The following is a 72,089-nucleotide window of genomic DNA, read 5'->3' as shown; positions in this document are numbered from 1 at the left end:
ACAGGGAGCCCATTGGCACACAGTGAACGAAAACTGCGAAGAACATATGTGGGTTAAGGGCACCATAGCGGGAAGAGAAACACTGTTGGGAGCCGCCTATTTGTGGTCAGGGGATGATAGTGAGGTTAGAAAAAAAATGAAAAACTGGTAGGCTGCATTAAGCTGGACCTCGATCAGTTAGGACAATCGGGAGAGGTGATTCTAGTAGGGGACATGAATGCCCACATTGAGGACCTGGACAGATACACAGACCGCAACGGCAAACTCGTACTAGATATGTGTGAAGAACATAATCTCATTGTAGTAAACAGAGAGAATAAATCTGAGGTACAAATTACTTGGGAACGAGGGGAAAAGCAGTCCAGTATAGACTACAGCCTCCTTTCAGAAGGAGTGTATGAAAGGTTGACTCTAATGAAAATATATGAAATAGGTGCCCACAGCTTAGGAAGTGACCATAAACGGATAACTTTGACTTTTGGAAATATGGGAGGTCAAAACCCGAAAACGGTGGTTCACGACTTGAAATTAAACGATCAGCAAATGGTTAACATTGCCAAAAACCTGGAGACGGAGATCGAGAGACAACCTACGAAAGATTGGGAATACAGCTAAATGTTTGGTTTCATTCAAGGAAAGATAAAGAACGCGAAAGATCGCAACTACTGGAGAGGAAAAAGAAAACCTGGAAGTTGCTGGAACAAGGAAATCAACTGAAGCTATATCACAAAGGCAGCAAGCATCGAGAGAGCACAGGGAGGCCAAGCGAGTGGGAAGGGAATGCAAGCAGAGGAGATAACTTTAAGTGGAATTGGTACCGCCTAAAGAAGCTGGAAGTACAAAAACTTGTACAGCAAAAGCTTAAACGAGAAAGTGAGCGATGGGTCTCGAATATACGGGCAAAGGATAAAGGCGCGCCGAGAAAGTTTTGGAATCATGCAAAGGAACTAACGAAAAAGACCGAAGAAGTACACCGTCATGTCATAAACGGTGAAGGCCAGGTACTAAAAGGGGAAGAAGCGGTATTTCACATACGCTAAGTGATACAAGAGAAGTTCAAAAGAACGGAGAGAGGACTACAGAATTTAGAGAGTGTGGCAACTGAGGTGCGTACAGATAGAGAGCTAAAGTTGGAGAATCAAAACTGGAAAAAAGCCGAAGAAAATGTTCCAGCTAATACGGCAACAGGGACGGATGAAATTCCTATACGGCTGGTAAACCTACTGGGCCCAAAAAGCAAGGCACAACTGATTCGAGCAATCGAAAAAGTGATAAAACTAAGCAAGTACCGGACAATTGGCGTACGAGCAGGATGAAGATGATATATAAAGGTAAAGGAGACCGGGCTGATGCCGATTCATACAGGCCTTTTACAGTTACCTCAGTTGCATTCAGGCTGGCAATGCAAGCCATAAAAGCGCAACTACAGGCGCGGATAGAGGGGAACGGCATACTGCGAGAACTACAAAATGTATTCAGACGAGACAGACTCTTAGTGAACAATTTATTTGCCCTAACCCAATGCATATGGGTGTCAATGGCTCAGAAGCGACCACTATGGATAGTATTTCTCAATATAAAGGGAGCCTACGACAATGTAGATAGAGAACTTCTATGAACCATACTTGAGCGTGAGGGATTAGGCCAGGACTTTCTACAGCTGTTGCAGGGAATTTACAATGAGCGAGGCGCAAATTATCTGGGAGTACCAAAAGTGCACGGAACTGGTAGTCACAAATAGAGGTTTAAAGCAGGGTTGTCCTCTATCGCCATTGCTGTTCATGCTGTACACGGCTGGACTACAAAGAAAGCCTGAAGGCAGTAAAATAGGGTTCAATCTGTGTTATAGCCGCAAAGGACAGGAAGAGGAACAACATATCCGCAGATAGCAAACAGTGTCTGCAACAGCTCACAGATATATGTGGGGAAGAAGCCACTGAACTGGGGTTAGAGTTTAGCACAGAAAAGTTGGGAGTTCTGGTTTTTAATGAAGACGCCTGTAATGAATCGGTATTCGTTCAACAAGCAGCAATACCGTGGGTAACGGAATACAAATATCTGGGCATATGGTTAAACGAAGGTCAGGCGTATCTAAAAACTCATGAGGAGCATTTAAGAATGAAAGGCAGAAGAAACGCCTCTACCATGAAGCACAGAGCACTGTGGGGATATAACAGATATGAAGTATTGAGAGGAATCTGTAAGGGAGTAATGGCACCAGCACTCACCTTTTCAAACGCAGTAGTGTGTGTCAAATCAGAGATTCAATCAGGGCTAGAAATAAATCAGAGGGCGGCAGGTCGATTGGCATTAGGAGCACACAGTAAAACAACAAATGAGGCAGTGCAGGGAGACATGGGATGGGCCTCCTTTGAAGTGAGAGCAGCACAGAGCAAAATACGTTTTGAAAAACGACTAAGAAATGTTGATGACCAGAGATGGGCGGCCAAAGTGTTACCGTATCTTTACATGAAAAGCGTGGACACACAGTGGAGGAAAAGAACCATAAGGCCCAGGACAAAGTATATGAAACCTGGAAGTGCAGGGGAAACGACCAAGGCAATAAACAATGTAGTGAAAGAATCAGAGACAACGACCTGGAAAAAAAGAATGGACACGAAGAAGTCCTCAGATATCTACAGGATCGGGAAGCAGGAGATCACAAGGGAAAAATTCTTCGATAATACCAAAGGGAGAGCATTACTTTTTGAAGCCCGGGCGGGTTGCTTGCGGACAAAAACGCTTATCCGCGAGCCGGTACAGGAAGAACTATGCGCAGGCTGCGGCAAGGAGCCAGAAACCATGCGACATATTGTAACGGAGTGCAAAAGTATCCGTCCCGTCCTCAGTGAGGGAGCCATCCAGCTTCCGGAGGCCCTTGGCTTTAAGGTTAGCGGAAAAAGTGAATTGGGCAGCAGTAGAGGTTAGTAAAAGAAGGTTAGAATGTTGGTGGGGAAAGAGCAGGGAAAAATCTGGGAAGACATGCGAACAAAGAAGCCAGACCAGCACAAGAATTTTTGTAAAGGTATTTTCTTTTTATTTTTACATTACTTTTATATATTTTGTTTGTATTTTTTATGGCGAGGTGATTGTACAGCGGCGTTGCGACTGAGGCCGCTGTACATTGCCACCCCATTACAAAGGGGAAGCCGCTAAGCATCATCATCATCAGTGCCACTGTTCGCACTTTGCTTCTGGCCGGACTTCTGCACCTGTTGTATTTTTATTGCAGTTCACACTAATCGTTTTCTAAAAGGTAAACTATGATCGACAAACATGGTCATGTAAGTGACCGTGCCACTTAGGTCAGTTGGTCAGTGTTGTGTCCGACAAGACCAACGTTTTGACAAGACCAACGCGTCCGACGGCTGTGTTTGGCAGTATCAGCCGGCAAAGTGCCGTACTGTCTGCTTTGGTGTTTACGTGTTCGTTCGTAACTTGCCCTGTCTAATCTGCTTTTGCCGGTCTCAGCCGATCGCAGAGCTGGGCATTTGACATATCATAGGTTCTGTTGCGGGAAATGAGCTTGTGGGTCACATGGCCTTTCCCTTTTAAAGCAAAGTTCTCTACCTCTACCAGCCAACGGTTCTTTCGGGGCGTGTTGGACAGACAGACAGACAGAACAACTTTATTTGGTCGCAGCTGGGGCGATTAGGCCGGCGACGTCTTCTCCGTCGTCCGTCGGGCAGCAGGGCCTCTTTTGGGCAGGGGTCCGGTGCCTTCGGCCAAGCGGGCCAGGTCTTCTTGAATTTCAGGGTTTGGGTCACGCAGGGCGGCCTCCCAGCTCGCCTCGCTGGTGATAGTAAGGAGAATGGGATGGGATCGGTGCCTGGATAGTGGGATGCTGTCACAGGCCCATATGATATGGGATAACGATGCGTGAGGGACCGAACATAATGGACATGCGTCTACGTAGGTGTCGGGAAAGATCGCAGACATGATGACAGGGGTGGGGAAGGAGCGGGTCTGGAGCTGCCGATAGATGACCGCCAAGGATCGGGATAGAGATGTGTGAGGAGGAGGAAACATGGCACGCTTCAAGCGGTAATGGTCGAGGATGTCCCCGTATGTATGCAGCCTGTCCCGTAGAGTGAATACCTCACTATCATTGGCGGCGCCATCGAGCCCTCGGAAGACCAAAGCTCGAGCAGCTTCGTGGGCCGCTGAGTTTCCAGGTAACGCGGTATGGGCGGGAGCCCAGACGAGAGTGAAAGAGCGGGATCGAATGTTCTGTGCCTTCAAAGGGACTGATAAAGTTGCTGGGGAAACTCTTGCGTAAAGGAAATTTAGGGTGGCTGATTTGGAGTCACTGATAATAGTTGTTTGAAGGTGGGGACTGTGGGTCATAGCCAATACGATGGCGATCTCTTCTCACGCCGTGGGGGATGTCGTAAGTAAGGAGGCGGAAACGAGCTGGACTTGTTTCGAGTCAACCACCGTGGCTACAGCAGCCGCTCTGGTAGGATAGGTTGCTGCATCTGTGTATAGCGTGGGGGAGCCTGGAGGGTACGCCTTTTCAAGGGCTTTCGCGCGAGCCAGTCTGCGATCCTCATTGTGTACGGGATGCATATTTCGCGGAAGAGGTTTGATTAGGAGCGTCTGGCGGATGCAAGGGGGGATGTCTACCAATTGCTGATAGTTGGAGTGGGTGGTGAAAGGCCTAAGGAAGAAAGCAAGTGCCGACCGGTGTGACTCTTAGTGAGTCTTTCTAATTGGGCGGTGCGTTGCGCCTCAACTATCTCGTCAAGGGAGTTGTGGACATGTGCGCTGGGCCGAAAGAGGAAAAACATCCCCCTCGCGAGGGGCACGATCAAATGCAGAGCATTTCTGCGGGGAGGCGCGCCTGCAAGTCGTATGGATTACGTATTGGTTGTTGTTGTTGTAATTGTTGTCTTCCAGCGTAGACATTGTCGATGAAGTCGATGGTGAAACGTGCCGTGAACCCCCTGCCGCGGCTATGACGCAACGTGGAGCGGCTATGACGCAACGTGGCGCGGCTATGACGCAACACAATCCAACACAATCCACTTTAATCCAATCTAATCGAAATCCAAGCCAATCCAATCGAATCCAATCCAATGCCCCTAGCGAGAGAGTGTTATAGCGCCGAAATCGCCACCACGCGAACGCGTGATGCTGACGTCACGATCACGCCACAGATGTTAGCGACCGCAGCGCGCGCGAACGACATATGTGGTTTAAGGGCGAACCGACCGCGGCGAGAGAGCGCGATGCGAGCGCCCCACCTGTACTTGCGCGCGAACCTAACGCGGCGAGAGAGGGTGTTGCGCACGTCCCCACCTGTTGTGCGCCCGAACCGAACGCGGCGTAAGAGGGCGTTGCGAGCGGAGAGAAGGCGAGGAGGACGCGGTGGAGAGGGCGCACCTCTGGCCGACGGTTGAATGAGTCAAGGATATAAGGCACGTTCGTAACCTTCCGTTCTGTGTCGGCTTTGTGGCTCAGTTGGTAGAGTACCCTGAACCTTGCGTTCCGCCCGCAGAGTCGTAGGATCGAAACCTGGCGCCGGCAAGTATTATTTCCTTATATAGTGTAGGGGGAGCGATGCGGACGCGGACTACGGACGCCAACGCGGGTGACATCGTGAGTTACTGAAATGCTCTGCATTTAAAATTCGGACTTTTGTGGCGAACAGGAGAGGCCGCGGCTAGATGTGTATGTTTCGATCATTTGGGTAGCTGTTTGAAGGGTGTCCTGAATGTGTCCGTCCGTACCCTTGGAGATCCAAAGAGTGATGTCATCTGCGTATAGGGAATGATGGAGGTCCGGTAGGGTCGATAGTAAAGGAGGAAGGTCTTTCATGGCGATATTGAAAAGAAAGGGTGATAGCATGCACTGACCCCTGGGGAGTGCCAGTGCTTCCCAAACAGATTGAGGACGTTTTAATGGGACCCACATGCAGAGTGAGCGTTCGGTCCGATAGAAAAGAACGAGTATAGTTGTAGGTCCGCTCTCCCAAATGTGAGTTCAGTATACCCTCGAGAATTGCCGAATGGGAGATGGTGTCGAATGCTCGTGTAAGGTCCAAGCCGAGGATAGCCTTGGTTGTTCGTACAGGAGCAAAAGCCGGGTCAATAATATGGTGCTGGAGTTTGAGCATAACATCCTCGAAGCGTTCCCACAATGCATTTAAAGCTGTGCTGACATTTCTGCGTAGCAGCGGCCTCTCAGAGATATTGTAGTTGAGGCCCGTCCGGCTTAACTTTAACACATGCACATTATCGGTATAGGCATCTTCTATACATAGCCATTTGTTTATTTCTCCGCCATCTTCATCTCTCTCGTCCTCTATCCACACTCTTTCCTCCCCTTTCCCTTCCCACACACAGAATAGCTGGCCTCTGTGTGTCAGGCCATCAGACTACCATCAGGCCGACCTTTCTGTGTTTTTTCATTTCAAGTTAGGGCGAAAACAAAACACGGAGGGCAGAAAGAGATGTGTCCGTTCGGCAAAACTAGTTAATCTGGAAAGGATAACATGTTCGAAGAGTTTCCCAAACACGATGTCAGTGATATGGGGCGAAGGTGATCTACGTGTGGTCGTTTCCCGGGTTTAGGAATTAGGATCGTTTTGGCAGTACGCCACCGTTCTGGGATAGAACCAGACTCCCAGCATTCGTTGAAGAGTCGTGTGACATCCTCCACTGATAAATCGTCTAGATTACGTAACATTTTATTTGTTATAAGATCTAGTCCGGGGCCGATCTGGTGTTCAGCCGCTGTATGGCCGCATTTACCTCGGCCTCAGTTATGGGGGCATCCAATTCGTCGTTCGAGTTGCCTCTGTATGAGGGGTGTTGTATGGGTGGACTCTGTTGGACATATTTCTTAGTGATGTAGTTCAGAAGGACTTGCTATGATTATTCAAAATTGTGAATTAGGTATTGTATGGATTGGGATTGAGCTGTTTTAGTGGTACTGGGATCAATTAGATGGCGGAGGATGTTCCAAGTTTTTTTTCGAATTGAAATTGGCGTCAATAGACTCGCATGTGGCCTCCCAGTTTTGAGCCACAAGTTTAAACGAGTAATTTTCTATTTCTCGATTGAGTCGAGCGGTCCTTCTTCGGAGGTTCCGGTTGCGTTTCTGTTGGGAGAGGCGTTTTTGCATGCTAGATTTAACTTGCCACATATGAGCGAGGCGTGAATCTGGCTGGGGGAGATCCGCATCGATTTCTAATTCACGTGTGGCCGATTTAACGCGATTGAGCAGACCGTCCTCCCACTGAGAAAGGGTATCCTTAGTGAGACGAGGAGATTGTTTGGTATGTCTAAAGGCGTCCCAATCGACAATGGTGGCAGATTTCACCTGCCGGGACATGTGCTTAAGGGGGACTTTGATGTGCAGTATTTTGTGGTCACTGCCTAGATCCTGTTGCGTGTTTACCCACTGGGCTTGGGGGTTGACATATCTGCTGAAGGTTAGGTCGGGGGTAATGTCTACGCTAACGCTGTTGCCCAGCCTGGTTGGGTATGCGGGATCTGTGAGGAGGGTAAGTTGCTCCTGTTGTGCTGCTTCCCATAATGATCTGCCTTTGATAGTGCCCTGTCTGTAGCCCCACGCTGGATGGTGCGCATTAAAGTCACCTGTTATGATGACTGGGTTTTTCCGTGAAACAAGAGCAGCCTTTTTGAAGAGAGAGTGGAAACGATGCCTGTGAAAGCGAGGGCTGCTGTAAACGTTGAGTGTAAAGAGACTGAGGGCGTCTTTTCTTGGGGGGATGATTTCCACAAAGACGTAGTCTATCTCGCTTTCAAGAATGCGTTGTACAGCAGGGATATTGCGATGAACCAAAATAGTTGTTTCTGTATGATTTGGATGTGAGTCGGGGAAGGATTTATATCCGGATAGTTTGGCCACGACACCTGTCTCCTGAAGGCACAATACATCTGGGGGTGGACCTAGAATTCGATTATCAATGGTTTGTTGCAGGTTGCCGCGCTTACGTCGGTACCCACGACAATTCCACTGCCAAATGGTATAACTAGCAGTTGCCATGATCAGTTATTTGGGAAGTGGACGGCCTGTCGTAAGGCTTGGAAGCTTTTTTGGTAGTAGGGCGTTACTCTACTGTCAGTAACCGTTCTTCCAATGCAGTTAGTTACCTGGGAGGTCAGTTTCGTCACAAGGTTGAAGAACGGTTCATATTCTGTAGCGAGCTTGGAGGTGATAGTTTCTGTGATTTTTTTAATACAATTCTCTAAATCTTGCTTGGTGATGTAGGGTGTAGAAGAACCAATTTGGGGAGGGTTAGGAGGGGTTGAGTGAAAAGAAGGCGGGTTATGACCGTCCATGACTGCTGAGTTATAGGATTCACTGGGTGGTGGGGGAGATGTTTTGAGCTGTTTGATCTCGGCTCTGAGTTTCTCATTTTCTTCGAGAACCTGATTAAGTAACTGCTTAAGCTCAACTAATTCATTTGATGGGGAAGATGAGTTGGAGGCCGCCGCTGCTGCCCAGTTTACCCACTTGGAAGGTCGGGACAATGCCTTTTTCCCTTGGGTGGTGTCCCCTGGTGTGGCTGCTGCAGAGGCACGTCGTTCTTGGGAGGCAGGTGGGTGCTGTTCATGGGAAGCAGGTGGAGACTTGGTGGTGACTTGTGGTCGTGATGACAGTGCAGCGCTATCTTCTCGCCATTGTTTGCGGAGGCTGGTGGTCTTTCCGTGAGGAGGGGTCGCCTTGAAACGTTGCTTGCACGAACGATCTCCCAGAGGATGTGCGCCGCCGCACAGGGCGCATTTGGGTTCACACGTGTGGGAGGAGGTTTCGACGAGATGGTCCCCACATCTCCTGCAGCGCGTGGGGTTGGGACGTGGGCAAACGTCGGTGCGGTGTCCCTTGTCACCACAGGCGAGGCATGCCTCCATCTTCTGACGATGGATGTAGCACCTGTATTCGGCACCACGGTAATAAATGTATGGAGGCACCTTGTAGCCGTCGAAGACGATTATGGCTGTGCTGGTTGTGCCCATGCGGCGCGCCTGGAGGGCTTTGGGGTTGGCTGGTGTGACGATACTGGCTGTGATCGCTTCCGGCGTATCGTAGGCGGGTATGCCATGTATGACTCCTTTAGAGGTACCATCGGGGGTGGCGACATAAGGAGACAGCTGGAAGTCCTGCGAGTCGATGTGAATTGCCGTGATAGCATTGCATTGGCCTGCCCTGGTTATACTGGGCGTACTCAGCACGAGAATGTTCTTTTCGGAGTTGAGGCGGAAGACGTCTGCCGATGCTTCGGCCGCCGAGATAATAGCAGCGGTAAGAATGGCGCCTCGAAGGTCGGCGGAGCCCGTTCGGGCAACGTTCATGCCACCGTGGAGCCGAAAAATAATCTTGATGTGCTCTCGGGGAAGAGTAGGCAGGCGTGGGAGTGTGCGTGAGAGAAAACGACTAGCAGGCGTGTTGACCTGGTTGTTAGACGGGACAGATTCACGAAAGGATTGCAGGCCCGATTGCCGCGGCGCCGGTAGCATTCCAACCAGCCCTTCTCGGGAGTAATGTCCGTAGGCGAGATGTCCTCACCTTGCACTGTGACGGCGTCCATGGTCGTCCGGAGGAACCGGGCCTTGGTTGTCCCGACAAGCCGACGGCATCGCAGGGGGGAGTCGATGAAATCGAACAGGCGTTAGGCTTAGCCCAGACGCCGCGTCTATGTAGACATTGCAGCGTTTCCACGGTGCAACCGCTGGGGTGAGGCAGTTGAGGCTTGATAGATCGTCGGCGGGGTGTGCTAGGAGATTCACACACACCGAAATTCGAGGGTAAGAGCAAACTATGCCACCAATAAAGGATTTGTTGCGGAGCCCATGCCAGGCACGTCTTACTCCGAATGGCCCCCTGGTAGCCAATCCGGGGCGTGTTGGACAATAAACTCCCAATGCGGCGGAGGCGGCGGAGCGGAGGGGGGGGGGGGGGGAGGTTTTCACTCGCGGAGCACAATGCAGATGGTGTTAAGAAATAAAGATGGGCAGGCAGGGGGCGACAGTAGGAGAAGAGGAAGAGGAGGATCGGAGGCACGGAGCAAGCTAAACAGGAGCGCCGACTTCGCTCTCTCCGGCGGGCTCTTAATGTCCATCACTCGCGGAGCACAATGTACATGGCGCAGCGAATGGCGCAGCGCCGGCGTTCCCCGTACGCCGCCGGGCGCGTTGGCGGAAGGCATTCCGTCGGCTTTTGTCGTCTGCTTTGGCGACGGTAGTTTTGAGCACGAGTGCTTTGGGCCTGCTTTGGCGTCGCTTCGCGTTCATTGCGCTCCTCCTTCGCACGGCTTGATTAACTTGTTCGACAGCACCTTCTGGGTAACCCGGAACCGAAGGAACTGAGTCGTCGTACGGCAAAGACACGTTAAGGATTGGTTTTCATGGCGGGAAAGCAAAATGTAGAGACCACATATAGACATATGGCTGCTATACAAACCCCCCTTTCGCACAGTGCTTGCCGTAAATGTGACTCTGTTTTGTAAATTTGTGAATACCAATTCGGCTGTGTTTTAACAGGTTTTACAAAAGACGAAAGGAGCAAGTGGTTCTGATCAAAGCGATTATAAAATTTACCACAGCTTTCTCGCAGTTATCCAACTTACGTCCAAAACAGAGTGTGCCTAGAACACGGACCGGCACTCACACGCTCATCAGAAAGTAACAGAAACGCGATAACATCACCCGCGAGTGCCCGCGACGTAGCAATCCGCTCAAGATCAAGGCCCTGACAGTGCGGTCTTTTCACAAGCCTTCATTTCGCGATATTAGATGCGACGCTGAGAGGAGCATCTCTTGCCGGCGGCCCTGTCCTTCCTGCGTCGTCGTTGTCCGCGTCCGCACAGCTGCGTCTCTCCTCCGCTCACCCCTCTCCTCTCGCCGTGATAGCGCGCCCTCTCCCCCAACATCTGTGGCGCGTGCAGTGCGGCACGCTCTCTCACTCCGCCGGTGGGCGGCGCTGCACGCGGCGCAAGCGCGCTGTGCGCATGTGCAGCGCCCTCTCTCTCCGCGGTCTCCTCTCATTCGGGCGCGCTGCGCATAAGCGGAGTGCCGCGCTCCGGCCGGTCTCTCAGTCGACGGTCGTCCGCACTACGCTTGCTCTCTCTCTCTCTCTCTCTCTCTCTCTCTCTCTCTCTCTCTCTCTCTCTCTCTCTCGCATTACCCGACGATTGCTCACGCAATTCGAGTAATCGACCCAACGGAAACGCACAATGGAACCCCCTTCAGCGTCGCATCACACCAGGGTTCCCGCGAGGGGAGGTGGGCGTAATTTTTTGAATTCGTCCGGACCCGGTATCTCTGTGGTGATGAGTCGCCGAAGGAAAAGGTTTGACGAGCCGGTTGTTTTGCTGGTCAGCCGCTTAAAAAAAAAAACACGCCGGGGAAACCTGGTAAGCCCAAAATTGCAGCCATACAAATCGCAGCACTTTATTTGGAGTCCGCGGCGTTATCGACGAGATGACACGAGCGTAGAGCGACAGTGAACATCGGGCGCTAAGTTGCGGCACGAGTTACAATGAAGATTGCGCTTGATATTCTTGGGTGACTTATCAAGCTGACAGTGTTTTTTATACTTAATGTACAACAGGGCAGCCGTCCAATTCAGTCAATAGAACCGAAATGTGCATCATTTCCGTTTGCCGATGGAGACTCCGAGCGACCCTTATAAGCGTTGTTCGTGCGCAGAAGCAGCATAAATAATTAAGCATGCGGCCGGAGAGCGGGCTAACAACAGAGGGTAACTTTTGCGATGCATCGAGTTGTCGTAAGCAGAATCACGCTAGACTGTATGTTGTGGCGTTGCATATTACTCTTGCTCATTCTTTGGTGCTTCTGAAGTCGTCGTCGTTCAGTTGCGTCTTACATCTGCTGGGTTAGTAGAATATTTTAAATGCAGAGCATTTCTTAGCCTCGCCTCTTCCTGCGTCGGACGGCGTCCACAGCTCCGCGTCCGCAGCAGGTGCGCCTCTCATCCTTCCCTCCACTCTCTCAACAGCAGCTGGCGCGCGCATGCGTCAAAGTCAGCCCGTTCGCTCCGTCGCGGTCTCGGCGTGATAGCAGCGCGTTGGGGCGTGGAAGGGCGCGCGCTGCTTGCGCATGCGCGCTCTCTCCCGTACTGCTCTCCCTCTACTCCGCGCGCTGCAAATATAAAGCGGCTAGCGGTCACTCGTGCTTCAGTCACTGCGTTGCTCCTTCCTTCCTTGGTTGACGCTCGCTCCACCCTAACGCGACTTTACTCTCCTCTCTCTACCCCAAACCAACACCAACGCAACTACGACCCAACTACCCACCCTAACGCGACGTTACGCTGCGTTAACGACCCCCAATGTTCTGCATTTACTCGTGTTCCCCTCGCGGGAAGGCGCGGGAATTTTTTTAGTGGGTCTTCATAATGTCAGAATAAACACTCCCTGATAGGGAATAAGCTACCGCCACGTATGCGGTGGCGTGCAAATATCTGCGCCGTCTATTGTGGCTGAGCACGGGTGTTTAAATTCCGCGCGTGAACGCATTCCTTCTGCATAGTAGGACAGGCATAAGACAGACGTCGCTGCGAAAGAAAAGACACCTCTGGGGAGAGCGAAGAAGGTAAGAGTCATGTACAGAGGCACAGCGACGAGAGGGCGAACGAAGGAGGAAGAGAGCAAAGGGAAAGCTGGGCGGCCGGCGGCGCGTGGACATTATCGGCCCGAGCAAATGATTTTTTCTGGGCCACAGTCGGCGCTCCTCTTTATATCTTGCTCCGTGATCGGAGGCGCTCACTGCCTCGCTAATCGACTCCATCACCGTATCGGAAGCCAGACGCTGGTCCTCTTTCGCTACACATTTTCTGGTGCCGTGAAACCCGGGAACCGGCGCACGAGCGAATCTACGTTCGACGGCGCAGCGCCTCCGAGGCACGCGAGGCTTGGATACCTTCGTACTGCTTTATCCTGGAAGCCTTGCCCTCGGCCGCCGCCCCTTTCGGCTCGTGCCTAAGCCCGCCCTTGTCCCTTTGGTATTCGCAACTCCAGCGTCTTGCTTCATCGACTGGTGCCATGGACGCTCTTCGTATTCGCTGAGATGTCCTGCGAGCGACCATCTCCGGGACCATGACAGTCCTCGACGCCTTGCTGCGGAGCCAGGCAGCAACGGCCCTTGACAGACAAAATGTCCTCGACCTCATCTTGCATGACCAGGTGAGCCTTCACATACTCGACGCTCAAGTTCAGGAGAACCTGAAGGATGAAGAATTTGATGCTGACGTTTTGGAAGCGATCGATTTCGACGAGCGTATCTGCGCCCTGCGAACGCGTGTACGCTTCTCCGCGAGCCAAGACTCTTCCGCAAGCCCCGTCCTTCAACCTCAGGCGGCCCTGCTCACCACCCGCATCGCAACCTCGACTATTTGCTCGCTTCCCGAGGAGGCCCGGCGGACATTGGTCCCGGGTGACGTGCAGCCCGTTCGGGAAATGACTGGTGCGCGGGTAGTAGAACACGAACATGACGACAAAGAGGGCGCTGCGCCTTACAACAATGCCAAGGAAGACCCTAAGGGGCTCAGCCCGGGAGAGCGGCTCCTGCGACAGCCCAACCCTGGTGTATCCGCGATCGCCGTTATGCAGAAGTCTCAAGGACACTCCAGCGGCCTCGGCGTCGCTGACGCGATTATAGTCTCGGAAACGGCTCCGCGACCCTGCCTTGACTCTAGCTTCGCCGACAAGACTTCTGCTTTGGAGATGTCTCAGTGGCCTCAGACGGACGCTGGTGTCAGAGACACAATTCCCACTTCGTAGACGTCAATACAGATCTTCCACAACCCTCACATCGGTGACTCGACTTCCCCTCCGGACACGTCTGACCGGCCCTGCCATGAATTCGGAATCACCGATTCGACTCCCGCTGTGGAGGCGTGCCTGCGGCCCTGTTGCGACCGTGTCGTTCGCGACGCAACTCTCGTTTCTGCAATATTTCAGGAGCTCTGCTACGATTGGAAGAAAGTTTTGTTGGATACGGCAACAAAAACGCGATTCGTGGAGAAGGTGGACTCCCTTAAGGGGATAACGAAGACCCTGCTTCTCCGTCGCTCCGTGAGCGAGCTTCGACGGCGGAAACGAGCTCCGGCCGCGCTCGTCCAGGCCCGGTGGCGACGCATTCTCGTGTGGAAGCAGAACAAATGCTTCGATTTGGGCCACCCAAGGAGGTTGTATAAAACTTCTGGAGTGGAGGGCTTCCATAGGCCGCAACGCGGGGACGTGAAGCCGGCGAAACCGGTCGGCGGCCATATTGCCGTAGGTAGAAAGGGCGCTTAGCTGGTAGGGACACTTAGTGTTTTGCGTGTTCCTTTGGGTTTACACGGGAGATACCGATAGCTAAGTTGGATTGTTCGATTAGGTTATTTGACGGAACCCTTTATTTCGCCTTTCGCATAAACTATTGACGTGATTCGAGCAGCGAATTAGCGTTTGCATCTCTTTAAGTGGTGAAGAGCCGTGGTGAAGAGCCTAGTTCTGTAGAAACACCACTATTGCTTTGATTTCAATAAAATCCGCCGCGGTGGCTCAGTGACTGAATATTTGTGCTTCTGAGCACAAAGACGCAGGTTCGATTTTGGGCCGCGGCAGCTGCTTTTCTGATGGAGGCGAAAAGCAATAACGCCCGTGTGTTCGAGATTTCGGCGCACGTTGAAGATGCCCAGGTGGTCAGAATTAATCCAGAGCCCTCCACTACGACGAGCGTCATCGTCTGCGTTGCGTCGGCGCATTAGAACGCCATAATAAATCAATCTTTAATTTGAATAAACGTTTGTTTGGTGTGTGTAAGGTTATAGGCCGCCTATTAACGGAAGAACGACGCAAGGCAGACCGGGGCCATGGCTGCCCTTAGCGGGGATGACAACTTTACTGAAACGGTCTACACGATGATGGTGATCGAGTGGCGCATACCCATCGGGAGATTCAACATCCTCCCGCACCCGCAACGTTCGTATCTGGCCTTAAACAGACACTGTTCCACACACCGAACCTTCTCGCTGTTCAACAGCTTCACGAGCTGGCGCTGTCTCGAACACGTTCCTGCAATGCAGTTTCTCGTAGCGCTGCTTGAGTGCGTTCATGTCTTGACTATTGTCGCGCAGTACGTCAAGCAGTCAATCCAAAATCTTGAGCGACAGCTGGGCTTCTCGTAGCAGTGTGCACGGAGGCACCGCTTTGCCATGTCTGGGACACCTCTGAGCTGCGGCACAAGTTAAACGTGCGTATCAGATACATGCCGTCTTCAAGTAGGGAGGGCTTCATCTTTGGCGCCTCACGGCACTGCAAGGTTTGCGCTGCGGCGCCACGCCTCTGCTGCCTCGTATGGCGAACGAAGCTGAATGGTGGCGAAGCAAGTGACAGACTGCTCGACTTTCAGCGCATCTCGCAGCTTGCCCCGACCGTCGCTGTGTATGGCGACGCCTTCTTCTGTGGCGGTCAGCAGCTGGGAACAACTAATGCTTCTTCTTTCGGTGCGCATGAACGGGTGGCTATGGCTCGGTTGCTCCACAGGACGCTGAATTTCATCAGGTCGACACGGTTCGTCCTATTCCCCTTGCACCCGCGAGAAAATCCTTGTAGGGTTAAATAATTATTCCGCAATCATAGTTTGGTTTCTTTTCATAAGGTAATTCCTTCGAAAGCTGCCCAGAAATGCGGTCACCTCTTTTGCTTCCACCGGTGGATCCGCCGCCTCGCCGCTTTCACGACAGCCGAGCGGCGCCAAGCTGAAGCTTTCGACCACAGAACTATGCTCCAAGCTCGATGAAACGTTGCCAGTCCCGTATGCTTATAAAAATTGTAGTGACGGAGTTGCCAGCCAATTCTGAGGTTCTCGCTGCTGCGGTAGCTGTGGTACAGCGAGTCGAGCGTTGTTTCCAAATCAGTCTTGCGCCGCCCTGGGGTTTGCTTTTCTGTAATTTCTGTTTCCGATTCTGGCGGACTTGCTTTTGTGCAAGGTATCAGCTCAATATGTGTTACTGTTGCTTCTTGACAAGGCTTCAGCGTTTCGGTACATTGACCCAAAATGGTTACCAATAGTGGCTCAGTCTTTATAACCTCAGGAAGGCAGAACGAACCAGACTCGAACCTGGGAGCAGCGTCCCGCTCTAACATGACGATGGCTGGTAGCCGGATTTTAGGAAGTGGTAAGGCTTCCTGATTCATGAAGCCTGTAACGAAGATATAGTCGAACGTGTACTGTGGTGGCTTTATGCTTTCTTTCACGTCATTTACCTTGCCTTTTTTGTCGTCTGGTTGGGCGGAAGCAGATGAGTGGTCGTTGTCTGCAGCAGGCGTACCCTCGAGTTCCGCACCCCCTTCCTCCATTGGGACGCTCGACGCTACATCGGAGCTGGCTTCCACGTTGACAATATCGGAAAAGTTCGAGTGGCTGTGGTCCGTCGTCTCTACACGGCACAGAAACCCCTTGCACCCACGTTGCTCACCGTTGAACGTTGAAGCTTGCAACTTCGGCAGGACAACTTCCGAAGTTGACGGGTTTGAGCCGCAGTGAGGAGGATGGTCTGCATGGGTGGCTGGGCGAACACCGTTGTACACGACGGTCAAGGGTCGAGGGTAATTTGGCTTGCCTGCAGTGCCGTTGGTAGGGACTCTCCTGCCGGGCGCCTTCCGAGAGTTCAAGGCCGAGTGCAGGTGGTTTAGCACACTACATATGCTTCCTCGATACGCCAAGGCGTCGAAATAATCTCGCTCAACTTCATCATGGTCCAGAAGCTCGATTATTTTCTTTTCGGTCTCGTACAGTGCCGCGTCATTTCTCTCGAGCAGATCAATGGCCGCTTGAAGTTCATGCGGATGCGGTGAGGCGGCTTCCAGAAGATCCGTCGCTGCCTCGAGCAGTCGGGTACCAGCGCCGCGAAGGATACGCTGCTGCCGGCGCAGCTTATCAATCGCACGCATTCGGTCGGTCGTCACTAGGCGGTCAGGGCCAGCCATGCTGACCTCCGGCTGAGGGCGGGGCTGAGCAGAGTCAACAGCAGTCAAAGGAGAGGGTTTCTGAGAACCTCAAGCCGGAACGGACGTCGGTGGTCTCCTTCGTCGCGTGCGGTCGTCTTCCCGGGTTTAACAGCACCAAAATATTAACGGAAGAACGACGCAAGGCAGACCGGGGCCATGGCTGCCCTTAGCGGGGATGACAACTTTACTGAAACGGTCTGCACGATGATGGTGATTGAGTGGCGCATACCCATCGGGAGATTCAACACGCCCCTTAAGTATTAAAATTACATGTTGCACACCATGACAAGAGGTGCCTTCTGAAAACGGCTACTAATTCCCGCATTTCACGCTAGGAAGTGCTGTAGCCCTCTGTTCTAGAGTGATTAGCGGGCGCTTGCTTCTTCTAACAGCAGTGCCGGAATTCATTAATGTTAATCACGCAACTCCCACACCCAAACAAGCTTTGTCGGAACTGTGTATCGAGACGACTTGTTTTTAAACAGTGCTGCGACATGCAAGTTTTTTGATTCATACGACATCCCCATTGATGGCACATACACAAGGCCAAATTAAGTAGCATGCTGAGTTACTATGCGGCCCACACTTTAGAGTTCTCTGTTTCCGTTCATCGCTGCCATTTCTAGCTTTTCCTTGTATTTTACAAAATGTATATGTAGTACCCTAAAGTTGGTCACAGCTGTTTCTTTATTCAGGGTACACAGTCTATACGATTGATGCACATTCCGTGTCTCCTTCGCGCTGTTTTTTGTTTTCTTTTTCAGGAGGTTACATAATTACATTCTCAACTTCGGGAACCACGCACATTCGCACGCGGTCAACCCGCTATTGAAAAGAAAACTGCGCGCAGGAGGTTACTGTTGGCGTTCACAGCCTCGCTAACCGTGTACGTTTGCACGCGAGTAGCGCATGCTGTTGATTAACACGGAGACGAAGAACGCGGGAGAGCATTGCATCAATGAATTGTACAAAGCTAAGCGAAATGGCTCGGCTAACCTCGCCTTTACAATTAAACTCCAATCAAAACCCTGCGAGCACTCGCGTAAGGCGGGCTGAGCGCAAATCAAATATTCGATGGCACTGCCTTGGTTTATGTCGTTACTACACAGGGTGGTCAATTTTAAGTCGAGAGGTTTTATTATAATTACACGCTTAAATGTCCGTAAAAATCAACTCTACAGTGATGTTATGCAACCAGGAAAAAAAAGGAGGTGGTAACTATTGATGTCGGTGGCCTAATTAACTAATATTCATTAGTTGTATTTTAATGGCTGCAGTAAACAGGCATGTTTGTATTGCAAATTTAGGCGCAATCGTGTTTCTGCACAGTATCATTTAGCAGAAATCTTCAAGCGCATCTGTACTCCGGTATTGAACTGCGAAGTTTAATTGCCGTTCGCATGATTACGTATGCAAGACAGTGAGGACCGGCACCCACCTGCCCATCCCACACACTTTTGTCACGTGCCTGCCGTGAATGGTTTTTAGGTTGACTACGGGGTGAAGGCATAGACAAAAGTGATAACTGGCGCCCTTTCCGTATTGGCTGGTGCTATCGCAATCTGCAGTACTCGGAATCGCTATCGAAACACAGAACAAAGAGGCGGAGCTCTGCTCCGGTCATCGTGGTCTAGCATGCGTAATCATGCGAAGGTCAGTTAAACTTCCAGTTGGGACAGGGGGATGAAACTCCGCCGTTTTTTTGTCCCGTGACTGCAGCGATCTATAACGTTTGGGGGCTGTACTACATGCGAGCATAAATGAACGTTGTTGTTGCATCTTATATTTGATACTAGGTTAATTATTAATTACGAAGTTTTTAATATGCAAGTAAACTTAAAAGTTGCAGTTAGAGATTGCGAAAATACGAGCGCCACCAGCAGTGGAAAACAGGAACCGCGCCTTTCTGCTTCGCACCGCTGAAAAGGGGCGTTTCTTGTCGCGCCCATAGGTATGCTACGATCCACGGTGTTCCGAGGGCCGTTTTTACCACCGTAAAGTCTGTTTCATCGAAACAGACACATGAATGGATTCGCACCGTCATCACAGATCGTGCTGTACTGAGTGGTGTCAAAATTCTTCACGCCAGGCCGGCATAAACTTCTTTTGGATCCCGGCGGACGAAAGGTACGGTCTGCTTGCTGCTTGTTTGCTTTTCTACGCTTGCACGAGATAGCAGGATGCGGTTGCAGCAGTAGCTGTATAATTGAAGTTAGCATGCACGTGCACTGTCTATTTATTACATTCTGATTGTCTTCTTTGACTCTTTACTGAAGCATGAAATGCGCGGCAGGGCATCTGGTAATTAATCCGATCACTACATTAGCTACACACGTTTGTTTATACGTGCGTTTTTTATTTAAGGCGTTTAGAGCGTGTGTTTTGCATTTTAGCGCAAGTGAATGCGCGGTATGCAGCTAAGTGTATATGAGGCAACATACAGGGTGTCCCAGCTATCATGCACCAAGATTTAAAAAAAGAGTAAAGGCGTAACTCGAAAGAAACCAGGTGCATAATGTTTGCAGTACTGTGAAGAAGCGCACAGTATTTTTTTCTTTAATGAGACTTAATTAACTAATTGTAATTAATTGTCTAACTCGCGAAATACTGTCCTAATCACTAAAGTGTCAATGAGGCACTTGTAGGTAACCACGAGGGGCATCTAACTGCGGTATTTTCAGCGATGAACTAATTGCGTACACATTTATTCTGACTGATAAAGGAAACCCGCGAAATATGAAAAATACCACGTGACGGCGCCTCCGCGCGCACCGTAAAGCAACGCCCTCAAACAAGCTGCCTCTGAGTTAGCCAGAATGAAATACACAAAAGAAAGAAAGAAGAAATCGCGACCGAGTTTGTTCCTTATCTGCACACGCGTCCCGCGAATCTTGCTGCTGCTGCTCCTTCCATGCATGCTATTATCAAGGTGATGCGCTGTCGTTTCGGGCGGGTAACACGCGAAACAGTTGCTTTCAATCAGCTTTGTTTGGGGACGCTGCTTTACAATGCGCGCGTAAGCGTTGTCACGTGGTATTTTTCATATTTCGCGGGTTTCCTTTATCAGTCAGAATAAATGAGTACGCAATTAGTTCGTCGCTGAAAATAGCGCAGTTAGATGCCCCTCGTGGTTACCTACAAGTGCCTCATTGACACTTTAGTGATTAGGACACTATTTCTCGAGTTAGATAATTAAGTACAATTAATTAATTGAGCCTCATTAACGAAAAAATTACTCTCCGCTTCTTCACAGTACTGCAAACATTATGTACTAGGTTTTCTTCGAGTTACGCAATTTCTCTTTTTTTAAATCTTGGTGCATGATAGCTGGGACACCCTGTATACAATAAATAATGGAACAGTGTGAGCTTATCTGCACTATTTTTATTATATTTTGATTGCCTGCGTTTAGTTTGTTTTCGTAGCATGCGTTGCTGTTATTATTATCAATATTATTGTGATTATTATAATTATTACCAATATTATTGTTGTCGTTATTATTATCAGCCTGTTTATGTCCACAGCTGGAGGAAGGCATCTCCCATACACTTATGGCTCAAAGGCTGGGTCCGCAGGTTCATATCGTGTTGTTAGCACTATGTTGACTAAGTAGTGACTACATCAATTATTTTATTGCGTTTCAATTGTGTGTTCTGTGTGTTTGCATTTTGTCGTCACGTGAATCAACGGCACATAGCAGAATAAATTTGTAGCAATAACTATACAAAGTAAGCAATTACTTTATATGTTTATAATACAATCATAACTATAATTCCGCCACTTATAATTTATAATTTAACCTTCAGTTCCGTGCTTCCATGTTTCAGCTTTAGCACAAGAACGATCGATGTATTCACAAGAACGCAGTTACAGCTATAAGCCGATAAATAATTAGACAGTGCAGGCATAACCTTTGCTAGGAATTTATTAGAAGTTTTGAAATAAGGTTTTTATAACCGGTTTATTGCAGCGCCCGAGAAATACCTGATGAATACATAGGGCGCCAAAGTATATATGCATGAATAATTGCTTACCGATTCTGGTGTGGGATGGCTGCTTTTGTCTGCAAAAGTGTATTTTGGATTAGGAGGAAAGGTGGGTCGTTGCCACCGAACAGTATCATCGCACAAATAGAAAAACGTATCTGCGTCTCTAATAATAAAGGCTGATTTTAATTTAAAATTTGCCTTTACGATTGGTCACAAGTCGTCTTTGTAGCCAAAATCAATTTAAGAAAGAAAGATTCCTAATATATCAGATAACGTTTATTCCGAATACAGATGCTAGTTGAAAGCAGCAGTAAAGCTAGTTTTCATTCTAACCCAAATATACACACGTGCTTGTTGATGTTCCAGATCTCGCGCTTGGCTCCAGTGTGCGAGAGGCAGAACCTGGCTCATTTACCACCTCGACAGATCTACAGCAGCTACTGGCTGTGTCCTGCCCATTTCACCAACAGAGACTACGAGGACCTTGGACAGACAAGACACTGGACAGATATGCACTGGCTAGATACCTAATTAGCATGCGGCCATGTGCCATACACTTTTGTTTGCGACTAGAAGTGTAAAATATCCAAGTTGTGTTTTTAGTGTATGAATGGTACATTTAGCAATAAAAATGAAAATACCTGTACTCTTTATTCTTGTCTATTTTGTGCGTACTAATAAACCAAAACAACGTCGTACTTAGAATAAGTGGTGCAAAAAGAAGTGGACGCGTAAAACTTCATCAATCAGAACAAAACAATTGCCCTTTCGATAATGTGGCGGGTTGCGCAACAGGAAAAAGGTCGTGCGCTGGCCATCTGAATATCTTCCACTCGCTCAATTTACCTTCCATGTGCGTCCAAATTGAATTTGGCGCTAATTTACCCCCTACCCGCTCGGCTTTTCAGTCCTCATCAAGATGGCGTTTCCCAGTGCATGTCTACAACACGCCGCCATGTTTTTAGTATCGCCCCCAAACACCAGGGGCTTGTCCGGCGCTTCGATCGAATATCGCGTCCCATGCAAGGTATAGGAAGTTTCACTCCCCTGGTTGGGATGCGGTAGAAGAATTCTGCCGAATGAAACTGCGCAGAAACACAATTGCGTCTAACTTTGCAATACAAACGTGCCTGCTTACTGCAGCCACTAAAAAATTAATTAAACAATGTTAGTTAATTAAGCCACCGAGATCAATAGTTAGCACTTAATTCTAAGTCCCCCAGGGCGCACAACTTCACTGCAGAGGTGGTCTTCCCGTAAATCTACGCGCCTTATTTGAAAAAAAAAAAAAAAGAACACCTGCTTACTTAATTTTGACCACCCTGTATATATCTGAGCAAACACTCTGCATATAAATAGTGCGCAAGCACAAATTGCGGGACACATCATGTGTGCTGCAATTTCTGCTTCCGCACTACTGCCATTGTTTAATAGTATGTCACAGGTTTGTTTAATAGTATTAAACAAACACGTGATCTCGCGCAGTCGTGCGACTACTGACCACCGCAACTACGAGTGAAACCATTTGCATATCGGCGTGAACAAGTGCGTAAACAGGTAGGTGGTTCGGCACCATACTGCACAAATAGTGGGAAAGTGTACACTTATAACGCTGTAGTACTCGTTAGACACAAAACGAACTAAGCCCAAGGTTATCCCCGGCGTCTTCTTCCCGCGATTAGCGCAGCCGAATGCGACGCACGAGCACAGCATTGCTGATTTCTACAGCTTTGTAGCGTCCGAAGAATATTCACGACAAACTAAGCCATAAATGCACTAATGCGAGCGTGTAACACCGCAAGACTTTCAGCAGGGAGCCGGCAGAACGCGACCGATGCAGTGCGGCTGCTGCGACGGAGTGAGTTTTTTGCCCAAGGCAAGATGGCGCCCGTCGGCGTCAGTTCTCGAGAGCCGCCTCCACTCCAGAAGTTCTTGCAACCTCCTTGGGGCCACCCCATCTTCAGCAAGCACAAGTGGACGCTGGATGCACATTTCTACAGTGTTTGTAGGTCCGAAGAGAGGGAAGTTTCCTGGTTCGCAGAGACAACGGATGTGCTGCTGGAACAAACCGATTGCTCCATAGAAGCAGTATCAGACATGGACGCAACGACAATGCCATTACGCTCGCCGCATGATCTCTGCAAAGTTGACCATCCGAATCATCTGTTCTCATTCGATCCCGGCGGCTGCCTTCTGGTCGAAAACCTGGAGCATGGTTTCTCTTCCCGGGTGACCATATGAACATTCACAATCTTCACTTTTAGCCCCTAAGCCACTTTGATCCAGCAACCCAGCAAGCGCTCGTTGCCCGTGACGCTGGCTATAGACATGTACAGTCAGGCTCAATTTGAAGGTTATCGCGAGAGCACCGAGCAAGCAAGACCAGAGCGCCGTTCTGTGACACTTTTATTCATTCGCAAAGATGAGATTATGCTGCCTTCCCTCACCCCTTGGCAGTTGCATAAAATTCGCTCACCCCCTTCTGCAAAGGCCGACTGCCGCATTCTTTTTCTTCATTTCTTTTCGGATGACGTATCCGCGTTTCGTTCCTCGGCAACCTGACAACACCGAAGATTCCTCGGGATTGCGGCATTGCGGAAGCAACTTACAATTTTTTTACACAACAATGCGCCGGCATACCGGCATAGTTACCCTGAGAATTGTTGCGTATCAGTGTGAAGTATGTCGATGACAAGAGAAAAGGATACAGAAAAAAAGAAACGACGTGGCCTTTATCGTTTTTGAAGGCAGTGCGCGCACTGCCTGGAACAGCCATGGGAGAAGCAAACCTAGCATAATCTCGTTTACGGCCGGACTGGAGGAGCGGCGAGCGAAATGATATGCGCGCCCGCCGCTCCTCCAGCCCGGCCGTGTCTCGTTGTGGCTGATCATGGAGGGAAAAAAAAGCTTAGGAGAGGCCCCCAGCTATCCCCGCGCACCCGCGCATTGGCAAAAGTGTGGAGGAAGTCACGTGTTTTCGGCGGCCATTGGAAGTCGCGTTAGCAACGGCGTCCTAGCAACAGCCCGCCCGCCGTTCGCCAGTCATGGAGGAAAGGCAGCGCCTGCCTTGTCGTCCGATTGCGAAGATTGCTGCTTCGCTTTGCTGCGCTGTGGTCTTGCGGAACTCCAAAAGGATGCTGCGAGTTGCGACAGCTGCGTCGATGGGAATATGTCATTTAATTTCTACTTGCAAGTGCACCTTGTACCGCGTCAAGCTTTTGCTCCGGTCGCGATCACGACGCGCCTATTGAAGTGCAGATATCGTGAACGCGCCGTCCCGTCGTACGCGCGGACACCCGTCAGGTAGATTTTCGGGAAGTGATACACGGTGTGCAGTACGTAGGCGACTTGCAACCGAACGATTCGCAACTCAATTTTTTGGTTATCGCCGCTGCAATATATAGTTTGCTAGGCCGGCAATGCGCGGCAGCGCCTTTGCAACTGTTACAAGGTAGATTCCCAGTTGATATAATTCCACCGTCCTATTACCTTAGTAGGTGTCCGTCTGTTGACTGGAAGAGTGCTGGATCTGGAATCTGGATCTTTTTGTGGTCTCGCTCTGGATTTCGCTTTTCAACGCTTCATACTGCGAGGTTAGTGTATGACCGTTTTCAACTGATATCACCTTGAATTTATTGACACTGAGACAAGTTGAAACTTGGCGAAAAAAAGTTTATTGACGCCACCCACCCTGTCATTTTTTTTTACTCAATAAAACGTTTTGCCTCCTCCTCCTCCTCCTCTTTCGCAAAAAATTCTATCGAAGGCACGCGAACAACGGTAAAAACATTCCACATTTTTTTAGCGTGAAATGTGCATGAAGTACTGCTTACCTATATATATAGAACGGCCGTTTAATTGACTAGTCATCTCTGGGATTGCCAGTGAAACTGCAACGCAAACTTGGGCACTTTCCAGTCCGGTAGCCGCACGGCGTTCGCCCACTGTTTGCGGCGTTACCCATCGCTTGGGAACGGCGGCAATTGCAAACAAAGGATGAATGCACACCAATGTACAGCAATACTTGTCAGCGGAATGATGCACTAACCGGTGGAAAGTGACGCCCAATTCCTTGGGTACCGATCGCGACTTGCAGCCTGGCACCGAGCACTGCGGCATTGTTAGTGCGAGCCGCTTCACAAACCTGCTGCGGCCACACTGAAGACGTGTAACAGTGTAACCGCGCGTTTAGGTTCACGGTCACGCGCTGCAAAACGGCCTTCTACCTGCCTATCAGCTGATTTCCACCGGCTCCGCGCTGGCAGATGCAGACGACAAGAGAGGCGATACAGGACGGAGGAGGCGGAGAAGGTGCACCGAGAGAGAGAGGCAAAGAGAGTCCGCCAATGGCATGGAGGGCCAATGGTCCGCCATTCGACTTACAGAAATGGCGTTTCCGGCTGCGCTGGGTGTGACGTCAGGGCCTCTCCTAAGCTTTTCTTTCCTCCATGTGGCTGATGCTAAAAGTGTCGCGCTGAGGCGCTGTCGTCGCGGTCGGTCGGTGCTCCCGCGCGATAACCTTCATATTGATCCCGACTGTACCGAGATCGACGGCACCGAGACATCCAGCCAATTGCTCCATTGAATCCCCCAGCCAGCCTACAAGCATTGGTACTGTGGAATTGGTACCCGGACTTCGCATTGGTACCCGGACTTCGCCACTTCCCGTGCAGCTACCGGCTTGCTCCCAACCAACTTGGCGGCGGCGGGATTATGTTAAGAAATAAAGATGGTCAGGCAGGGGGCGACAGTAGGAGAAGAGTAAGAGGAGGATCGGAGGCGCTCACTGCCTCGCTAATCGACTCCATCACCGTATCGGAAGCCAGACGCTGGTCCCCTTCCGCTACAGATGGCGCATGGAATTTACCCAGCGTTCCCCGCACGGAGGTGCCTGCTTGCCGGCGGGCGCGTCGCCGGTACGGCTTTGTCATCTGCTTTAGCGATGGTTGTTTTGGGCCTGTTTTGGTGCAGCCTCGCGTCCATCGCGCGCTTCCTTAGCTTGGCTTAACTTGTTCGACAGCACCTCCTGGGTAATCCGGACCCGACGTAATTAAATGGTCGTATGGCAAAGATACGTTAAGGATTGGTTTGCAGGGCGGGAAAACAACATGCAGATACCACATACAGACAGGCGTCCGACCGCTAGAGAAACGCTACCTTCTGCGCACTGCTTGCCCCGAATGGGACTCCGTTTTCTAAATTGGTGAATACCATTTCGGTTGTTTCAAGAGATGTATTACAAAAGGCGAAAGGAGCAACTGATTCTGATAAACAGCCATTATAAAAGTTCTCTCAGCTTTCTCGCATATCTCAAACTTACTAAACTAACTAGCTTAAACCGGTATAAATGGAAATCACTAAGCTTACATGCCGAATTGTTTCGGTGTCCGCGCTTGTGTCGCGCGGTAGTGTAGCCCCGAGCTATCACATCAGGATGGCTAGGTTCCGCTGTCTCACCCTTAAAAAGACGCTCCTCTCCGTTTTCTTTCTGCAGACGCACGACCGGGCTGCAGCGGCGGCGCCCACCTAGCCCAACCATGGCCAACGCTGCTGCGTCGGGACGCCGCCCCCGCGAATTCCCGGTAACGGCTGGCAGAATCTCTGGTTTCACTCTTTATATAGCCACGTGCGTGAATTTAAGTGACGTCGCATGGGTAATTGTTGCGGGTGTCCTCTAAAGCTTTGCTTTCCAACCACCTTCACAGCGTGGATTGGAGCAAATTTTTTTTTGCCCACGGAGTTCGTTTTTGCCCACAGTGATGAACCGTTGGGGGGTAGAGGTGGTATACAGCTGTACTGTAAAAATGCCAGAAACCGAGCGCTTCTGGTCAGTTTTCTCTCCTCCTTTATTGCCTTTCGCGCCCAATTACTCTCCGCGTTTTCGCTGCCTTGCAGCTGCCCCCCCCCCCCTTCCCCCCACATTCTAACGCGTGAGCACGGCGAGGTGTTAAAGGTCATCGAAGCGACAAGACGCCGCTGCCTCCTTACCGAGCGCGGCAACGCCCGCGAGAAATCATCATCATCATTGCATTCACGCCATCGGGTGAAGCGCACTTGCGAGGCACTTGCGGCGTGGCATTTGAAGTGTTGAATATGCCCGTGATCAGGAGTTTGATACACGCGTACAACAGTGCTATACTTTTGCATGGGATTTCCAAGAGGATCTTCAGACTGTTCGATATAGACAATTCGGTATATCCGGGTTCGAAAGTAGATCACTGTCCCCAAAGGCACAAGTGCGTGCTGGGTCCAGGCAGTCACACAGAGGCGAGAAGCGGCCCACGTGCCACAGCATGGGACATGTCACCACAGATCATATACAGTGAAACCTCGTTAAACGTACCTGACGGGGATGCAAAGATAGTACGTACTCGCCGGCACTACGGTTTATCCAAATTGCATTAGGTTAACGGGAAACAGACAGAGCCAGGGATTCTCGCCTTAACTACATATAAAAAACTGCGGCTCATGCGGGTAGGGTACGGTTGAACGAGATTCCACTGTAGGTCAGAGCGCAGTGGAGATCTATGGTATTGACAGCACCAAGCCTTTGTGCATTCCACACGTGGGCACACTTGGGCTGGATTGGGTTTCCTTGAACTATGCGGCTGGCAAAGGTCAGTCAATCTGTTGCTAGTTACAAAGGTGTGGCGGCTCACCACAGTAAGACTGCATAGTGTGCAGGGAACACTAGCATTCACCACCATGCAACAGTATACACGTAATTTTCAGACTACACTTTGCAACGGCAGAAACTGCATCCTTTGAAAGGACACTGAAGTGATTTGTAAACATTGCGGGATTACTAGCGCAAATTGTAGTCCGGACTCCACAGGGCATGTTTCGACCACTCTGAGTGCGTTTACGCGAATTTATTTAGTAGAAAAATCAATTCGAAAATGCTGTCCTCCTTTCTGCACCCTCGCCCCTTTTCTGTGGCGTTTTCGTGTGACGTCAAGAGGAGATGGCTTGACTGCGCAATTGCACGGCTCGTTGACCTTCCAACAGTCAGTCGGCCCAGCGTTTATGGTACAGCGTTTAGTCCGCCAGCCGCCGACGGCTCGTCGCAATTTGTTCGCTCAGATGAAACTTAGCCATGACAAGTCTGAATGGAAGGATGGGCGTTTCTTTATATTGTTAGCTTGTATACTGTATCAAGCTCCAAGTCCAGGTCACTCCATACAAGCGCTGCACAAGCGCACATGCGACGCTTCGCTGGCTGGTACGCTAGTATGAAAATCTAAGCTCGTTTGAAGGCGGGAGAAGTGAGCGAAGCCAACATAGGTACGAAGGAAATTATATCAACTGAAACTTTTACCGTACAGCGTAAAACTAGGGAGCAGGAAGCACTTTTTTGCGCTGGGTGAACAAGCACAGCAGTCAGCAGCATGACCACACATCAGCGAACGCTTTTCTGTCTAAGAAATGCAATTGCTAGACGTGAGATATTGTGGAAATTTGGGGGACGCTTACTGCACGAGCGCTATACAACAAATAGCCACATAAGCTGCTTAAAATGCTAAAACTAAATATAAGTGGAGTGGTTACCTATTATATATCATATTTCGAATGCTGCCAGCCTTGACCCATGGCCGAATGGTCGGGAGCGCTAAGTATGTTAATTTACAGGTTGCAAGTTCGATTCCCCGAGGGTACATACTTTTTTTTGTAAGTTGATTATTTCATTTTCAGCCAATGTTTTCTATACCGAGTTCACCATTTTTGGGCCATAACGTTCACTGCTCCACGAACTAGTTCACAGAACGCGTGCAGGCTGGCACCGACGCACCAGCGAGTTCTCGTTGGCATGCTGTTGCCATAAGCACCGACAGCTTGCAGGCAGTGGGCACAGGCCAGAATCAACAGACCCTTGGCCTGGTGCGAACACGCTTTTTACCATACAGGCATGAGTGAGGCAAGCTCCAAATATGGGGGAAAAGCGCACGGCATTTGAGTGTCTGTGGGGACACGGAGGGTGTTCATCCACTGCGAAAGGCCTCGGCTAGTGATTGCCACGATCCCAAGACGTCCTGGGAGGCTAATCTTAGGCATTTTATAGCCGACAACATGGGAAAGCGCAGTACGACGATTACTGAGATATCGAGAATGCCCATCCAACGATGCCGTCAGATGTTGAGCATGTTTTACAGAACCAAAACAGAAACTTGTTTGAATGCTAATCTCGATTGATTTGATTGATTGTAGGGTTTAACGCGCCGACGCGACGCAGGTGATGAGGCGCACCGAAGTGGAGGGCTACGGATTAATTTTGACCACCTGGGGATCTTTATCGTGCGCCGAAATCTCGTACACACGGGCGTTTTTGCTTTTCGCCTCCATCAGAAAAGCGGCCACCGCGGCCGGGAATCGAACCCGCGACCTCATGCTCAGCAGCAGAACGCCTTAGCCACTGAGCCACTGCGGCGGGATGAATGCTAATCTCGGACATCGTCCAATCACAGTGCACCTCCTCCCGACGTCACAGCGTTTAGTTGGTACGGCCGCCGCAGACCGCGCAAGGTAGTTTTTCTTCTTTTGAGCTTCATAAAATAATTACCGACCTGTCAACCAGATAAACTATGAACAGTGTTAATTTGAGCGTCTACGCAGTGAAACAAAAACGAGAGCTTGCAAATTCACTTCAGTGTCCCTTTAAGGAATAATGCCTACGTATAGTGGACGGATGAACTCTTTTACAAAGTGTGTAATTGAAATAAAAATAATGGTTTAGGAAAGGGTGAAATTATGCCATCTACAGCCAAGTGATAAGATTTTTGCAGCATCTTTACCAGTTTTTTTAGTGGTACAAGTGGGAAGATTACCTGCGTTCGTGAATGTTTGGGGCTGTGAAGTGCCATTTAGCTTAACCTCAGCCTTTCAGAAAATGACCATGAACAGGCCTATGTTGCAAAAGCCAAGCTATGCATAGCCCATAAAAACATGCAATCATTTCACGAACTAGCCCCACCATCTCAACAATTAAATCAAGGCACAACTTCTTATCATAATGGTTTTATTTCTTTTCCCGTAAAAATTAAATCTATCAAACGAAAAATTTTTTCTCGACAATTGCCATGGGCAGGGGCCATTCCATCGACGATCTGAAAGGCAGATAAAACACTCAATTAAAATTCAGCCACTCTGGGAAATGAACAATGCAAAAATATTAAGATACCACATTTAACATGTTAAGCTGGCATATTAAGCCTATAAAGGTGGCATGTTTAGCCACTCACTGGATGCAACATATGCATGCTCTGCAATGGTGTACCTGGGCAAATGTTATTTTACGCCCCCAATGAGGATGACATTTACTATTGACTATTATGTTTTATGCACCAGAAACCATGTCATCTAGTTGGTTTTTGGGCATGTTTGTTCACCATACAGTGGGCTTTACACCTCGAACACTGTCTGTAGGGGTGCCACTGAAACCCACCTAGTGGCCAGTTTCGAAAGGAGTCGCGGCGGGCTCCGGCCAGCTTCCCGCTGTCACCGCTGCTTTTGCGGCATGTTCACGACACATTTACAGTTTGTATGCGTTGGAAATGCATATTTATGTGGAGCAGTCACTCTGTTCGCAAATGTGGTGTATTAGATCTTAGTGTGTACATTCAGTCTGTATAAGCGCCAGGTGAGAGTCACCAGACGGCATTGCGAAACCAGCATATGCTAGGCGCTGATGCAATTCCACTGCCATGAAATTTACTAACAGTGCCTCCGTAATCACGTTTTTCACATGGTCATGCCACGGCTATGCACTACGGTATAAGTTAATTCTGTGTGCTTACATAATTTAATGGAGTGCTCATACGTGACCGCACACCAGTCACGCTTGCCCGTACTGCACCTCAGATATTGATCACTACACTGGGCAAGCCAATATGGCGTACATTTCACGAACATTCTACAAAAGAAGTACGATGGATAACGCAAAATTTTATTCCGGAATCAGCACACGACAAAATATTGAATGCTGGGTCGTCTCGTTGCAAGCACTCATCTCGCGACAAGACGACCCAGTTATGCAGCAGGAGCAGTGCGGAGACGGGCTTACAGAGTAATCCGCGTCCACGACTACACGCTTCAAAACATAATATAATATAGAGAGCCTGTAGAATTGAGCACAAAGTTGGATCACAGGGCCCTATCAGATACCACACTTCTCCAACACCTTTATTCGCTTGGAAACTGCCTACTTGGTATTCCATAAAAAAATGCGCCCGTCAAGTGATCAGCTGTTTGCTGAACTCAACAAAAGGAAAGTGAACACGCAGCTGCTGTGTGTGTCTACTAAATGTTCCTTGATTTCGCTCCGTATTTGTACACAACAATAGTTAGGAGTCCCCCTCTCCCACCCCTCCCCGTGTTTTTCGAAACAGCAGTGCATTTCTCGTCTAGTGGTGAGCCCTACCTGGCTTAAGTTTACATGACTGTCTTTAGCATTTCTGAAGCAGCACTGGGCTCAATGCATTCTCGTACGAGCTATTCTGTTCCTTCCGGACTTGCAAGATGCAAATGTTCGTCTAAATCTGGAATATAGCACAACGGCAACTGAAGTGTGGAAACTGATACTACAGTAGAAACGAAAGGACACGCATTTTCAGCAGGCACCGTGCGCCTGTGTGGTGAGGTTCATTCTTTGCCCTTTCGGTGGTAGCATGCTCGGCAGACACTGTCGCCAGCCATGCCCACAACCGACACCATCACACCAAAGCACCTCTCCACCAGAAGATAAAAATTTATTTCAGTAATTCAAGTGCCGAAGCAACACCTAATTGATTGACTGATTGTAGGGTTTAACGCGCCGACGCAACGCAGGCGATGAGGCGTGCCGTGGTGGAGGGCTCCGGATTAATTTTGTCCACCTGGGGATCTTTATCGTGCGCCGAAATCTCGTACACACGGGCGTTTTTGCTTTTCGCCTCCATCAGAAAAGCGGCCGCCGCGGCTGGGAATCGAACCCGCGACCCTGTGCTCAGCAGCGCAACGCCTTAGCCACTGAGCCACCGCGGCGGGTTCCGAAGCAACACCTAGGCTACGAGGCACGTAGTAGTGGAGTGTTCCGGATTAATTTCGACAACCTAGAGATCTTTAATGTGGGCTGAAATCCCGACACACTGATGGTTTTGTTTTGTTTCCATCAGGAAAACTGCCGCAGCAGCCAGGAATCAAACCCATATCACTAAGCCCAGTAGCGCAACGCCTTACCCACTGAGCCACCGCGGCGTGTTTACCAAAAGAACTGACGCCGGAACCAGCATTGGGTCACCAAACTAAAACAGGGGGCACAAAATTGATGCGCATCTCAAACCAGCGCACACATTACGAGTTGAAACAAACTAACAAAACCTGGCGTCTCAAATTTTTGACCTACTTTCCGATACTCCCGTGCTTCTGTTTCTGCCGCAAGCTGTGTTTTCTAAACGACGGAAGGTGCCATGCAGCGAAGTCAAATGTACAGAGATTTTCTTAGAGAGCAGTCACGAAGAATGCTCGCCGTGGCCCTAGAGTCAAGCAGCAGAGCCGAACTCACAATAGCCAAAATGAGAGAAAAAAAAAAAAAGCCTAACCAAGAGAACAGCAAGAATAAGAGAATAAACGATAAGGCTCATGCAGCCACTGATGACGAGCCAGATTTCACTGAGCCTACCGTACCACTAACTTACCCGCGCTGAAAATCAAATGAACACCATCACCAGGACAGCATATAAGGCAGCCCGCCACGTCGCAATTTTTACCGTGCGACAAACTGACAACCGGTGGGCCACCAGAGTAACAGAATGGACACCCAGAGACATGCTTAGAAGAAAAAGAAGGCCTTTAACCCTTTGAGGGTCACGGCGGTACATGTACGGCATCAGCAAACACTTTCAAAAAGGTCAATGAAGTACATGTACGGCATTGCTTGTATCTTTAAAAAGCGCGCCTTTTTTGCCAACTTTTCTTGCTTGGCATGTGCTGCCACACTTCGGAAATACGTCAAATTTTTTTCTTGCACCAATGGCTCTTCTTTTTATTTTTTGATGGTTTACTTCAGTGGCGCGCCAGCTATCGCCCACCAGGCACCCGGGCGCATATCGCTTCTTGCGCCTGCCACAGACAAAGGTCGCCTGCGAAACTGATGAGGCTTTTTTCTTCTTTTTTTTTGTATTTTATGGGCGGTGCGCCGTCTACCGCTCCCACATCCGGCCGTGTGCGCCTGCGTGCGCGCAGCGGCTGGTTTTGGCATCGTGAGGAGTGAGACAGCCCAAAGAGATTTGGGAGCAGCTTTCGGAGCAACAAACTTTCGATTTTGGAGCAGAAGAATCTTAATTTGGAGCAGTTAGGGACATTTAATACATCGTCTTGTGAGCTTAAAAAATAATAATTTCCGCAATTTGAAGGGTCAAGTACACATTCCAATCAGTTTTGAATACACAGACCACTGAAACAGCTTTACGTGAAATAATTTTTTAAGAGTATCACAAAGTTCTAACTGCACTACCTTTTTCCTAACTAGTGATATTGTGTTGCGGCTGTACGCAACACTTACAACAAAACTGCCGTTAACATTATCAAATTTAAGGACTCTGCAATTACGGCGTGTTTTTTTATCGTTTCAGTGCTAAAAATATTATTTTTGTAATCCCAGGCTGCGTTGTACGAACGAGTGTAGTCGTGGCAACAGTTCAGCAACTTCAAGCTAACGGTCGCATAGCCCAACCAGCCTAGCCGTTTCAGTCCGTGGGGCGCACGTTCACCCCATGTTTATTTGAGTAGCGTTACTATTTAGCCACCTAGATTTTGGCATTAAATTTCACTTTGCACACATCAAGTGTTATTAGTCGCGTGCTGTGGCAACCATGCAGTCCTGCAGCTATTGGGCGCTGCCTGAACAGGTCGCGGCGTCGCAGCGCAGCCCGCAACTTTCGTGTCGACCGTTCCATCCCTGAGGCTCGCGATCGCGCTTCGAAGCACAGCAACACCTCGGTATTTTATGACACCACAACGAGCCAAAAAGTTCACTTCACGAACCCGATTATAGACGCACGCACCGCGTTCCGCGCTTGCAAGGACAAACCACGCCGAAGTTGTAGGCCCCACATTTTAATGAAGTTTTTTTCGAGCCGCGCAACTTCTCTTAATCTCGCACCAATCTCAAACCATATCACTGCGTTAACGTCGCTGTTCAGAGCCACAGCAGATAGAATGAATAGACTGGAACCCAGCTGATAGCGTAAAATAAACCAGGGAAAATATCGGCGATGCGCACTGAGCGCGTGAAGTAGGCAGTAGCAGCCGGATCAGGCGAAGGCCATGTTCGTAGCAACAGCGATGCCCAATCAGGAAAGCCGTTTTAGCGAACCCGGACGGAAAGCCAATCGCGTTTTAAAAGCTATCGTTTGCTTCATTTCAGTCTTTCTATTTGCGCCATTTCTGTGTTTGCGATTGACCGACAATAAAAGCGGTAACCGGGATGCGGGAGGCTTTCACCCCCGCCGGAACTGACATGAGCATCAAAATCCGTGCCTTTCAGGCTCTTCTGGAGCAGTTTGGCGCAATTTTCGCAATTTTTATGTTTTTGGAGCAGCTTGGCACAGGAAAATGGACTTGTATAAAAAGGCGCAATATGCGCAGCTGTCTCACCCCTGCATCGTCCTCCGGGTGCTTCCTGCCTTTTGCGCCCGTGAAACTGATGTGTATCTGATTTCGATTCACTCAAAAGGTGCCGGCTTGTTACTCTCTCGTTGTTATTTAGAATTTTTCTTGTGTTATTTATGAATAAACCACATACATGTAACAATACAAACGATTTTTTTGTCACTTTATGGTCACCCTAAATAAATTACGATAACTTTCTCTCGAAATAGATTCATCCGAAGAATTTAAATCAGCAATAACAAAAATCGACCCTGGGGAGTCGCATTTGGCGAAAAAATTCGACCCTCAAAGGGTTAATGCTATACAGGCACGAAATAAGAACATTCTAAGGCGAAAAACAAACTCTGGCAGTGCAGCACAGGAGCGGGTAAAAGTCAATTGGAGAGGCCTTCATTCTGCCGTGGACTAAATTGGCTGTTGATGATGAATAGGTCCTCAAACTGCATCTTTAAAACAAATTTGAAGAAACCGGAGAAACTGCTCTCCTGGCCGCAAGGGTGTGGCTCGGAAAACAAAATTGGGACAAGCTATTGTATCTTTTGAATGAATCTTTTGAATGAACCAAACTTGTGCTTTCCCTTCACGGCTCCTTTAAACACCCTTGATGCTAGTCTTTCTCTCTTCGCTGACCTTCAGTGCTCGTGAAGCATAGATCGTAAATACAGCCTTTGCATTTCAAAACGCTCCCTGGAAGTCAAAGTGACGTTATCACATCGTACATCTTAGGCCCAAACGTAGGTGTCATCTGCAACTTTTTTGTTTGGAACGCTTCAGTGAAATTCTTTGGGTATTTACAACACAAACACAAAAAGGGTCAGCAAATAAATACTGCACTTAGTGAAAACTATACCGACTTATTTTTGATTTAGTGAACTGCCATAATGTGAACAAAGTTCATTTTTTAACTTCACTTTTCTACACTCAAGAGAGCAAGATGACTAAATCTGTCCACGCCGTGGACAGGTGTCCAAACGTAGGTGTCATCTGCAACTTTTTTGTTTGGAACGCTTCAGTGAAATTCTTTGGGTATTTACAGCACAAACACAAAAAGGGTCAGCAAATAAATACTGCACTTAGTGAAAACTATACAGACTTATTTTTGATTTAGTGAACTGCCATAACGTGAACAAAGTTCATTTTTTAACTTCACTTTTCTACACTCAAGAGAGCAAGATGACTAAATCTGTCCACGCCCATTAAGGCCTGAAATGTATGAAAGCATACCAATTACAGCTTGCTGAAGGATTTTCCACAGCCAGTGATAAAAACTGCTACAACTACTGCCATTTGAGTGGCGATGCGAAGGATTGGAAATACATTCTCATCATCTTATTGAGACGGCGCAAATATAAGCAGCCTGCGGTTTTCTCGACAGGCAGGACATTCTTGTACATGGTTAAATCCGACACCGGTGTATGTGCTGCACCAGTGCCGGCACTACAGGTTGGCAGAAGTTTGTTCACGAAAAAAACTGCTAACCAATGAAAAACATGAGTTCACGGAAAAAAAAAAAGGCGAATAAAGACCAGACAAACGTGATGGACAGGTTATAAATTTGGGATCACTCGTCGTGGGCGTAATGTCATGACCTTTTAGGTAAATGAGCATGGCCCATAATACCGCAGTACAAACTGTGCTTAGAAATGAAGCATCCACGCATGCCACCCCGGAATTCCCCCCCCCTCCCCCCCGAAAAAAAAAAAAACATTCGAGCACGCCCAAGCACCTCCTTCAAGTTAACTGTGAATGCGAAAACAATATTGTCCTATTGAATGCTACAGGGAACTCTGAACAATGCAGAGCAGCATGGCTTTGATGACTGCTGCCCCATTGGGTGAGAGGAGGCACAAATGTGAAGGTCAGTGTGCCACATGCTGAAACCAAACCGGTTCAACTGGTGCGGTTACACTCTTCTTTCCTATTGCTCTGCACATAACCGCGCGCCTCTTTTCTTTACGAGTGCGGCGAACTGGGCAAGTTGGTGAATGTTCATGGTTAAAACAGCGCATAAAAACAAAGAGAGAGATAGCGCCATGTTTGCGTTTACCCCATCTTTGTCTTCATCTTTTATGCGCTGTTTTCACCATATACTTTTCCGTTTTATTTTTTCATCTTGCACTATGCAGCAAGTTACAGATACTGGGCATGTTTCCTTTAGTTTTATTTCTAAGCACACACTATAGGAACACATCCCAGCCAATGGCTATTTAGGAGCCACTACACACACCATCACCAGTATTTTTGCTCAATACCCATATAAGCCTTGGCATTATAAATCAACTTCAGACACTATTTCGCTATTTATCAGATCTGCACATGCATCAAAAGGGGTCACTGTCACCGGTAGCATACAACAGAACGTCTTCAACTTTTGAGAATCCCAAGCTAATGCCCCTCTTCAATACATCAATATATTTTCAATGGCTTATCGCAAATGTTTTTCGGGTGGCCTCTAGATAACCCAAGATCTTGCATGCGAAAGCCCGGAAAAATGACGAAATCAAGTAACTGCATACTTCATAAAAAATGAACTGCCCACTTGCTTTGCTAATTAAACAAAGCAAGTGAAATTTAAGGTCCAGAAATAAAAAATTACCCGCCCCTCCCTTCTGCCTCAGTGTTTCCCTATAATCACATCCAGAGATTTGTCAGTTGTGCTTGGTAACTTATGCAATATATCTAGTACCTAAAAGGTGCTCCCTAAACCAACCTCTACTGCAAAGTAACCAACCATTTAGGGCTAAATGACGTTGTGCGTATAGAAAGAATTAAAACTAGCCTGCATTTCAAACCAATTCAAAGCACCTTGAAATGCTTGGGCCTCGAAACTGTTTGGTGTAACATATGGTTCTTCCTTGATAACCAAGTTTCTGGTTCATCGTCAGTTACAAAAGTCATTGTCATGGTGGCTGCACGGGCATTGTACGATCATTCTGAAGCTTGCTACACTCACTGCTATTTTAAAGGGAACTCTACAATGGTGGCGTGAACCATCATCAGGGTGGGTGAAACGCATCTCGACGCGCCGGATCTCATGACAACCAAAACACAGGCCACAGCCGAAGCTATATACTGCACACCGAACGCCATTCAAGTAAAACAGCAGTCAAAAGCAATAGGGAAGCTGCGTTTGATATTCCATGATATGATTCCCAGTAATAGCCATGGTGCACTTTTATATAACCTGTTTGTGTTATTCTAGATTAGGTCGTCGGTCACGAAGAAATAAAAGTATAAAAGGGCCCATGTGCTTGCACTAAACAAGTATAAAGCAATCCCATCCTGTGACTAGGAGTTTACAGCCTACAGCCTACAATTAGAAAGAAAGCTTCGCAACAAGAAATAACAAACACGCTTATACACGCTCAATCACATGAGACATCAGGCAACCACCTTATACACACAGTCCCCTGTAACCCTACTACCATTGCCACCCCAGCGGTACAACCCAAGTTCATCGTAGCTACCCAAATAATCTTCCCAGTGGAAATGCCCAAGGGCTCAACGTTCCCTGCACTACTATTCACAATCCCTCCTGCCTCCTGAAACCCCACATATCCAGGGTAGCTGGAACCTTCCACCCAGGTACACCGACCTATACCGTCAAAGTGTCATGAACATCCAGGGACCCCTGGACCACCAAGATCTGTACGCTCGCAAACAGACACGGTAGCTGAAGATTACCAGTGATAACGAGACTCGCACCAGAGTCGCTACAATCAAGTTCTCTCGAGCACTCTCATCGGGCCAGCCAGGTCACCCTCCAGCTAACAAGAATACAGTCGAATCCAGCTACAACGAAATTGACGGGACGTGCAAAAAATTTTGTTGAAGCGAAAATTCGTTGAGGCGAAATCTGCCCCAACACAGCACGGAAGGGCAAGAAAAATAGCCCCGGATATTTTCGCATCATTGGCAGCATAACACAATGTTAAAGGGGCCCTAAATAGGCTGCCAAATGTTACGATTTTGCGTGCGCAGTCACTGGAGTACTATCCAAGGAACGTCATGCCGCAAAAATTGTTTAAATGCGTTAAGTATTAGCCGAGTTATCGCTCATTAAAAGGGGCCACCCATAAGGCCTGGGGCTCTCCTCCTCTAGTAGCTCCTCCGAAGCACTGTGGAAGCCGCGACGTCATCGACCCGGCGCAAGACCACCGAGAGAAACAGGGCAATCCATCACCCTCCTTGATGTACGTGCAGTCATTGGCTGCGCCAAGCCCTGCGCACATTTTTTTTTTTTTTTTTAGCACTCGACGCGCATGCTCCGCCCACCAGATTCCGGTTGCACGGTGAGCGCTGTCACTGTGGTTCGCGTTCGCGGCGCCGCACTGGGCAGTGTCTCGTGCGTCATGGAGGCGCGTCAGAGCCGGAAAGAACTGCGTCAGAGCGCGCAAGTGTGGCGGCAAGGTATGGTTGGTGAGCCAGGGGAGGAAGTGAAATCTTTTTTTCGTGTTTGTGCGGCCCCTGCTTTACGCAGAGGTGTAATATTTGGTACACGTTGTCGTGAAGGGGTACTCTAGCGATTGCGCGATTGAAATGGCGACCTTCGGAAGCCTATTTAGGGCCCCTTTAAGAAAAAGGAGTGACGCGCAGTAACGACGTGTTTATTCAGATAACAAACATACCAATGGTTATCTGTTTTTTTTTTTACCAGCACGCAAAGAGCGCGATATTTGAGGAGGAGGGGAGAGGTGAAGAAATGAATAAATCCAGGCGCAAAGCGTATTGCTGCACAACAAGGCGTGTCCGCTGAGCTGATTACTTGCAGATAGCTGCTAGGTAGTTGGAAGCCCCCCTCTCACTTGTGGAGGGAACGGCACCGTTATCTTATCCTCTGACTAGGCGCGGTAACAACTGACCTTGGCAAGCAAGCCGCACGCGCTTGCATTTAAAGCGGCCGCGCGCTCACAACTGAGATAGGATCACGTGGGTTCATGACTAAACACGAAAACATTATTTCTGCTTTTAACTTTGAAGAACTTTAGAAGGAAAACTGCAAGACAGCTGCTCAGAACACATACATGACGGCGCCGCGCCAGCAGCAGAGCACATTCGCGCAATTTCAACTGGATACGGATTGGCTATAGCTCCCGCTTGGCGAACTTGGCTTGCGCCTCATGTAAAGAAGGACTGCCACATCGTTATCACCATCAAACAATGGCGTCCACCTATGAGCTTGTTTTTGTTTTTGGTGGCAGTGTGGGCGCACCGCACCGCTCATGCTTTCGGTGAAACTAAGCGTCCTGAATGTATACAAAGTTACAGATAGCTGGCGCTATGCTTGTTTTATTGTAAAATAATTGTTCAAACCCAGCCCAAATCATCGAAAATTTCGTTGAAGCGAAAGCAAGCCAGACAAATGGTTCGTTGTGGCGAGGACTTTTTTGCATTGACTTCTATGGCTAGCTGACGGGGAATTGGAAATATTTCATTGAAGTGGAAATTTCGTTGAAGCAAACTTCGTTGTAGCGGGATTAGACTGTATGATGAAATTGTGTCGTGACCAGGGTATGCGAACAAATTCAATTTCGAAATTCCAGGACTTTCTAAAAATTTCTCCTGAGCATTTCATATGGGGATCTGCTAAATAAGTGGTAGCTCGCATGTGCAAAAATCACGCTGCAAGTCATCCTTTTAACAAAGTAGCAGTCTTGAATTACACAGTTCGAAACTTCCACCTGAAGGACACAAATTATAGACCCTAGAGAGTAAATGCCTATATAAGTACAAAACAAAAAAATATTCTCGCATCGTTGCAGATTTCCGGAATGGTAAGATGTGTAAGCTTTACATGAGGATGGCAACAGTTTATGTCGGCTGAACTCGTACACATATCTTGGGAAAACAAATCAACATGTTCTGTGAATCATGGCAACGACAGGACTAACACTAGTGATGTCAGTATCTCATGATGGTTTTGCGACTTCATTGAGAGATCTCAGCCACACAGACGAACATGAAAAAACAAGCTATAATCAGTAACCGCACACTGGCAGAGACCAGCGTACCCATAGAAACCTTACACATAACACATGTAATTTCTGAAATTGACTCGCTACCTGCAAACAAAAAAGAATGATAGTTCAACTTCCCATGGCCCTTGGCCAAGCTATCACAGCCTAGAGACACGGGGGTCTGAAAACAATTATACAAGTAGGCCACATGTAAGCCTGTACAAGTTACAAGAAAGCTGTAGAAAGAAAGGCAAGCTCATACCTTGCTCAATAAGGGTGTGGAGGCTTCGCATAGAGCTCCATGCATTGGTGTACTCGATTAGGCCGATCTCGAGGGGGTAGTATTCACAGAGTATGTTAAAAGAAATTATGTAAAAACTCTGGTGCTTCACATCTGCGTGGGGAAGAACAAAGAAAAACCTAAAACACCACAATAAACACGAGGCACTGACACCAATTGACAAGCACTGTTGTGCAAACAAAGCGCTAATCGACAGTGAAGACCAACGTGAACTCACCTTGTGGAGCACCAGCCATTTCTTTTCTCAGCCCCGGCGTCTCCTCCTCTTCTTGAAGCACAAGCTGGAAAGAAAAGCAATAAAAGGCAGGTCGACATGAAAACTGCAATTGTGCACTGCATTGCAATTATAGCTGCGCACACAGCTTGACTCAGGGCAAGAAAATGTGAGCCACAGCCCAGTAGGTAGATCACTAAAATTTCAGCCTAAGTATAATTGACAAGGGGAGATCTGCTTGCACAAGTTATACGGTCCCACCCACTTATAACAATACCAGTAATAATATATTGGATATAACAATGAACAGTTGTGGCACCACCAACTTTGCTATATGTATATGGTAAAATAGACAGCTTATAACAATGGTCATTTTCCTCATTATTGGTTACAAGAATTGAGCCTGACAGTATGAGCCTACGTAAGGTATAGTATTCGAAGATCTGTGAGAGATCTTCGGTGCATGGTGTGTGACCAACCATCACTTTTTAAGCATCAAATAAGTTGTGGCATTTTCTATCTTCCTAACACTGAGAAAAAGTTGGTGCCTTTAATGTAGCCGCGCTATCCCTGAAGGGGCAGACTTCTGACTGCCCTCTTCTGCTGTCAGCTGGCGCAAAAAGTAAGAGGCAGGGGGCACCTCTTTAACACTGTCTATTAAAAACGCGTTTGCACAGTTGCCAAGGACCCAGCTCATGCAGTCTCCGCCGCGTGCAGAAAATACGCTGCGTGTTTAGAGAACAATGTTACGGTATGTGCCCCCGGGCAACTTTTTATTTTTCTCTCTCTTAGTAGGCCACCTGCCCCTCAGCGAAGGAATTCTAATCCCGAAACTTCACGAGTGCATTAATCCTCTGACGTGTATTTAAAAGCCAACTCAGAAGGCACAAGCGCATTCGCGTTCGCACAGTCGCACAGACTCCCAGGACCCAGCTCAGTCTCCGCTGCGGGAAGGAAATAAGCTGCGTGCGTGTTTTGTTACGATATGTGCCCCGGGGAACTTTTGATTTTCCGCCTCGCGTATAGAAAGACCGTGGTTCGAATCCCGGTGCCAGACAATCCCCCCCCCCCCCCGCAAGAAAAAAACTCGCAATTCTGGAATTGCAGTTGGGGCTTGGGGTGCGTCCTGACCCCGGCGACCATTGCCGGTAATGCACTCCCTCACAAGAGCAGGATTGGCCACCCTGGTGTAGTAATGGCCACAACCTCCCATGAATACGCCAATTATTCCACGGCCCTCAGTCTCCAGCGGCTGCGAAACAACTGACCACGGCGGCGATCAGACCTGTGACGCAGCAGGGGGTGCTAAGAATCCCTGGACCCGGACAGGCTGCCATTGGAATCTGAACCTGGCAACGTTTAACACGACAACCTTATCTAGTGAAGCAAGTCTAGAGGTGTTGTTTGAGAAATTAAAGGGCATCAAATGGGATGTCATAGGGCTTAGTGAGGTTAGGAGAACAGGTGAAGCGTTTACGGTGCTGAAAAATGGACACGTTCTATGTTACCGTGGTCTAGAGGACAGAAGAGAACTGGGCGTAGGATTTCTAGCCAATAAAAGCATAGCTGGCAACATAGAGGACTATAGCATTAACGAAAGGGCAGCAGGTCTTGTAATTAGGCTCAATAAGAGGTACAAGCTCAAGGTGGTACAGGGCTATGCCCCCCCCCACATCCAGCCACGACAACCAGGTAGTGGAACGCTTCTATGAAGATGTGGAATCAGCAATGGCAGAGTTCTTCAATGCCTTTCTGGTCATGAAACTTCGCCGTCACGCTATGGGAGAGCTTCGTTCGCTGCCGCGCCGCGGCGCTTGTGTCAATCGGAGGGCAGCCGGGGGCGTGGTCAGAGCGCGTTTCGCAGGGAACAGACCACGGAGTAAGACAAAACAGACGCTCGCCGCCTTATCAGCAGTGCGCTTTCGCTTTATGTGTCGTGGGCCGCTCAAATGGACTTATCATTTTGTGAGTGGCAAAAAAATTTGGTGCGAACGGGCATGCTGCTACTGCGTTCCTGCCTGCCGGTCTGGCTACAGAGCAGCGGCGGCCGCCCGATGCCCTCCAATCTGCGGGAGCGCCACTCGCGGTAGCCTTCGTCCCCGTACGAAACTTGGCCGGGAGTTTCATGACCAGAGAAGCATTGAAGGACTCTGGCAATGGCTAAAGTAAAAACACAGTATACCGTAGTTATGGGAGATTTCAATGCTAAAGTAGGCAAGCATCAGGCTGGAGACAAGGCAGTTGGGAACTATGGTCTGGGGTGTAGAAATAGACCTACTAGTTGAGCTTGCAGAACGGAATAACCTACGCATAATTAATACCTTCTGTAAATGGTAGAGCCGGAAGTGGAGGTGGAGGAGCCCGAATGGGGACCATAAAAATGAAATAAACTTCATATTATGCGATAACCCTGGCGTTGTGAAGGATGTGGAAGTGCTCGGAAGGGTAAGGTGTAGCGACCATCGTATGGTAAGATCTCGAATTAAGCTAGATTTGAGGAGGGACCGTAACAAGCTAGTACGAAAGAAGCCGATTAATGAGCTAACAGTAAGGCGTAAAGTAGAAGAATTCAGGATCGCGCTGCAGAACCGATACTCAGCTCTTACCGAGGAAGCCGAGCTTACGACACAGGAAGCCAGCGACAACCTTACACGCATTATCACGGAGAGTGCAGTAGAAGTCGGGGGCACGATGGCTAGACAGGATACTGGTAAACTTTCCCAGGAGACGAAAGATCTAATTAGGAAACGGCAAACCATGACAACCTCCACCCCAGCTGACAGAATAGAACTAACGGAGCTTTCCAAGTTAATCAATAAGTGTAAGACAGCTGACATACGGAAGTACAATATGGAGAGGATCGAATACGCTGTAAAGAACGGAGGTAGCCTGAAAGCAGTGAAGAGGCGTCTTGGCGTGGAGAAAAATCAGATGTATGCACTTAAAGATAAGCAAGGCAATGTCATCACAAATAGGGATAACATAGTCACAGTGGCCGAGGAGTTCTATAGGGATCTGCACAGTAGCCAGGACATCCAGGATAATGCCGAACGAGAAAGTAGTTCAGAGGAGATAGACATTCCACCAGTAACGACCGAAGAAGTAAGGAAGGCTTTGAAAGAAATGAACGGGGGCAAAGTACCTGGTGAGGATCAGACAACAGCAGACCTCTTGAAGGATGGAGGAGAAATTGTACTTGAAAAACTGGCAAACCTGTATACGCAATGCCTAATTACCGCAAGCGTACCGGAATCTTGGAAGAACGCGAACATCATCCTAATCCATATGAAAGGTGACATGAAGGACCTGAAAAATTACAGGCCGATCAGGTTACTGTCAGCCGTCTACAAGGTACTTACCAAGGTAATCGCTAACAGAATTTCTGCAACCTTAGATTTCAGTCAACCTAAAGAACAAGCAGGGTTCCGTAAAGGTTATTCAACAATAGACCATATTCACACGATATATCAGGTGATTGAGAAGTGCGCTGAGTATTCTGAACCCCTATATATAGCCTTCATAGATTATGAGAAAGCATTCGACTCGGTCGAAACCCTAGCAGTTATTCAGGCATGACGGAACCAGGGGGTAAATGAGCATTATGTAAAAATAATATCTACAATGGGTCCACAGCTACCATCATCCTCCATAAGGAGAGCAGTAAAATACCTATAAGGAAGGGCGTCAGACAAGGAGACACAATCTCTCCAATGTTATTCACAGCATGTTTACAAGAAGTATTCAGAACGTTGGATTGGGAACAGGTGGGAGTAAGGGTTAATGGAGAATACCTCAGTAACCTCAGATTTGCTGATGACGTTGCCTTGCTAAGTAACTCGAGGGGCGAATTGCAAAGCATGCTTTCTGCACTACATGAACAGAGTAGAACCGTCGGCCTGAAAATTAATATGCAGAAAACTAAAGTAATGATCAATAACCTCGGGACAGCACAACAGTTTGGGATAGGGGGCGAAGTAGTGGAAGTGGTAAAAGAATATATCTACTTAGGCCAAGTTGTGACCCCGGATCCTAACCATGAGGCAGAGATAATTAGAAGGATCAGAATGGGGTGGGGTGCATACGGCAGACATTCTCAGATAATGAATAGCAGCCTACCATTGTCCCTGAAAAAGAAATTGTATGACAGCTGTATCCTACCAGTACTCACCTACGGGGCAGAATCTTGGAGGCTTCAAGAGGGTTCAACTTAAATTGAGAACGACTCAGAGGGCATTGGAGCGGAAAATGATAGGTGTAACATTAAAGGACAGGAAGAGAGCGGAGTGGGTCAGGGAACAAACGCGTGTTAAGGACATACTGGTGGAAATTAAGAAGAAGAAATGGACGTGGGCAGGGCATGTAATGCGCAGGCAAGATAACCGTTGCTCATTAAGGGTAACAGAGTGGATTCCTAGAGAAAGCAAGCGTAGCAGGGGGCGGCAGAAAGTTAGATGGGCGGGTGAGATCAAGAAGTTTGCAGGGACAAATTGGTCACAGTTGGCACAGGACCGGGGTAATTGGAGAATAATGGGAGAGGCCTTTGCCCTGCAGTGGGCGTAGATAGGCTGGTGGTGATGATGATGATGATATTAAAAAAGCTACTGCGGGGTAAAGGGGATTCTCTAGGCTACTGTTTTAAAAAAGGCAGAAAACAACGCCAATTTAGAAACATGCAACCTGCCAATTGTTAAAAAAAAAAAAACAGCCAAGGGTTTGATGCGGAGACTGCCTCCTACGTGAAAGATGTTGGTCTTTTCTAGGGGCCCTGTGGAGTCGGTTGGCACACGCATGGCTAAGCCTGGGTGGTTGGCCATTCGATTACATTTTAACGCAATAGCGTTATTAGGATCATTTTTCGATTTCCCCGTGGCTGCCAGCCGTCCGCTATCAGCCATGCAAATCAAGCATCCACGGAAATACGTCACCGCTGCCACCCAATGTACGACTGAGGCAGCTAGATTCGAGGGCTGGCCTGAATCTGTAATATGGTGCAGGGCAACTGAAGTGTGTGTAAAGGAGGACAATGATACTACAGCGGCATTTTCAGCAGGTGCCACACCTGCGCAGTGAATTTCGTCCACCGCCCGGTCGGTGATACCATACTCGACAGACACGCTCGCAAGCCGTGCCCGCAACTGACGCCATCGCACCAAAGTGTCCTTCCACCAGAAGATAAAAAATACAAATTTCCGGTAATTTAAGTGTCAAGGTTACACCTGGGCTACGATGCACGGCGCACTACAAGGCTCCGGAATAATTTAGACTACCTGGAGACGACCAAATCTCGACGCACGGGCGTTTTAGTTTTCTGCATCCATCACGAAAACGGCTGCCGCAGCCAGGAATCGAAGCCGCGTCCTTGGGCTCAGTAGCACAATGCCTTAAAGGGAAGGTGAAGCGGTTTTAGAATTAAAAGAAAAGTTGACTAGCAGCAAGTACACATTGAATAGTTCATGTGTACGAAATATTTTCGCAATACATGCAATAGAAGCGGCGCAATGAGCAAACAAAAGTGGCCCGATGCCCCGCCCCCATCTCGCCGCGCGATGCCGGAAGACCGAAGAGCGCGGGCGAAAACCGGCTGAAAAACGTCATACCTGGACTTCCGGCTGGATCGGCCGCCTCGGCCATGCTCTTTTCGCCGTGTTTCCTTGTGAATGATACTTGTTGTTGTGGTTGATAGCACTCATTTGTACAATTTTCGTGTTCAAAAAGTATGCACGATCGGCAAACGAGGCATACGTTATCATGCCGTATTCCTAAGCAGAATAATGCCACGCCGGGATGCTTGATAACATACGGAAGCGACAGCCGAGGTGGCTATGCTTGATGACAGAGAATATACTACACTACGTTAAATACTTTGTAAACCGCTCCAATGCGTTTTTTTTTTTTTTTTTTGATGCGACGGACGTGAATGTTCACATTAGATTCTAGAGTTAGGAAGGATGGGGAATACTGCTGTACCTTGGGCGGGGGTGTTTCGTTCCATTCCAGAAACCAAGTCACATTTGTACAGGAAATACTTGTTTCGTTAAATGCGTCGGTTTTCTTTCCCTATGGGCTCAGGACAGTGTTAAAAAAAAATTTTTTTGGCGAAACTAAAACAAGGGGCCAATCTTGATAGAAGTTCTCTCGCGGCTAAGAGGAAACAGTATTCCTACAAAGTAAAAGAACCAAGACAACCAGATTATTTATTTTGCAAGTATACATACGATAAGGCGATGTTTGTCTGGAATTTAAAAAAAATACACCACTCCGAACCACCACCGTGCCATAATTTGTGTTGACTGCGGGGGCCTAATTTTTTGCCGAAGATTCCGTGTGACTGCATATTATAATCTGGCAAGCACTTGTTGTCACTGAACCTCAAGTGTGCTCCAGTGATAGTCGGTGATATATATAATGATGATACTAAAAAAATTAGGAGCGAAGAGTAAATATACGGCCTCTGTCCGACTAGCGCGGTAAATGCTTAAATCTAGAAATGCTGAAACACGCCAACGATTCATTATCACAAACGTTTGGTGATTGTTACCTAAAGTAACGTAACTACAACGTAACTGCCTTTTCCGACTGGTCTGTTAATTATAACGAGGTGGCCTAATATTGTAGCAGAATGTGCAACGCACAAGCGAAAATCAAGCCCTACTACAGCCAATAATGCTGAGCAGGCACTAGTATGCTGCAGTGTTTTCAGAATAAATGCATGTGAAGCAGTAAGACGCCACTCATCGAAGTGCAGCTAGCAATCGCGCAGGCGCCGCAGCGCCGCTGCCGAAATGACGCGCGCGTGTGGGTCTGTGTATGGGGATGAGTAACGGGGCTGGGGTGGGCGACAACGAACAAAGGAAATGCGGAAGCAGAGTCTGCTTGTTGGTTTATGCGTGTACCGGCAAGATGTGTCTCGCATATACGTTTACAGCGCATGAAAACTATTTTTTCCCGCAGTGCACGTACGTGCTTTTCGCGGGTAGATTGTTTATAAAACGCCCATTAATCTTCGGCATAAATGGTTTTGTGTATAATAAGAAACAGTTAAGGCAGTACCTAATATTAACATAAGGTATAAAATCCCCCTATGCTGGTTGCCTAATTCAAAAATATTTTGATGGAACCCACTAGTCGACGTCACAGTCACTGCTTTGGGGTTCTCTGTCGTGTAAAGCAAATTTAAGCTCCAAGATATTTGAACCAACAGCATGGAAAATTATAAAACAAACTTCCAGTCATGTGCGAAAATTAGACTGCAAGCTAAACTGCCGCAAAGGCAACCGTGCGATCGTTCGCAATGCTTCCGACAACCCGCGCGGCCGAAGGGTGTCCTCCTTTGACGTCATGACGGGCGCAACCAATCAGGGGCGTCAAAAGACGAAAAGCGCGCGTCTTTCAAACGGGGCCACGCTTTTTGCAAGATAAAAGCCACTTGGACTCATGTACGATAAATTTCAATGTGATATTCGGAATCAGCGCGCAAGAAACTATATAACTGTTAATCTAACTCAAATTTTTTGGAAAGCGCTTCAGCTTCCCTTTAACCACTGAGCCACCCCTGTGTTTCCCACCAAACTGATGCCGGCACCAACATTAGTCACCCAACTAAAACAGGGGCAAATGATAACGCCAGTCTCTCAAATGAAGGAAGGCATTGATTACGAGCAGAAACGAAGTAATCTAAAACCCAGCCACCATCATTGTTATCAGCCTGGTTGTGCCCACAGCAGGATGAAGGCCTCTCCCAAAGATCTCTAGCCACGTTTATGGAGTGATAGTTAATTTGGCCCTTCCCCCAAATTTCCCCATTTCCTCCATCTCCAACAATAAACCGTAAATACAATAGGGGTCAGCCGAGGATTCAATGGAGGGATAAGCTACGAAAACCCAGTATATAGGGTCTAATCACACGAATTTTAAAACTACTTTTCAATGTTCCCATGGTTGTGTCTCCTCTGCAAGCTCCGTTGGGCAAACGACGGAAGACTCCACGCAGCAAAGTTAAAAATTATCATAAAACAGGTAAGGATGTCCTCCCAGAGAAAAGTCACGTATGACTGCTCAGCAGGGATCTAGAGTAAAGAGGCAGAGCCGAACTCACAATCGCCAAAAAGGAGAAAACATTTAACCCATTGCCCACATTATAAAACACCTAACCAAGAAAAGAGCAGGAAATGAAAAAGAAACGGTGTGGCTCATTCAGCCACTGATCATGAGCCGGATATTACGGAGCTATACCGTATCACAAATTTACCCGCACCTAAGGAAGTCAGAACCACCACCATCAGGACAGCATATAAGGCAGTCCTCAACCTCGCAATTTTGACAGTGAGACGACCTGACAATAGGTGGACCACGAGGGGAACAAAACGGACACCAAGGAATGGATCTAGAAGAAGGGGAAGTCGATTAACTCAATGGAGGGACGAAATAACATTCGGGGACAAAGAATGAACTCTGGAAGCGCAGGACAGAGCGGTGAAGGTCAATGGAGAAGCCTTCGCCCTGCAGTCGACCTAAATAGGATCTTGGACGGGTCATCGTGTGGAATACAGGCTCCCCTCTGAAAAGAAATGACTGCACGCCATGAAAGCCATGTCGCCGATCCGGGGACGCCGAATAATAACTCTCCTCAATCAAAAACACGGATCAAAACCTGCACAAGAATAGGCGCGATATGGCAGGATCAAGGACATTTGAGGAAAGTTCTGAAATTATGAGACCACAATATACACTGACTCCGGCACCTACAAAAGTACTACAAGGCAGCAATTGTCGTAGTTGACTCACTAGGCCTTCTAGGTACATGGCCCAATTCTACGTACAGGAACAAAGAAACCAAAGTTGGAGATATGTTCTAGACAATATCGAATAGAAGCTTAGAAATGATTACAGACTCTCAAAGGGCATTGGAGTGTTTTGTGCATGCAGAATACACCTAAATGCTTCGGTAAAATACTCCCTTCCACAATTCCCCTTCCACAATTCAGAAAATTAACGTCTCCTGGACACGTGGACACAAGAGCCTGGAAGAGAACGACGCACCGACCGAGAGGCTCGCGTTCCCACATACCGTGCTCCTTGCGGCTACGACTGCCGCACTCCCCTCTGAGAAAAATGCCAACGTCTCCTCATCCTATGCCTAGAAACACGATTTTTCTCTTGCTTCCCGGGGTCTCAATGCCGAAGAATCGCAAACTCTGTGGAGGATAAGCAAGCACAAGTATCTACAAATCTATGTGGGCTAAGATGTTCGGTAGGAACATCACGCATTACCTTAAAACTCTGCTAAAATTGGGGAAACATCCACCCTCTTCCACGCAACCTTGCCATGTGCAAGGGTATGCTCAAGGGAGAACAACTCGAACATTACATATTCCACTTCTATCGAGATGTGTGAGGTAGCTGTTACAAGCTCTTTACCTCAAAATCAGCACGAACTGATGAGAGGGCAAGGGAATGAGCTGCTGCACGGCACCCTAGACTTTAGGTTTCCCCCTCAACTCTTTCGCTACTGCCAGAAAATTGACCACTTTTTAGGGGTCCAAGAAAACATTTTTTTTCCTGCTAAAAAATTAGTTAGGCACTAATTGCAGGAACACAAAATGCAGATTATTTAATGGCCGTTCCAATAACACCAGTTTTTTAAAGGTTTTTATATATCATAGTTGTGAAAAAAAATATCAAAATCAAAATTTTTGTCAAGCTGTCGAAAAAAAATGATAAAAAAAGGAGTTGTGTATATCAAACAACCGCTAGAAGAATAAAATTAGAATATACATTTTGTAGGGAAACATTTCAAAAACACGCCCTAGAAAAAATGTCGACTTGCATGGAACAGTTTGTCAGATATAAAAAAAATGTTAGCACGCGCAGTGCTCGTGTCATGTGGTGAAGTCTAACCTCCAATTCAAACTGTGCAATTTCAGGTGGTTCCCTGGAATAAATCTGGCGCTTTGACATCAGAGGCACCAATTTGCCCCCACATAACGTAAGAACACCTTGTCAATGACTGAATTTGCATTTACAGCGAGCACAATATTTGGGACAAGCACGCGATGCCGAAAAAAACATGCATGAAGTTGAAGACGGAACGCCGTGGCTGATACTTGTTGTCGTTCACGGTCAGTTATCTCTCAAAACATACAGCTGAGCTTTATTATCATCTTCTTACTCGCAATTGTAGCCTTGCTCGCAAAAATGAGGTATGATGAGCTAGAATCGTGCCCTGTGATCTTTGCCGAGTAGCAGTTGCGTGATGAAAAAGATCAGCACAACGAGCCTCCTCTATTGCAGCGCTACCTAACATTTTTCAAATGAAACAGTACAAAAACTTATCGGAGACTCCGTCCGAATAGACAGTTCAACTAAGCAGCAACATTAGACACTTGGATATACCCTCGCATGGAAACAAAACTGGAAGGCGAACAGCTGGCAGTGTAAGGCTGGTTTGAAGCGCTGTCCTCGGTGGAACAGATATCTGGCGACTGGGTGTGATCTTTTGACTTGCATCTCACGTTCTTATTGCAGAAATCGGGTTAGGGTGAGGGGAAATCAGGAGCGGCGTGCTTTGTTCGAGGGTCAGTCGCGGACGCTTCAGGCGCCATGGCAGGTAGCCTTGAAGTTGGGTAACTGCATAGTAGCGCTAAAAATGAATTTCCTGATGCAGAAACGAAACCGAAACTGTTGTAAACTGTTTGCGAATGGTCCTAGGGTAAGTAGAACTACCACAGAACTTTGAACAGCGTGCGCAAAGGCAATAAAACTGCCTAAAATCATAAAGTAGCTTTGCAACCAGGCACTGCTTGGCATTTTCAGCCGATTTCTGGGATTATTACTGTCACAGCGCGAACCTGACTATTGAAAATCGTTTGCTAGTTCACCATTCACGCCCTGATAGCAAAAAACAAACGCTGGTGCAGAGTAATTACGAGTTGCACGCATTCTTCATTGGTAGCAGTGACGCGCGATGACCACGCCCCTTTTCCACACCCAGGTGATTCAAAAGCGCGTCAAAAATCGCGTTTCCATTGCAAAAATGAAAACAAAACTGATTTTGAAAGGCCATTTTCTGATCTAACTCCGAACAGCTTTACTTGTTCGAGGAACGCCTGGAATGCTATGAAAAGGCGCTCCCAATGTATCGATCAAATTGATCGATTTTGACAAGCGTGGTAGCGAAAGAGTTAAGCTCTCTACCATCGCTTTACCCGCTTTTCCTGAACTCCAACTATTTCTTCTATAGTAAAGATCTCTCTCTCTCTCTCTCCACATCAGATCATAAACACTTTGAGACACTGACATTGACACCTTCTCACTTAAACTGACCAACACCCTGCAGCCACAACATTTGACGCTCACATCTCAAACCACAGAAGCGCAGAGGCCCTTAGTCTATCCTGGGACATGGCGATTAAAAACCCTCGCTGCTAGTGTTTCTCTCTTCGCTGACCTTCAGTGCTCGTGAAGCACAGACCCCAAATACAGAAACTGCGTTCGAAAACACTCCTTGGGAGTCAAAGTAATGCTATCACGTTTTACATCTTAAGACCCACACGTAGAAGTCACCTGAACTTTGTTTTGTAAATACTGGGTGGAAACCGCTAAACACTTACAAAACTAACTTTTTCTGCCCAAACCTGTAATAACAATTACTGGTTATACCAATGGCTTTTTTGCGGCACATCAATATTGTTATAAATGGGTTAGACTAGTACAACACGTAACTTTTTCTGCCCAAACCTGTAATAACAATTACTGGTTATAACAATGGCTTTTTTGCGGCACATCAATATTGTTATAAATGGGTTAGACTAGTACAACAAAGGTTAACTAAATACTTATATTCAGTAAGCCCTTTTACAGGCAACATTTAAAGGGCAGACAACCGATTCTTGTCACGCGTATGCTCTCTACCTCATATGAAAGCCAGCGTTTTATATGGCCCGGTAACCCCAAGCAATTTATAAACAAATTGGCGGAAATAATTTTAATTTGGCACCAAACTTTCTGAAACCAGAATGGTGGCAGTTCGTACTGTAGAAACTTGCCACTACAATATGTGTCCCGGTCACGTGACCTGCAAACCTAGCAGCTACTGTAACTGCTGAAACGTTTATTCACTCTTTAGAAACCTTTTAACACAAGTATTTGTACAAGTTTAAACTGTTTATGTATTTTTAGACATTATTTTGAAACTTTTTAAAACACACCGCCCGCCGCCGCTGGGCTCCTCTCAGTGTGGCTAACTGAGCATGCCCAGAATCAACGGCAGCGTTCAGTCAACAGACCCAGTGAAGGAGCTTTGAAGATTCTGCCTGAGTCAGGGGCGTTTCTTCTGCCGAAATATTCTATTTCAGTATCCAAATATGCCAAGGACAGCTTAAAAAAAAAAAAAAAAGAAGAAGAAGAAGAAGAAGAAGTAGTAGAAGACGCGCCTGGGGAGAATTAAACTGCCGACCTCCACAATGTGAAGCCAGATTCTACTTATCGTCCATCCCAACAGATGGCGCCTTCGTGCAAAATAGACTAGCGATTTTAAAAAAACACAAAGGAATAAAAAAGGCCGCTATTCACACTTTTTCTAGCTGGGCACGAGTTTTTAAATATCAATTTTCATCTCGCATACAGACAATAGTATGTTGCCGCGCTAATGCATGTCATGGTTGCCAGCATTATTTTTGGGAGGACACAAACGACTCGTAGATCTGAAAATTTCGATTTAATAAGTTCTAGGGCATTATCAGCAGAACCGTTTCTCGTTAAGGTGCTTTACAGGATTGCCCTTTCATTTGAAATAGAGAACATATACTCGAAAATATGTCTAGAAAAAATGGGTTGTCTGTCCCTTTATGAAAATGCGTTTTCTCATGACGACCAACTGTCAATTTGTGATAATTGCAATTAGAAAGGTCTGGGACTCTCCCTGAGAGAGTCACACCATATTGGTAGTACTTCTTTTAGGGCAAACAGCTCCACAAAAAGCCTGATGTAGCTTCCGCTTAAGGGCGGACACTGCTCTTAAAACAACTTCCTTTAATTTTCAAGTAACCTCTTTGTAACTTGCCAGTCTTGCTGCTTTTTTCCCACTTATTTCAAATATGCCATTATTTTTCAGAAAATCAATTAGTTACCAAGATAATTAGTCATTTTTGGAGGAACAATAGACAAAACCGTGTTAGCCATAAAACTGTAATGTTTATATTTTCCGATACTATGAACCCATTCCTTGCCACCGAATTTTCTTATTTCATTAACTCGATGGAGAGATGAAATAAGAAAATTCGGAGGCAAGGAATGGACAGGGGCAGCACAGGACAGAAATGGGTGGAGGTCAATGGGGGAGGCCTTCGTCCTGCAGTGGACCCCAATAGGTTGTTGATGATGAACCCTGGTGAGCGCAATAAGAGAATCAGTTTTTTGATGCCCTGCTTGGAATTTTACAGCTCAGTAAACCTTGGTGGCACCAGTGGCAAGGAACCGTTTCGAATTACCATTTCAAACACTGAAGTTTAATGAGCTGCAAAATTAATTCCAAGCGGTGCATCATAAAACCAATTTTCTTATTGCACTCACCAAGGTTCATAGTATCGGAAACTATATACATTACAGTTTTATGAACACTGTTTTGTCTATTGTTCCTCCAAAAATGACTAATCTGTAATTATCTTGTTAACTAATTGACTTACTCAAAAAAAAATAATGGCATATCTGAAATAAGAGGGAAAAAAGCAGCAAGACTGACAAGTTACACAGAGTTTACTTTAAAATTAAAAGAATCTGTTTTAAGAGCCATGCCCCCCTTAAAAATTTTGAAAATACACTTTCCCGTTATGACCAACTGTCAATTTGTACTACAGTTGAACCCCACAATAACGATTCCGCAGAAGAAGCCAAAAAATTCGCTTTAACGAAAATTTTAGTGCCGCGAGAATGAGCCCAATGACAGGAAAATAGCCAGCAAACCGAAAATTTATTTCCAAAAGTCTGTTATAACACTTTGCGAGCCTTACCTTGCAGTAACTTCATAGCTTAGCTCTCACACTACAAGAAGTGCTTCATTGCTAGTCGTGCACGCCTAAGAACGACCAAATCATGTCAAACGCACCCAAAACATTGCACGGGTTTGCTTTCTCAGCACATTTTTTGAGAATTTCGTACTCGTGGGATTTCATTATCGCGGGGCATGACTGTAATGGCAACTAGAAAGTGCTGCGACTCCACATGAGAAAGTCACACCATATTGGTAATTTTATTTAGGACAAACAACTCCACAAAAAGCCTGATGGAGGTACCGCTTAAAAAATTCTGGTCCATACTCAATGCAGTTGAAAAAGAAAGATTAAACCACTGCTTGCATAAGAGCGCAAATTACCAAGATTATCGCTAAAGGCTGCAACGTGGAGCACCAAGCCCACTAACTAGTCACAGAGAAAGGATTGACAGAAATGTCCTGGCAAAGAGCGGGTGTCAAGGCATGCGTCTTCTACACTGGCAATCAGTTACTCTACTGTGTCAACATGGGAGGAGTGCATGAAGTGCTCGGATTCAAGATGCAAGTGATAAGAGTTTGCTGAAGCGAAGGCCATTACAGTGGCCAATTGCTAGTAACTAGGTGTCGAAGCTTTCATGCCACACTCGGAAGAAATCATTTTGCAGACATAGCAAGGTACAAGTCGTAGAACAAGGTGGCAGACTTCATTTTTGAGTTTGGCATGAGATCGCTACAAGTAACATCAGTCTATCCAGTGCAAGGTGATTCAGCTTGCATAAAAACGACTAGAGCAAAATGTAGGCCCTAAGTGCACCGTTGAATAAAGCACGAGGTTTCTCCCTTTTGAGGAAAGTTTCAACAGCTTTGATGAGTAGAGACCGGAACTTTAGGCAAAATGCCTATTTTTTTTTTAGTCCTTATCGAGCCTATTTAACATATAAGCATGAACTAAGGGAAGGGGAGCATTTTAAGCAATAGTTGATTGTGCCTATACGTGCCTATTTTGAGGTTCATGCCTATACAAGCTTTTAAGCGCCTATAAATGCCTTTTTTGTGCTGTCGACTAGAGATTTTGCTGCCTAAATCAGTCGTATATCTCGATGGAAAAATGGGAGATCCCTTGTTGGACCGATGGGAATGCATGAGCATCTTGTCCCTCTCCATTGCTAGCTTGAGGCTTGCTAACGTTGCTAATTCAGCGCAGACCTATGCGAAGCATTAGTCAGTGCTAACATCTCTTGGGCGAAGATCGCAAACAACACTTTCAAGAATTTCTTGCAAAAGTACTGCAAACAAAATGTACCATCAGAGTTGACTCTTCGCAAGGAGTGCCTGCTACCACTGTACGAGAAGACGCCACAAGAAATTAGAAGAGAAATCGGTGAATTCCACATGTGATTTCTGTGGACGAGACGACAGCTGTGACCGGACGAGTACTCGGTCACTTTGTAGTCGGAAAGCTTGACGCAGAAGAGAAAACACCACCTTTCCTGGTATGCTCAAAAGAGCTAGAAAAAACTAGTGGCAAGACCATCGCCCGCTTCGTGAACTCGTCCTTGAAGCTTCTGTACCCCTCCGGAGCCCACGACGACCAAGTACTGCTGCTCTACACAGATGCAGCAGCTTATATGCATAAGGCTGGTGCACTTCTCAAGGTTATTATCCAGAATTATTGCACGTCACTTGTCTTGCTCACGGGATTCATCGGGTGTGTGAAGAGCTACGAAAGTCGTTCAGTTCGGTCAACGAACTGATAGCTGCAGGGAAGGCGGTGTTCCTCAAGGCTCCTTCCCGCGTTCGTGCTTTCAGGGAGCAGTTGTCGGGTGTACCTCTTCCACCGGAGCCTGTTGTTACCCGCTGGGGAACTTGGCTGAAGGCAGTGGAACACTACAACCGACACTTAAACGGTGTTAAGGCTGTTGTTAGCAGCTTTGCAGAAGACGAGAGTGTCGCCGTGAGAAGGGCCCAGAAGTTTCTACATGATGGTACACTTCCATGTGACTTGGCATATCTGTGTGCCCATTTCATGTTCTTGGCAACAACAATACAGAAACTTGAAAGTTCGGGCACCACGCTGACTCAAAATATTCAGCTGATTTTGGACGCCCAGGAAAGGTTCGCTAGTGCTCCCAGGGGGACCTGTTGCTGACAGAGCTATAGAGAAGCTTAAGTCTGTCTTGGACAGAAATCCTGGATTTTCTACGCTGAAGGAACTGTCTGAAGTTTTGAGCGGCGGACATGCCGCGATTCCAAATGAAATCAGAACATCCAACGTGCCGAAGTACAAGTACGCTCCGCTAACTTCAGTGGATGTGGGGCGCTCTTTTTCTGCGTACAAGCAGATGTTTACTGACAAAAGGCACAACTTCAAGCCCGAAAACCTGGAGATGGTGCTTGTTTGCCACTGCTTCCACAGCCTTTCGCACAGTGTTGCGTCATCCTAGATATTTTGAAAGCGCGACCCTTGAGTGTTTCATGAAGAAAATAAAATTTCATTTTAGAAATCCCGATGTTTCTATCCTGTGTTTACTCAAAGCCGAGAAATTTCACTGAAATAGGCCGCCTGAGTAAATATTATTCGAGCCTATATATGCCTATAAGGTAGTACTTAGCGCCTATATATGCCTAAATTACGATTTTGAGCGCCTACAATAGGCGCCTAAAACCCGTTTTTTTAGTGCCTAGAGCGACTTGAGAAAACAGAAGCCCCAATGACACACAGACCCCAGATAAAATGACGTTTCTGGTAATCTTTTCTGCTGAGTGTTTGTCAGCTTTTTTCACCTCAAGTTAAGCAGTCAACCTTTATTTGAGTAGCAATGGTACCTTGTGCAGAGGCGCGGAGCTGCCGAGGCTGGATCCCAAGGACTCCAGGCCTGAGTCAGCGTTGGGCTGCCTCAGGCGACCGTTGGGGCCGGGGGGCACTGGCACCTGTGCGCTCTCCACCAGACCTGCAAACCAGCAGCAGAATAGTGATGATAGTTCCTGCCTGCTACATTTTTTTTAGATAATTACATTGAATTAAGGCCTAGTGAAAAGCCACAACACCACAATTTTAAGACATGCGTGCGCCAACTGGAGCCAAGTTTCAAGCATGGTGAAAAATGTCGGCACATCTGGCAGTTTTTGCTAGCAATGCTTAATACAAAGTGGAAAGCAGGCACGCAGAACTTCCTTTAACCAACAAAAGATCGTCTCAACAGAGTGCCATACATGCTTCTATCTACAGACAGGGGTTTTCAGCTCACTAAGCTATAAGTGCACACTGCCTTTCTAGGACATTGCATTTCATTAATTTCGTACTGTAGGCAGCAACCTGCCCGACAAAACATGTAACTGCTCCCACTACTGAGAAAGGAGGCAGTGCACCTCACAGCGTTTTTCAAAAACACGCAGATGAAGTTTGTGCCGCTCATTAATCTGCATACAGTATTTTATTTTAAATGCTTTTAGTGTGCACAAGTCTGCTGAAAATACCTTAGGAAAGGAGCTTTGATGAAACTTTCCCTCTTTTTTGCAGTTTCATCAGAAAAAAAAAAGCAATGTAAATGAATAAATAGGCATTAAAGAAGTATCAGTTGGTATTTGATGCAGTGAAAAAATTTTGAGGGAATTGTTTTCTTGCACTCTTATTCTGCCACGAGGGATGCAGATAATGTGCTGCGATTTACTTGATTTTGTACATATGCTTATGCTCATAATTAAAGGGTCCATGCCGACAAAATAGAAGTTGGTTTTATTCGAAAGATTTAGTGTTCTATAGTGCCCTCAGCACTTGTCTGGCAGCAAACGATGCTTTATTTACTGAGACATTAGGCATGTAAAATCCAAAATTTCAATTCTCCCACTACATTATGTGTTTTCATGACGTCGACGACGACGTATCCAGAGCAGGGCCTTAAAACTAAAGATGGCCTGCTGACCAGGGCTGCCACCATTTCACAGACGGCTGTTTGGTGACCTTGTTTATCGGCCACTTTCAGAGGTGGTGCTGCAATACTACTGAGGTGCCAGTGTTCGCACTTTGCTTTTGGCTGGACTGCTATACCTGCCATATTTTATTAGGGTTCATACCAATCGTCTCCTAAAATGTAAGCTATCAATCGACAAACCTGGTCATGCATGTGATCATGCCGCATATGTCAGTTGATCAGTGTTGTGTCAGACAAGTCCAACACGTTCAACGGCTGTGCTACACAGTATCAGCCGGTAAAGTGCCGCACTAACTGCTTCGGTGTTTACATGTTTGTAACTTTAATTGTCCCCCCCCCCCATTCTTATTGCTATAAAAAGAATGTGCGCTACATTTAAGTGTAAATTGCTCGTTCGGCAAGCTTATAAGCCCCGCCTAATTTGTTTTTGCCAGCATCAGCCAAGCACACACCAAGGCATATGACATCACAGGTTCTGTTGTGGGAAATGAGCTAGTGGGTCACATGGCCATTCCATTTTTCCCTAATTATATAGCTGATTTGAGCAAAGGTTGCATTAAAAGTGTTGTCAGTATGATTGTAACGAGGCAATCTTTCGAATGAACCAAACTTGTGGTTTGTCTGCATGGCTCCTTTAAGGGTTCAGTTTCTTTTAGGCTCTTGATTACAATGGCTTTACGTTGCAGCACAGGTTTGTATATGGAAGAGACCATTGATACAGAGGCTGGAAGTACCAGTTTGATGCGTATAGGCTAGTCAGTCCCACGATAGGCTAAGTGCCGAACCAATGTTCCTGTATGAAACAGAGCCAACCCATTGGAGTGAGAGGAAGTCCGGCTGAAGAGCTTTAATTCTGGACACCCACAAGGAAAGTTAAAATCTTGTAGGCCGCATTCATTCTTTTAAAAGTAAGATTAGACAGCCTGTTTTGAACAAGATTGGAAGCCGCTGATCTGCGAAAGTAACCGTTTACACTGCAGGATTATACAAAACTCGGCTTCGTGACCCTGCTTTGCCTACTGTGGAGACCAAGCTTAAGGTTCAAATACCATGCAAATACAAATGAGTTATCTACTGTTAGCATTGGCTGCCGTTTCTGGGACTGGAAAAGACGAAAGATTTTTGCATAATGGGGTACTAAGGTTTTCACCTAAAACTTCCAAGGACACTAAGCACTTCTTACGAGTTGCATGCCAAGTTTGAATGGAACAAGTATTTCTTTTAGAGCTATTCGAAGTCGTAGCCAATGCGAAATGGCGAATCTGCTGTGGGCCTCTGACAGCAGCTGTCACCACTTGGCAATACCACTAAGAATGTGAGAATTATGGGCTTCGTTTTGTTCCTGTCACAGTCATATAGGAATTGGTGAATCAGCCGTTAGCTGACTCCATCTGTCGTCAGCACTGGCCAAATCCCTCCAGTGTGAGAGAATTGTGGATGGGGACATTGACATCGCAGCAAAATTGGAATCGGTTGAATGGACATAAGCTGGTGGCTGCTGTCATCATCACTGGCTAATCCACTTGATTAAATATCTTGTTAGGTCTATGGGGTTGCCTTCGTGTTCCACCAAATGACGTGCCAACCGATGTTAAACTTCACTTGTCTGTCAAGGTCCACGTAGTAGATGTCGATGCTTCCTAATGCCGCATTGACAAGAGCACTGAATTGCAAATGACCTTTTTCCAGTAGCGTAGCCCTCTTGCGGCGACCGCCTGAACCACACTTGGGAGATTATAGATGAACACGCCCCCCTTTTCTTTGCCTGCCCTGCACAGCTGAGGAAGCCATCTCAGGCGCCACGCACGGTTTTGGTGGCAGAGAAATTTTTCGATGGCAGCCGTAGCACCTACCTGTCGGCTGCTTTCATGGCTCAGAAAAGGGAGCAGCACTTAGCTGGCTCGGCGTTCGCAACTGGCTAATCCAATATGGCATCGTTTCGTTTACATTTTGCCCCCAATAATGGCGGATCGGTCGTTGGGAGCGAGAGTAGCGCATGTGCAGAGCACTACTGGAAAAAGGTCCATTGAGTCAGTCCTGATCAAACTCAAAAAATGGATTGGGTGCTGCTACATAGTTTCAATCCCTAGTGTCTATGATCCCATCTGACTCAATCCTGGCTCCTGCAGGCCTAATTGAGATTTTCAATTGCTATTGGTAGAGAGCAGTGATCACCTTGTCTTGGCTGAGCAATGCCAGACAAGGCGATTACTTGAGACAATGCTACAAACTGTATGACTCGACCAAAATCAGTGCATGTTGTCGGCAGTTACTGCCAGCACATTCTGGTAAAAAACCAGCTCATGCAAGAGCTGGCAGCCTCCTGTTCTCCACTATGTGGAGGACAGTGGAATCATGGTCTTCACATGCAACTGCTGTGACGAATGCAAAGGAACGCAGGGCTAGTCCGCCATTGTTGCTAAAGAAGAGCTCACACACCAAAACACACCGCATCGCATTTGTTGCTACGACCATGCTACAACCGAAGCCATTCGCACAGTTGATATGGGCTTCAGCTAGGTAGGGTTGTTCAATGCCAACCGCAAAATTCTGGTTTTTTTATGATAAAAGTGGTGTCAGTATGATTCTAACGAGAGAGTCTTTTGAATGAAACAAACTTGTGTTTTGTCTTCATGGCTCCTTTAAGCAAGAGCCACAAAATCGCAATGGTTCAAAGGATGCATATGAGACTTGCATGGCGGAGGCCCTGCGTTTCAGTCCCATCCAGTCCTAAATTTTCTTTTCAATTCAATTACGTTTATTCTATTTTTACAGTCAGCCATCTATTTTATTAACAGTACAGCTATTACAGACACTGGATGGTGGCTTTTCTGCTAAATGGGTCATTTAATGCTGTCACATTGAAAGCGTTGACATGTGTTACTTCACACAACCAGTAACCTTTACCAAGAAATCAAATCGGCTTTTGCTCCCACCTGAACACAGGATGAAAAGGTGGCTGCTAAATATGCAACACCATGCGAATATAGCCCCCTCAATACTATTATCAGCACTGTAGTTGTTACAATTTATGAAACAACGGGCCCAACTACCTTACACTTATCATAGCATCATCCTCGCTTAAATGGGTCACTTATGAATGGGCCAGATTATGAATGCCCTCAATCAAAACCGTAAGCTGCATTAAAAAATGATGGGGCCCCAGTATATTTTGCAATTGGCATTCTCCACATGAAGTGGTCCAGGAACACGTTAACCTGCCCTGTGGCCAGCTTTCCTTAGCACAAGAGCTGCCGTCTAACTACCAAACATTTGTTGGGCACTCACAAACACAAGGATCTCGTAATGTACTGCCCCGAAATTGTTGCACTCACAGGTAAAGGAGAACGCACAGACTGCACCGGGTTGCGGTGCCGGTGCCAGTGGGTAGTTGAAGTCCTGGGTACTGCTGGAAAGCCCCTGCATCTTGCTGCTGGAAAATAAATCCCAGGAATACAGCTGCATAAATAATCTTTCCCTAAATCGAAGGTAGCCAAAATGGTAATGAAGCCACGGCACATTCATTCCCGTGCCTTTTCTTGTGCCCTCACTCGGCAGTGCTGTAGGCTCAGATGTGCAAAATCCTCCAGCAGTGCATCAACTGCCTTGAGCCCCAGTTTTTTGCCTTTCAGCGATGGCCGGAATGCATCCCAGAGTCCCCATATTCTGCATCTTCGTGCATTGTTCATACACTCCTCTTCCCAACCCAACAGGTGTATCAGGCAGACATTGCCTAAACAAGCGGCTGCATTACTTCTTTCACCAGACAAAAATATGGGAGCACCTGCTAGTGTCCTAGTCAGCAGTATATTCACAACAAAAACACTGCACTTTTTCTTGTGCAGCGCTAACACTGGAGGAGTTGTGTGGGCAACAATGTTCAACAGTGGCACAAAATTGCTTACAAGGTTGGAGCATCTAGAAAATTATGTACTTTTTCAAAGCAAGATAAAATTAGCAGGCCTCAGCACCCCTCTGAAGAAATAGGCGTAGGCAATGTTGCAAGTAAACACCATTTCATGCAGGAAGTGGCAGCGTCCTGTCCTCCACTAATATGAAGGACAGTGGGATCATGGTCTTACGCAATCCTTTTTAAATGCGCTGTGGCGGCCTCTAGTTGCACCGCCGAGAAGCGATATGGCAGGGGTGCAAGTGGGCCACCACTGCAGTGTAAGGGGAATCAGGGCTGTGTTGCTGGTGTTTGTTTTACGTGAATTGTATAGCCATCCTAGAGCTGGAAAAGGAATAACTATGCTGGAAGACGCACATTTTCAACGTGGGAAACGTATGAACTAGCGGGCGACGCTAGTTTCTTTTTGCAGCAGTTCCACAAGTGTCAGTACCAGAGGGTGGCTATCTGAAGCTGTGGAAGCAATGTTCTCACACCATGTTTTTTTTTTCTAGCTGTTCAAAGGAAGGGGAGGGGGATATGTCATCTGTCAGACAGCAGCATAAACACGGGCACTTAATGTGGCCTTTATAAAAATCATTGCTTGATGCTGGTATGAGATTTGAGCGATACAAAAAATTATACGCAGCTGCAGGTTTGTTCAATTACGCAGTTTTTTTTTCCTTCTCTGTTTCCTATCATAACGAGCATAAATTCATGTTGAGGTTACTTTTGTGAGCAAACAAAGCCCAAAGCAACCGAAGTCCCAGTATCTAAGAAAATTGCTTTTTGTGGTTGCATTTTTATTCGTAACCGCCCTTGTTCCTCCTAGTTGCACAATTACACTTTCTTCTTTAGAACAACTGTCAGTTTGAAAAGTTGGTACTGGTTCATTTCTTTTAAACAACGGCATGGTCACGGGCAAAAAAAAAAAAAAAAAAAAAGAAAGTGGCGCACACGAACTAATTCCAACAACTCACAAGCTCCTTGTTATTTGGATCAATACATTTCCCAGCAGTGGAGGGCTGTATGCAGGTTACAACAAAAAAAAAAATGCATCACTTTCTGCAAGCATGCCATGACAAAAATTTAAAAAAAAATCCCCAAAAGGATTCAAACCACCATATTCGAGCGGTGTGCTGTTTCTGACGCTCTAGACCACTCGGCAACAGCGCCACAAGTGACCCTACCCGAATACTGCAGACACAGAGCTGAGGCTTAGCTTATGTTTTGCACCTCTCCGAAAAAGTATTTTTATAGTATTGCTGGCACACAAACTGATTATCATTCGATTAGTGCTTGCCCACTGAGTGTCTCTAGACCCTCTCGAATTTCTGATACCAAGAGACTGCGATACTTATTAAGCCAGGAAATGCAATCACAAATTTTAGCTTGCAAGCAGATCGAGAGTCCACTCTTCGAAAAAAAATGTTCTCTTTGTACTTTTGTTTTGCACTTTATGATAGAAACATTGATTGATTTTGATTCTGGGTTGCCCAGATTAAGTTAAGTAACTCTTCTTGAGGACTTAACATGCCCTGCATTTTCTACAAGCGTGCCAGCCGTGCACGCATACGCAGCTTCTGCTAAGCGAAGTCAGCGAAGCTTCGCTAGCCACGCAACACAAATCGTATATATAACATGAAGGTACTTTCGCTTCGTTGACCTTATGAAGGTTATCATGCTCTAAGAACTAACAAAATAGCAGCACATTCATCGCAGCCCCATCTCGTCAGGGCCTAGTGGCTGCCTTGGTCAACGAGCCTGTCATAGTACAGCAACTTTTGGTCTGAGTAACATGACAAGGCAATCTCTGAATTTGGCGTGCCAGCAGGTTGTCGTCACCGGTGGTGTGACCTGGTGTGACTGCGACGGGACGCAGAATGGGGCATTTATGCATGGTGCCTGGCGGAAAACTCCCGATTTGTTCCCTCCCATTTTGGGGTTGGAAATTGTCGATAGAAACAAATTTCCCCCTTCATGTTACGGTTTGCCTGACAGTTGCATTTGTAAAACGTACTGCATTTTGCTTTCTCCATGGGGACCGAACCCGGTCGCATGCTTCCACTACGCTGGCTCAGTTACAGCAGCAGACAGCAGTGGGGTCACCACAGAGCAGACCGGCCTACCCCTGCCAGACTGTTTTTGGCCTCCTCTGCCAGGGCCACGTACACACAGTAGTGTTGTGGAACAGGTGGATTGCAGCACATGGTCCTGTTCTTCAATCATAATAGAGCTTTACACACAATACCAGGCACACGTGATGGAGGTATCCACCTGGTCCACTGCTATCTTTCACCATCACATCTACAGCGTTGCAAATTTTGAGCAAAAACATGACTACGAGCCCACTAAAAGGCAAAATATGGGCCTGGGAAAGGAACGCTGGACAAGCACTTCTTACTTCAGACATTGGCAAGTTTACTTTAACATGAGTGCACTCGAACTTGCGTAGATGTAAGAGATGATGCCGTTCAGTGCACAAAGTACTGAGGGTTTTCTCCAACATGGGAAATGTAATGAACTGAATCATAATGCTACACTTTGTTGGGGATGGAAGCACACAGGCAGGCATCAAATTCTTTAGCAAGCGCTGCAATGATGCAGTGCTCGTACCTCGTATCCAACAGCCAGTGTTGCTTTGCCAATGCAAGCCCGGCCTGCTCAACTAATGCACTGTTCTGTGACACATGTTAAGTGGCTCAACTTTCCAGAAATGCTACAGCATTCCTCAAGACATTCACAAGGACAGTGTAGCGATTGCATGTTCATGCAACTGGGGAAACTTTGTTTTTAGCTCTGCCGTTTCAAATTGGCTTTTGACAGTCCACTAAAAACATGCTAAAACTGGGCTTTAATGAAGCCTGTTGCACGATGGCTGCACAGAAAGTTAGAAATCACTGTGGCTTATTCACGTGCTCCAGTAGGCAGATGCTGCTAATGTTAGAGACTGCGGGCCAGCCAGCCAGCCAAACAGTAGGTGCTTGCAGGCGAGTAAAAAACCAAAAATGCCGTTTTCATCAATACACGTTTCACTGAAGCCGTTTTTGAAGGCACTTCTCCCAGGTTTTTAACAAAATTTGAAGTTTTTTAAACCTCCCCCACACTCTTCACAGCAAGTTTTTTATGTAACAAATATTTTAGTGTCTTTATCTCATTCGCCCTTTTTATGTTTCTTTATTATCTTTATTAGGCTAGGAGAACAATTACCTCCTCCTCACTCTAGCCGTCCCTCAACCGCAGCCTTATTATAGCATGCCAACCTTTAGGTCGGAAGGCCGTGATATAATCTGTATTCCTTGTTGCGTTGTTTTCATTTCTACGCAATCACTATTTCAACAGCGGAGCTGTTTAAGCTTGAGTTACAGACATGCCGAGCGTCATTCAAAAATCGGTGCAGCAAAGTGGAGAGGAGAAACATGGTAGCCAAGAAGTGTGAGGGGAAGTGGCAAAGAGGCAAGGAGCTGATGAGCAGGTGTGGAGAGTTCGCATCGTGATGCAGATGTACGGGGGATGGGGGGAGCGCGTTGGGGATTGGCTGCGCCTAGTGATGACATAAGCTCTGACATGCAAGTGTTCTCGTTGTGAGACAGTGTGCGCTCGGAGGCATCAGTGTCCGATCTACAGATAAGATGGACAGACTTAAGAAAGTGCTCTCTCGCGAAGAAGCAGCAGAGCGTCAGCGAAGGAAGCAGGAAACCAATCGTCTCAAAGCTACAAAAAAGCCAAATTAACAGCAATAGAAAATGCCACATTAAAGCAAAAGAAGAGCCAAGCTAGAGCTATACAAAAGTTAAGTTAAAGCAACAGAAAAAGCCACATTGAAGTTAATGAGGACCACCAGCTCCACTGTTTCCTCAGTCTTCACATCTCGATCGTGAAGGTGGCCAAATTTTTTTCGCTTCAGTTTTGCATATGTACGGCACTTGACGCTGGTGTTTTTAATGTCTCAAGTCCAGCTAGAAAGCTAGCAATCGTTTGCTTCTTTCCCTGTTGCTAATTCTTTACAGTCGTGACATTTAGCTGTTAGGGGCACCGGCGTACAGAGTTTCATTCCACTACGACACGCCTAATAGACAAGTGCGGAACCGGCACGCTAAACCCCCCAAATTCAAATTCGACATCAGAGCCGCTACAGTTGCAGAGTAGCTTGCTGTGGAAAAATAATAATTGGTAGTCGCTCTTTGATCATAGGCAGAGTTAGTAGGATACCCCTCCCTCAAGCTAGTAAACTTCAGTTCAAATGCCACGATCACGCCCCCTGCATACGGTAGTGGCTAGGGGAGGACCAAACCTCTTCCTAGTCTTCCTAACGAGTTTGTCACAAACTTATTCACTAGCAGGCAAGTTGGTCCATCTCGACCTCTTTCCCTCTTTGCACCTAAGCAAATCATGTGATGTGAGGTTCTATAAGTGGCGCTGGTGCGGGCGGCATAGTGGGGCAAGGCTGACGGTGGACAGAAGATTCGGAGAGTGGTGGCCAGCCTGACCAGTTGTGCAACTCTTTTTCAAGTTTTGTTGATTAAATTTCAAAGGGACTCTGCAACACTTCCAAATGCTTCCAGTCTTTCCTTTGCGTCTGGAAGAACTAAAGGAAAGCCAGAAAATAGCTACACCGCTATAATGACAATTCCGGCAGTCCGAGAATGCCAAAACTGGGAAAGGGAGAAATCTTCTGAGAGGTTTCTAAGTTATCTGATGGGCATAGAGCACTAATTTTTGGCTGAGGTACTTTGCGACTCTCTAATGTGAGTACTGGATGTGTTGGTTGACTACGTTCTGCCAGCATTTATAATTTCAAGAAAAGCTCCAAAAAGCGTTGCACAAAAAAAGTGTCTGTGCACATGTCTACTTCAGAATGTAACATTATTTCTGTCCACATATTTCCACCCTTTTTTTTTTTACCTTTTGGCTGAGCCCAACTGTATTTATTTTTCATTAAGTGCGCTGTTGCCACCGCTTTCCTGAATCAGAACTGTGTCCCCAGAGACATGTTCAAAGATTACAACCTCCTCCTGCTCTCGTATCCTTGCTTCCTCAACTCAGCTTTGTGTTCCAAGGAATTACAAAACGTTACCTTACCACGCTGAACATTTTTTTGGTGCTTGAGGGGCAAACATTATGGTGCCAAATGTTCAGCACAATAGCGAAGATTGAGAATAGAGTCCTGGCAAAAGGCTAGCTTTTGTACCCCAGTAATGGGCATACAGAGGGCACAGCTACAGTACATATCAGTGTTAGTGGCATCGCTATTTCTCTCAAGGCCGTTGCTACCTCCCATGTCAATTCAAGTACACATATTTTTAAAGGACTTTAGTGCAATACTTCTCCAACATGCAAACAATGCGACCACATGATCAGAGTAACAATCTCATACCACGTGAATAGGAAAATTGGGGAAGGCATGCCCCCATGTCACGTGATCACAAATGGTGGGGCACAGTATATATATTTGGCAATACCAATACTGCACTAAGCACGCTTACGGTGAACATGGGATCGTGTGGGCACTGGAACTTCCAGAGCAGCCTAGCGTGGCCTCCGTGAAGCATCCCGTATGTACAAGGCGTGTTCAGCGAGAAAATGCTTCCATTGCGCGCATCACCTGCTAACCGCATCTCACTTCGTACCTGCCTGAATAAAAATGCTAAGCTCTATGAAGATGATCTTTTAACCATAAGTCGCATCACAATCATAGTGCTGCGCTTACTCGGGTGACGCGTTTATTTGCAACAAACAGTGGGCGTATCTGATCATTTGGTCTTGGTGGAAATCGCAAAGGCCATTTCACACATTCACAACTGAGCGCCTGACATGCTCCAAAGGGCCCGGTGCAATTGCAGCAAAAGCCATGTGCCAAAGCCAGTTCCCCGTTTTTCTTAAAGAGCGGACAGCTCTCCCACTACGAGCGAAATGAAGCGAACATATGCAGAGTAGACTCTAATAACACAACGTGCGAGCTCAAAGTAGTCTCCCTGCATACCCAATGTCCATGTGATGCTTCGCGGAGCCCACGGTAGGCGGCTCGGATAGTACCGGCGGCCACAAGCTCCCTTGTTCACCCTAAGCGTGCTCACCGCTGTACAGTGATACACACCTAAGGGCTATTATGCATGAAAAAAGGGTTGCAAATTCGGAGAAATTGGTAATAATGTAAAAAATTGGAACAAATGGTGGAAAGCTATTCCTCAACATATCCCGTTATTATTAATTTTTCGCATATGCGAAAAATTCATAATAACGGCATAACAGAAGCAAAAAGGCAGGAAGAGCACGTAAAAATATTTGGCATGTGATGCACAAAGAAGCATTATCAAATGGAATTATATGCTGATGTGCTGGAATTACATGATGTGAAGCCAGTTAAAATGACGGACGTGAAAGTGAAAGACTCAAAAGCATATCTTAATGAAACAGACTAGGTGGTTGGCTTTTCATAAAACTGGCATTTCTTTGATTCAACAGCGTTCGATCTGCATGGGAATTCCCCGGTTTGCATACGTCTACTGCAGTCACAAATAATGATGAGGTAGGGACAAAAACGCTGAAACAGTGCAGCGAAGAGAACACCCGTTAATCACGTTACCAACGTTGCTGATATTAGCACGCAAGAGCCCAAAGGTAGCAACACGGGCTACACTACAGCAAGTTAAAATGCGCGCCACGTGGCTGCAGATGACCCACCGTTTGATCTTTCAAGTAAACAAGCAGAACATCAGCTCTTGAGGGAAAATGAACAGGCGTACTGGTGCCGTCAGAAGTAATTGGAGCACGGGAGCTGTGGTCGAACCACATAAGGGCACCGTGTAGCAGCACCGGCGGTAAAAGAAAGGAGCAGAACACGCATGCACGCTTGACGACGGTGATAGCCCCTCTATACTTCTCAACCCACTTTTTTTACGCGGCTTCGGGCATTATTCGGAGCCACGGTTTTCGCAGCATACTGGTCTCAGCGATGGTGCTGATAGCAGAGGCGGTATCTGACAGAGTCGCTCACACACTGTCAGCGCACTCGAGCTGCTGGGGAAGCGTCGCAATTGCAGGGATCTGAAGTGAATTTTTCTTTAATATTTTTCGGGGGGTCTGCTATAAGCGCCATCGCCGAGACCAGTATGCTGCGAATCGCTGCAAATAATGCTCGAAGCCGCGTTCAAAGAAGTGGGTTGAGAAGTGCAGAGTTGCTATCACCGTCGGCAGGCACGCATGCGTGTTCTGCTCCTTTCGTTTACCGCCGCTGCAGCTACACGGGGCTCCCGTGCTCCAATTACTTCTGACGGCGCCTGTACATAGAGAAAAGACAGGCTTCAATAAGTCGTCTCGGCAACAAATGCGATGTTGTCGCGCGGCGATGGTATGGTCTCGCGACCGCCTCTTGCGCGGTATCCAGACTTTTGCCCCCCACATAGTGTGTTGCGACGGTAATTGGAACACTTTAAAATTTTTTCCTGAGCGAACCGCCGCTCTGTTAGCGCTCAAACTTCACACGGAGGTCGAATTTTGTGGTCTGTTTTGTTTGACACCGGGAACAACGACGGTACTTACCTGTTTATCCTAAAAATAAATAAAAACGATTTTCGCCTATGGGAAAATGGCGGCTGATTTGACGTGCGAGCCCGAAAACCGGGTTTTCTGATCCGTCTGCTAGCTCAGTTCTAGGTACATTTTCTGATCGTCCGCTGCACCGTTTGGCTCTGTACGTAAATCCCAAACGTGCGTTTCACTCTGCAGGTGGTTCCGTCGTTCCAACATCAACTTGCGCTGGCTCGCACGTCCAAATCAGCCGCCATTTTCCCATAGACGAAAATCGTTTTTATTTATTTTCAGAATACACAGGTAAGCACCATCGTTGTTCCCGGTATCAAACTAAACAGACCACAAAATGCGACCATCGTGGCAAGTTTGAGCGCGAACAGAGCGGCGGTTCGCTCAGGAAATTTTTTTAAAGTGTTCCGATTATCGTCGCAACACCCTACACACACGAAAGTTTACAACCAAAGTCTAAATGCGAAAAAAATTTCACGCTCCTTGCAGCAAATGGGCAAATCGTCCACAATCATGACAAAGAAGAGGAAAGCACAGGTTTTCGAACGCAGCTAAACACTGCCCTATCGGCGTCACCCAATCCAAGTACCATTTCGTGGCAGTTGCCATAATTTCATATCGCTGCCGAAAGTACGCATCTCGACTGAGACACAAGAACCGCGTTTCAATTAAGAAAGCGGGGCCGTAACTCACGGGTAACGTGGCAGCCGGCCTTCCTCAACGGCAGACGTTCCAAAGGTTCTGTTCTGGCAATGGCACGCACTGCACGTGAACCCAGAGAACAGGCGCCACCCAGTGGCGCCACCTTACCACTACTACACCAGTGCCACAGGGAATCATACGGCCTGCGCTTCGGGTATAGTTCTCACCTTTGACCGCCGCTAGTTCGTGTCGCTGCGGACCAACCCTCGCCGGTTGACCTACAGCACGCGCGGGGTAGGTAGAGCGGCGGCGCGCGCGCACTTGCCACAGCTCTAGCCCTGCCGTGGCTACACGCGATACCTGTCCGTGTAAATTTACATGTGCGTCATTAAAATAGGCGACTCCTCCCCCCTTCTGAATTTTCGGTCTAATTGGGCCAAACAGCCTAACATTATCACTCGGAAGCGCCTAATCAAAAAATTGAAAGAAACATTTTAACTCGGGGCACATGAAGAAAAATATGCGAGGCCTTCATATCTTATCAGCGACTGTATTATATGAAAATGGTGAGACAGGCAAATAAACACGGCACTTTCCGTGACTGAAATATCATTTCTTATTTTTTTATTTTTCCTTTCGGATGATGTCTTGGTTTGCACAGGCACAGGGCACGACCAGTGACGCGAATGATTTCCCGTCGAGGGAGATAGGGTTATCGCTTAGCTAAACGTGATTCTGCTATTTACGCTCCGGTCGGGCTGAGCGGCCCGCCGGCAGCGAAGCGCACTGTCAAAAACACACAGCTGCGCTCGGCCAGAAGCGATGCGTCGACTAACAGAAAGGCGGGTTGGAAGGGCAGAGGGTTGGTTCGAAGCGCCCCCACTGTAAAGAATCTGCTGTATTGGTTCCTTCTTGGGTGCGCAGGCCGTATGAAAGTGCGCGCCCGCCGCTCCTCGCGCTCGCCGCTGCTCCAGTCCGGCCGTGGGAAATTGAAGCCAGAAATAC

General features: G+C 47.4%; 1 protein-coding gene across 1 annotated transcript; it reads right to left on the bottom strand.

Moving 5' to 3' along the window:
- Window positions 1-30,021: 30,021 nt before the first annotated feature.
- LOC144163016 (uncharacterized) lies at window positions 30,022-71,240 on the bottom strand. Its single transcript, XM_077693795.1, has 7 exons — window positions 71,136-71,240; window positions 62,347-62,444; window positions 57,906-58,030; window positions 41,096-41,159; window positions 40,840-40,971; window positions 38,896-38,999; window positions 30,022-30,077 (listed from the first exon to the last, which is right to left on the bottom strand). The coding sequence occupies exons 2-6, from the start codon at window positions 62,435-62,437 to the stop codon at window positions 38,971-38,973; spliced, it is 441 nt and encodes a 146-aa protein (XP_077549921.1). The 5' UTR covers window positions 62,438-62,444; window positions 71,136-71,240; the 3' UTR covers window positions 30,022-30,077; window positions 38,896-38,970.
- Between the last annotated feature and the right edge of the window lie 849 nt (window positions 71,241-72,089).

Source organism: Haemaphysalis longicornis, unplaced genomic scaffold (genome assembly GCF_048455015.1).
Source record: "Haemaphysalis longicornis isolate Haplotype H1 unplaced genomic scaffold, Haemaphysalis longicornis Haplotype H1 scaffold_1, whole genome shotgun sequence".
NCBI classification, from domain to species: domain Eukaryota; kingdom Metazoa; phylum Arthropoda; class Arachnida; order Ixodida; family Ixodidae; genus Haemaphysalis; species Haemaphysalis longicornis.
The sequence above is the reverse complement of the archived record's forward strand: the minus strand, read 5'-3'. Positions and strand labels throughout refer to the sequence as shown.

What these genes read in the sequence shown, in the direction of transcription:
- LOC144163016 (XM_077693795.1), bottom strand. Translation starts at nt 62,437, where the DNA reads ATGCAGGGGCTTTCCAGCAGTACCCAGGACTTCAACTACCCACTGGCA. An exon ending in GCTCCGCGCCTCTGCACAAG is followed by an intron (nt 41,160 to 57,905) that starts GTACCATTGCTA and finishes TTTTCTTTCCAG; the next exon opens with CTTGTGCTTCAAGAAGAGGA. An exon ending in CCACACCCTTATTGAGCAAG is followed by an intron (nt 39,000 to 40,839) that starts GTATGAGCTTGC and finishes GCTCTGACGCAG; the next exon opens with TTCTTTCCGGCTCTGACGCG.